Source organism: Vicugna pacos, chromosome 8, assembly GCF_048564905.1.
Source record: "Vicugna pacos chromosome 8, VicPac4, whole genome shotgun sequence".
Taxonomy (NCBI): domain Eukaryota; kingdom Metazoa; phylum Chordata; class Mammalia; order Artiodactyla; family Camelidae; genus Vicugna; species Vicugna pacos.
Genome location: NC_132994.1, coordinates 27,293,425 through 27,365,513, shown reverse-complemented (window position 1 = coordinate 27,365,513; position 72,089 = coordinate 27,293,425).

Genomic DNA, 72,089 nt, shown 5'->3' with positions numbered 1-72,089 from the left:
GAAGAGCAGAGAAAAATCCCATGTTTGCCCAGGCAGAGTGGAAAAGTAAAAATTCTGAAATAAACCCAGAGCTTCTCCACAACAAAGACCTGCCCATCAAGGGAGAAGACTTCATCAGACCTTTTCAGACTTGGAGGAGGGAAATTACCCAATTATAGCACCCTCTAGCCTTCCTGTCTCACTTAAGGTGGGAAGAGGTAGTGAAAGCTAAAAAATACTTGTGAAAGTTACATCCCAGAGGCACAGGCACACTAAACACCTGAAGCCTAATCACAGGAATACAGAATGCTTCCCTTCCTCATACACTCACATCACATCAAGCAGCCTCCGGTTTGATAATCATGGATTTGAGCTGAAAGAACTGCAATACTCAGACTCTGCTTAAGAAGGAGTCTCTAGGGAAACCTAAAGCCAAGATGGGACACAAACTAAGACACTAGAGAAAACTAAATGCTCTGTTATTTACAGCTAAAGCAAACAATATAGCAAACCAGCTTAACTCCTAGCCAGGTAAACAAAAAAAAGCCTTGCACTAAAGACTATCTATCTTGACTCCTATCAACCAATAAATCATGTCTAGTTTTCAATGAAAAAATTACAAATCATGATCAAATGAAAAAAGTTGCTAAAAATGTAAAATTGCAAGGGAAAAAACCATAATCTGAAGAGACAAGTAAACATCAGAACCAAACTCAGATATACAAGAGGTTTTGAAACCTTCAAACCAGCAATGTAAAATAACTATGGTTAATATGCCAAGAGATCTAATGGGAAGACATGCAGGAACAGATGGGTAATGTAAGCAGAGAGATAGAAACTCTAAATAAAAATCAAAAGGAAATGCTAGAAATCCACTCAAACAGAAATGAAAACTGCCTTTGCTGGGCTCAACAGTAGGCTGGACATGGACAAGGAAGAGTCAGTGATCTTGAAGCTATGTCAATAGAAATTTTACCATACTAAAATGCAAAGAGAAAAAGAGTGGGAAACGGAATAGAATATCCAAAAATTGTGGAGCAACTAGAAAAAAGTATAACATATGCATAATAGGAAAACCAGAGGAGAAGAAATAGAGAAAGAAGCAGAAGAAATACTGAAGTAATAACGGATGATGATTTTCCAAAATTATTAGTGCACATCAACTCACAGGAAGCACAGAGAAAACCACATCAGATAAATACCCATAAAATCTACACCTAGACATGTAATATTTAAACTGTAGAAAATCAAAGACAGAGAAAATCTTGAAAGAAGCCACAGGGCAGGGGCGGGTGTGGACACATTAGAGGAACAAGGATAAGAATTACACTGGACTTCTCATCAAAAAAATACACAAGCAAGAAGAGAGCAAAGTAAAATATTTAAAATGTTGGTTAAAAAAACCTAAAATTCTGTACCCAGCAAAATTATCCTTCCAATATGAAGGAGAAATAGACTCCTTCAGATAAACAAAAACTGAAAGGATTTATTGCCAGTTGATCTTTCTTGAAAAAAATCTTAGAAATTTTTCAGAGAGAAGGCAAATGATAGCTTGAAAATCAGATCTACATAAAGAAAGGAAGAGTACCAGAAAAAAAATAAATGAAAGTAAAATAAATTTTTATTTTGCTTCTTCCTATCTGATCTAATAGATAACTACCCAAAGTAGTAATAGAAACTATATAATGAATGATTATAGCATATGGATAAGTGATATGAATGCAGCAATATTATATGTGATAGCAAGGAGAAATTGAGAATACTCTGTTATAAAGTAGCTATACTTCCCATGAAATAGTGTAGTGTTATTTGAAATGGACTTAGTGTCATTGAAAATGTATATTGCTTCTGTTTTGTAGATGAGTTCATTAGTGTCTTCTTTTTATTTGTTCAGATTGCACATATGAGTAATATCATATGGTATTTTTCTTTCTCTTTCTGGCTTACTTCACTTAGCATGATGATCTCTAGGTCCATCCATGTTACTGCAAATGGCATTATTTTATTCTTTTTTATGTCCGAGTAGTATTCTGTTGTAGAAATATAGCACAGCTTCTTTATCCAGTCATCTGTCAATGGACATTTAGGTTGTTTCCATGTCTTGGCTATCGAGATTTGCAAATATTAACTACCATACATAAAAATACATTTTAAAAATCGCTTCTGTATAGCACAGGGAACTATATTCAATATTTTATAATAACCTTTAGTGGAAATATATATATGAATGAATGACTGGGACATTGTGCTGTACACCAGAAATTGGCACATTGTAACTGACTATACTTCAATATGAAATAAGTCAAAATGACCTGAAAAAAAAAGAAAATGTATATTGCACACTCTAGGGCAACAACTTTAAAAAGGTCTTTGAAAGGGGTATAACTGATATGCTAAAAAGAGGTGAAAATGGAATATATAAAATTAGAAGCAGAGCAGGCAGAAAAAGAGGCAGACACAGACAAAAACAAAAACAAAAACACGTACAACAAAATTAAAATAGTTACAGACATACTATTACATTTGGTGGGAAGTAAGAAGTATATTCAAGGAATAGCCAGAAAATAAAACATGAAGCAGAGTAATGTTAGCAAGATGGTGGTCTAAGAAACTCTGGACCCTTCTCCTGATGGACACATAAATTTGACATCAATATATAGATGAATTCCCTCTGTGAAGAATTCAGAAACTAGTTTATCAACTAGTCACTGCATCCTGTACAAGTAGTCACTGCATCTTGTACAAGTACAAAACAGCCACCTTGAAACTGGTAGGAAAACTGGAGCTACCCTCTTGCCATAACCTCCACTCCGAGCACAGCACCAGTCATTCCAGTAATTCCATAGGTTCTCACGGCCTAGAGCACAAACAGAAAAGCATCTTCCATAGGGCTTCCAGCTTTTTATTTTTTTAAATGAGAACTTTTTAAAATAGTTGCCATTTTTGTATCACTTTGTATCTTGTGAAACAAAGGATATTTAATCAAAAATCACAGAATGAGCAATATTTCTTTAAACTGACTAAATTTAGCTTATGGGGGAAAAAATCAATGTTGTCTATAGTTGCTGAATTTTACTGAGCACCAATGAAAACTTTGTTATAGTCTGGTTTTAGTGAACCCCTGCTCTTCAACATCAGGCTGCAGTCACACAGATAATACAGGATATAAATGATTATTTAAATAAAGGAGGAAATCAGAATAATCATGTACATTTTTACTCAGGCAAGTTATTTACAAAACCTAGATTCATATCAAAATATTTACAAAGTAACTTCTCTTCCACTTTGGCTTTCCCAGAAAACAAAATTATGATTTTTTTAAAAAAAGAGATTATATATATATACAAGAGTACAAATTCAAATAACAGTTAAAAGCCAATTTTAATGTTGGGCATCAAAATAAACAGCACACATAAAATTTAAAAGGCACAGTTGGCCAAAAATATTTTCATTATAAAGGAAATTTTTTTCAGTGGGTAGAATCAGGTTTTGGCAAGCAAAATTTTCAATAAATTAGAATACAGAAGCTGGAAATGAACAGAGGGACAATGCCAGCATGGTCTTTTTCAGACAGCATGTTTTGAGAGCCTGTACAATTTGATGTTTATTTATCTCAATGAATGTATCCCCTGACCTCCCCAAATTACTCCACTCTCCCTGACTACAAACACCAACTCATCATCTCCTAAAAGAAATTAATTTGTGGGGAAGGATGAATCACAGTTTTATCTTTAAGACCATGGCCTCCTCTCTAGTATATTAGCATTGCAAAACAAAACACTGACTTATTCAAAAACATTTACTGGGAGGCCCTTTTAAGTGTTGAAAGATGGAGAGTTTTACTTTAAACTCAGAAGGAAATTATTCAGAATCAATGGTGTTGCATATATGCACTCAGTCAATAAATATTGTGAATAGGCATCGTGGGGCATTCAAAAATGAATAAGACACAGTCTCAGCCTTCCAAGAACTTAAATACAGTCGTTAAAATCCCACAGCCATGTGTGATAAACTCTCAGGAAATCAGGGATAGAAGGGGACTTCCTCAACTTGATAATGAACATATAGAAAAACCTAGAGAACTGAGAAATAGACCCACACAAATATAGTCAACTGGTACTTGACAAGGAAGAAAATGCAATTCAATGGTGAAAGAACACAGTCTTTCAACAAATAATGATGCCGGAACAGTTGAGCATCCATATCTGGACACAGGTGGTATGCCTTTCACAAAAATTAACTCAGAAGGTTTCATATATCTAAATGTAAAAGACAAAATTAAGAAGATTCTAGAAGATAACATAAGAAAAATTCTAGGTGACATTGGGTTTGGCAATGAGTATTTAGATATAACACTAAAAGCATAAATCATAAAAGAAAATATTGATAAGGTGGACTTGATTAAAATTTAAAATTTCTGCTCTGTAAAAGACAGTATTAAGAGAATGAAAAGACAAGCAACAAACTGGGAGAAAAGTATTTGCAAAACACATCCTGACAAAGGATTTGTATCTAAAATAAACAAAGATCTCTTAAAACAACAATAAGACAAACAGCCTTAATTTTAAAATAGACAAAAGATCTGAACAGACATCTCACCAAAGAAAATATACAGATGGCAAAAAGCATATGAAAAGATTCTTAACATCATACGTCATTAGATAATTGAATATTAAAACAATGATATACTACTATACATCTATTAGAATAGCTAAAACTATTTTAAAATGTCAAATGCTGAGGTGAGGATGTGGCACAAGGGGGACATTCACTTATTGCTGGTAGAAATGCAAAATGGTACAGCCACTTTGGAAGACAATTTGGCAGTTTTTTACAATGCTAAATGTAGTCTTACACAATTCAGCAATCACACTCTTAAGTAAGGAGTTAAAAACCTACATTGGCATAAAAATCTGCACACAAATATTTAAAGTAGCATTATTCATAATCACAGCAAACTGGAAGCAACGAAGCATGTCTTTTAATGGGTGAATGGATAAACACACTGTGGTCCATCCATACAATAAAATATTATTCAACAATAAGAAAAAAATGAGCTATCAAGGCATGAAAAAGCAAGGAGGAAACTTAAATGACTGTTGCTAAGTGAAAGAAGCCAGTCTAGAAAGGCTACATGTCATACATTCCAATTACGTGACGTTCTAGAAAAGGTAATACTATGGAGACAGTAAAAGGATCAATGGTTTCCAGGGATTATGAGAAGAGGGTGGAAGCATGAGTAGGCAGAGCACAGGGCATTTTTAGTGGTGAAACTATTCTCTGTGATAGTGTAATGGTGGATATATGACATATGCATCTGCCAAAACCCACAGAACTCTACAACACAAAGAGTGAACATATGCAAAACTTTTAAAACACACTTAGGAGGTCAGGGTATCCCAGGAAAGAAAACAGAATGTGACAAGAGAATACAACTGTATTATAAATGCATGAAAAATCTCACTGAAAGAAGTGGAAGAAAAAGTGCTGACCCAGTAACTTTGGAAATGAAGGGAGTCTGTAAAACTAAAGACAAAAGGAACTGCAAATAAATACTATATGCTAGTTGATAAAGTTGTTTCTCACGTACAGCACTAGCAATGCTGATGTTGCTACACATGTGTACTAGAATCAGATGATTAAGTACATGGATGGTAGACGGTGGGAGACATTTCTTATTACTGGAGTAGGAATTTGCAGATAAGCAAGAGGAGGCTGGAATGATCCAGGTGGTGACGGATTAGAGTCAGAAACACTGGTAAGAACTCATGCTTGGCTTAGTATGGATACAGATAGTTACACATAAAATATTTATGTATATGTGTATAAATATGGGTTAGTATATACTCATATATTTCTTCGTTCTCTCAGCTGAGAGGACCTAAAAGGAAAGACACCCTAGTAGAAAAAAGCACACCTAGTTTCCAGATCTTGGTTTCTAATACCATTCACTAATAAAAGGAACCAGGGCCCCTTGGAGAACTGGCTAATTCTAGGCAGAAAACATACGAGATGAGCCTGTATTACCGCGTGGTCCATAAAGTAAGGAAGTGTTTACACACACATACACACACACAAATAATGATGGAGTTAAGTCAAACAGACACAGGAGCCAATGAAACACACCTCAACAGCCAAAGCTGGAGCAACTTGAGCAAAAATAAATAAAGCTGTATTGGATTATAACCAAAATTATAAAATAAATATCTATGAGTCCATATCAAAATAAATCAATGATTATGTAAATCAATAAATGAGGAAGAAGAGACAAATTTCTCTTGGAAAAAGAATTCCAAGTAAACTATGTAGATACTCCACCCTAAGGGGAAGGGTTGCCGCACATAGTGACTTCCAAAGAACGCAGTGAAGAAAGGGAGGAAGAGGAACTACCTACAGTGCAAAAACCTGATAAGCTAGGCGATCAAGGTCAACATCAGCAGTCATAAATCATGCTGATAGCACGTCTCCTTGATGTAAGATGGTGACAGGGGCACCTTACCTCTGTGATCTTCCTACCCAAAACTCATAACCCTGCTTTAATCATGAGAAAAAATATCAGAGTCCAACAGAGGTATCCTACAATATATATGACCAAAATTGTCAAGGCCATCAAAAATAAGAAAAATATGAGAAGCTATCACAGCCAAGAGAAGCTTAGGGAGACTTAACAAGTATTTGTAAAGTGGTCCTGGATCTAGGATCCTAGATGGGGTCCTGGAACAGAAAAAAGGACATTAGGTAAAAACTAATGAAATCTGAATAAATAATGGACAGTATATCACTGCATCAATATTATTCAATGTATCAATATTGTCTCAATGAGTCTATATTGGTTCATTGATTATAATATAACAATGTATCAATAGTGGTTCAACATATCTATATTATAATAGTGTTTTAATATTGGTTCATTAATTGTGACAAGTCTATCACACTAATGCAAGATGTTAATAGGGAAACTCTGTGCAAGAAGGAGGGACATATGGGAACTCTCCGTACTATCCTATCCGCTCAACTTTTCTGTGGGCAAGTAATTTCACACTGAGGTGTTAATGGTCACTAAAGCCTTAAAGAGGTACTACACCACTTAAAAAAAAAAAAACAGTGGACTGTTATTAAATCATCTTCCCACCTGTGTGCCACCTGCCAGGGCAAGCCTCTATTAGTATTGGTTACTAGGAGTGGAAAAAGCAATTTATGGCCCAGGGTGGGCAGGTCTGGCTGGGGCAGGGCAATGTGAACGTCCTTAGGGAACATGAACACGTGGGAAGAGAGAAGACACAAGAAACGTAGGCAGCTAAATAACCTCAAGACTGCCCTGGGGGAAACCAATATGAGATTTCTGGCTTTAAAGGTACTTAAAATAATTAACAAAAACTAAACTAAACATACAAATAATCATTTAAAAGAGCAAGTCCTCCCTTCTGTGTCACCAGCCAGGGGAGACCTTCTTCCTCCAGCCACTTCCCACCTGCTCACTCTCCTCTGCCCCCTCCATCCTGGCGGAGCTGCAGTTCTCTGTGCTATTCCTAATACTGTTTCTCTCGGCTGCCACTTTTTCTTGCAGCTGCCAGTTTTGCACCCTTGCAATAATCAAGTGGAAAATAAAAGCCTTCAAGGTTATAGTTATTCTACTTAGTAATAAAGCCCAAGCCATTCAGTCAGGAAAATTCAACCAATATACCTTAGGTAACTATCTGCAAACATTGCTCAATACTGTGGAAGACACAGGGGCAGGAGAAGCACAGCCTGGGCCCTCAAGCTCGCTGCTTCGTGAGGCAGGTGAGTTGACCTCAAAGAAGACTTGGTGTTATGAACCTAAGGAACTGTGGAAATTAAGACTCAATTAACTGAAACAAGAAGATTGTGAATAGGGTTAGTTTCCGGAGGAGGGTATGTTGGGTGTCCTGGATTTCAAGCTCAGGAAAGAGGTAAGGACTAGAACCATAGATGTGGGAGTTTTGCCAGATACTTTTTCCCTCCTCCAAATCCACTCCCCACCCTTTTCCACCCTGCTACTTGCTCCAGGATCCTAACCTGTACAGATGAATATGAGTCAGAGTACCTGCTGGCTTCCCCCGGGGTTCGATCAGCAGGAGATTGGAAGGCGGGAGAGTGAGGGCAGGGTGTTTATTGTCCAGGTTCCCTTTCTGTGAGGTCGTCTCAGGCTGGCCACATCATGCTCCTTGAGGAAAGTCATCACTCCTCCATCTACTCCCCTCGTTCTTTCTGGGCCCCAGCAACCTCTCCCACCCCTGTCCCTCAGGGGTGTTAGCTGCACGTATACTAGCCCCATATTCCTGAACCCTTCCTTGGAGCTGCCCTGCACTCCACCCACACCTATACAATGAGTTCTTTCCTAAGTAAACTGTCCTGAACTATCCTGATTTGAGTATGCCTTTGGTCTTCTCAAGACCCAGGAGACCCTGAGTAAGTAATACTTCCCCTTGAAGGGGAGAGTGCAGAAAGAGAAGAATTACCAGAGAAAATACTGCATGAGGATTCTTTGTACTTAAGAAGAAAAAGAAGCCACCACAAAAGAATCCAACTGTGAGAGAGGGCTAGAGGACAGATCAAGTGGCATGTGGACTCAGGCCAGCCCCTATCCTGGCCTGGTCATTGAAAAAGACGCAATGATAACAGTCATGAGAAAGAGAGTGGAGATGAAGATGGTTATTTGGAGGCTGCATATATGGGTCCACATCTTTCCAAACCATACTTACTCTAATTTCTCTTAGTTAGCGCTACACAAATACTTACTGGCTAAGTGTGCTCCACCCATCATCAGCCACCAGCCACTGCCAGTCACCATTCGCCCACCGGGCACACCAGTCAACCACCCTCCATATTGCCATCCTGTCCTCCAATCGTGACCCAGGCCCCACTGTTGGATGGAAGAGCTTATTCCCCAGCTGCCGAGAGTCCGGACAGCTGGAAGTGCTCAGCTGACAGCCCTCTGTGGAATTTTCAATGCAAGCATCATTACTGAAAGATTGCTAGACCAGTGAGAGAATGCTTCAATTTTCTATGTGATGGTTCTGTCTACGAATTGATTTTTCAGTCTAAGTGCATGGGATTTGGTAAATAGAAGTTGATGCCCCAAAGTTGCATTAGAACACATATTTTCCAGTTTGCTAAGCCATACAACGGGAATCCAGGCTTTCACTGTTGCAAGTTGTTTAACTAGCAATGTAAAATGATTCATTTATGGAATATTTGACGTCAATCTATGTCTTCATAAAAGAAGCATTTCTATTTCTAATCCAGATAATTTCTGCACCTGCCAAAGACCAAATACCCCTAAAAACTCTCCCTGATTTTTCAAAATATTGTTCTAATGATAACACATGTGAAAACTGTGGCTTCTATGACATGGATAAGTCACTGAATGACATTAGATAAAAAACAATTAGAAATTTTTAAAGTCTTTAATTTATACATTTATCCTTAAATACTTCACATATGATTTAATCTGAAACTCATAACCACTTATTAAGTACCCATGCTAAGCCACAGAGCATAGAGGCACTTTACATTATGCATGCATAGTATATTATCTTTCAAAAATAATTACTTCTTCATCTTTATAAAAGCACTTTCAGGTGAATAATTTTCCATTGTCCATTTGTTTGTGCTCTCAGTAAGTATTTATTGACTACCTACTATATGGAAGACTCTGCCAGGGACTGAGATACACAACGGGAACAGAAACACACGGAATCCTTCTACAGTGAAAGCGACCCACCACTGTGAAACGTCACACATTTAAGTGTGTAGCTGTGATAAGTGATACGAAGGAAAACAGTATCTTGCCGAGAGATGAAGAAAATCAGGGTCTGAGAGATTAGGCAACGTCTGGAATCTTGCTTCCTTTAGTGCATGACCTGCTTCATGGCATTATGGCTGTCGCTGGGTTTCCCAGGCTGCCTCGCTGTCACCACCAGCAGCCACCCAGAGTTGCTCTGCACACACTGGGACCCAAGCCACCAACTCATCAGCCTTGCTCCTGAAATATGATTAAGTTGGAGAAGTGTCATCTAACTCTCAGGGCACAAGATCTGGCACCAAGACAATAATCTAAATAACATTGTCTTGGAGCTTATTTTGAAACAACCCTGCCGCACTGAGAATCGCTGAAGCACATTGTATTAACCCTTTGAAAGCCATCATCACTTTACGGCTTACATTACAGCGGTCTGTATCCATGACAACCTATTCATCTTTGTAGCCTCACCTAGATACACGAAGCTAAATAAGTCTTTGTTGGTAGAATGGAAAAGAAAGAGAGAGAGAGAGAGAAGGAGAGGGAGGAAGGAGGGAGAGGAAGAAAATCAACCTATGCCAATATTCCCACAATCATAGGCAAGCATTAAAAAAAACGTAGTATAACAACAGGGAAAACGATTTTCAGGAGAAAAAATCAGCAAAAATCAAGTATCAGTATTTCTACTCTGACAAAAAGTTATAAACCGAACTAAAATATAATTAATGTGTAATAATAGGTGATATGAGTCCTCACTGTACACACACAGGCACATTCCTCTGTCGTACATCAACATCTTTACAGCTGACATGTGTGAAAAATGTAACAATCAGCCTGGTTTTTGTGAATGTTCCAACATTTCTCAAAAATAAAACTTACCATTTCAGCTTCGCCAAGTAAATTACATATTATTATTTAATATGAATTTTTAGCTGGACACCATCTTTTCTGCAGCAACTTGCCTGGCTGGACTGTGACACTGAACAGATACGTTATCAGGGCTGAGTTATTCATTATGCAAAGCATGTGTGCTGTGCTGGGCATCTGCTGTAAAGCATCCCGCCACATCCCAGACCAGGCAAACTGAGGATCAGGCAAAGCGTGACTCTGGGAGCAGGGTAATGTACTGCGCATATCATTAGAATATAATAATATAAAAATGTTACACTTGTTCCCAATATATTAAAAATATTAAATTATGAATTCCACAAAAAACAGAAAAAAAATGATCAGCATTTCCTCTGCGTAGCCCAAGTGCCTGATTTGCTCATGTCAACATTTCTCAATGTATAAACCTGGGAATAATAACTACAAATTTGGGTGACCTTAAAGACTTAAAAATGAAGACTCTCAACTACTAGCAAGAGCTTCTATCACTTTCTGATTTTATAAAATTTCTTGGTAGTTGCCCCACGAGGAATAGTGCAGTAACCACCATTGAATTATTTTGACCCACATGCATTTGAAACTATAGGTTATAAACTGGTGTCAGACTATGAAGACTTTGTCATCTGTTTGTTATAATCACTCATGGTAGGAAAAAAAAAGGCAGTTATAAGATTTTTACCTTAATGAATAGATCAACAGGGAAGAAAAACAGAATCTTGGCTTAGAAAATTTTCTTCTAGCAAATCTGATTTGAAATGTGATGCCAACTTTGTAAATTTTTATAATTTTCTTACATTTGTTTAAGCCTGTATTTGTAAACCAGGTTTTGATTCAGTAGGCAACAAAAAAAATTAGGCTTCAAAGCATAAAAACAAAAACAACAACTACGACAAAAATTTTATGACATAATACAGCCTCTTCTTAAGCTGCTCCAACCATTGATCTGATCGAGGCTGGAGCGCAGGAACCCAGCCCAGAAGAAGGCCTTGACCTGGCTCTCCGTGGATGGTGACTCCAACGCCATGAGGGGGAAGGGAGTCTCTGAAGAGGATACCTCTGGGTAGAGAAGGAAATCTCTTTCTTTCCCCAAGGAAGCCTTTCCTTCCTTAGTTTCTCCCTTAAGGGCACAAGGTTGAGAAGAACTCATAAGCCTCATCTCAGCTCGGAGGAAGAGAGTTATCATTAATTATCATGAGTCACGACATGCCAAGAATGTGCCTAATATGGGTTCTGCCCTTTATGTCATTTCTGAACTTTCTCCAGAGTAGCTCCTCTGTCTTTTGATGACTTAACCCTCTGAGGTAACACATTCTGTCTTAGCTGCTAAGAATCACTTGTGAAAGGAGTTTATAGCTCCCTTGGCCCCTGCTCTTGAAGTTTACTTTGGCAACCAGAAAGAGAAAAACAAAGGACAAAAAAAAAACCTTCCCATTAATTGCTCTAAGCTTAAAAAGCGGAATGAAACGTAGTAATATCTCTTAATTAGGAAAAATATCATAAAAGCTGAGACACTCCATCAACTGTTTGAAGTAAAGAAAGAAGGAAAGTACGCGTGACACCCACGAGCTTAGCTCAGTTACTCTTCACAACAGTTCTTCAAAGACGTGATTATCCTCATTTTACAGTTGAAGAAACAGAGGCTCAGAGATACGGAATGAATTCTTTACTGTCTGAAAGCTAAAGAGTGAGCCTAGGTCCCTCTGCCCCCAAATTACAGACGCTTGAGTGAGTTACACACAAGATTTGGGAGATGTCTTTGGCAGTACCAGAGCCCGTGGAAGGCGGCTCGTGCTAGGGCTCGCGTCCTGGTGCGAGCTTCAGCAATGCCCCCTTCACCTCTCTGGAGGAACTAAATGCTTTCTCCTTCGGCCTTTCCACATTTCTCTTTCCACTCTTTACCTAGCTCTGTCCTACCAGCCCTTTATGACTCAGCTAAATTAGCCCCTCCTCCCAAAAGTCGTTTCCAAGTTTCCAAAAATGAGCCCCAAAGAATCCAGTCATTATCTTTCTCGCCATTTTGATAATTGCCTTTTCTATATTCCTCATAATACCATAAACTCCTTGAGGGCCGGTCTGTGTCTTCTTCACCCTTGCACCCTCAGTGCCTAACATGATGCTTAGCCCATAATAGGCACTCAATATTTGTTGAAGGTAATTAAGAAAGGAGGTAAAGTGTTCTAATCTCAGTATCTGACTGTGCAAAATTGGTTCTACTTTTGCCAACCTAAATAATAGAGTGATTAATAATAACTCCTCAAGACTGAACTGAGGCTTATGTTTAGCTAATATGGTAACAGGCTCTCCAAGTGTCTTTTCAGTGTATAGGGTCTTTGGGGTCCTGTGGTTACAGGCCAAGCTTTGGTCAAGCTCATGGAACCCTACGAGGTTTAGTTCATATCCTGAGCCCCACAACACAATGAGAGCTAGGTATGAATGCCATCTGCCTAACTCAAAAATGATCCTTTACAAGTAAAGGAAAGAGGAGACTTCTTTTTCTAGTTCTATATTTCAGTTTTCTCTAGTTCCAACTCCCTCCCAACACAATACCCAAACCACCTTCATATTACAAGGGGTTGGGAGGAAGAGATACAGTCATCGTGATGGAACTGCAAATTCCCTCATGACCACTCCACGATCCAGCAAAATCATAGTGGGTGTTGTTTCTTATTGACATGATCTCCCTCCTAATCTCCCGCGTACAGTGACTAGTCTAGCTTCATTTAATATGTCAACCCGTCTAATAAACAAAGCAATCCTTTATTAGGTATCATTCATCTTTTGGGTAAAACACTCAGTCTATTTTAACCCTGCCTTTTCTCTTATTTACACACACCACTCCACTCTCTACATCGACCTCTGGGTTCACAGTAGCTGTTGCATGAGTGGGTAAATGAATGGCCTCAAGCAGGCAGAGTGAGGGGCCATCACATCCTCAAGGTGACCTCTGAACGCCTGCAGGCCGCACTGTGGAATGGCTGGTCTGGCTCACGTATTGGCCGTGGTTGACCTGGACTATCCGTGGGCATTCTGCTGGTCTCCCTGCTGATATTTGCAGCAGTAAATCTGTGGACTTTCTTCCTTGACTTGGCCAGGGCTTGGCAGAAATATTACTGCTGACTCAGTACATTAACCACATGTCTATCCTCTGTAAACTGGATGCTTTAACATCTGCCCTGTTTGCACATGCTGAAACACCTTGTTCTAGACAACTCAGTAACATGCTCGAGTCACCTTGCCTTGGCCTTCTGCCTCCGTTGTCACTTCTCCCCCCAGGGGAGAGGGGGGAGTCCTCCTCCAGGGACCATAGAGTGGTGGGTAGGGCAGGGGAGGGTTCAAAAGCAAACAAGCCAATCCGAAGTCCACACCTGCAACCAGCTCCTTCATGGGGCTCTCACACTTCAGGCCACTATGCCCTAGTCACCCCGGGCCAGATACCAAACAACTAGGAACAGCCCCTGTGACACAGAACCCGCTGAAATTATTCAAACTAGCCAATCCTAAGCCTGTTTACACTGTCTCACCTGTTCCTTCCCACAGAGACCACACACACACAAAAAAAGATCCTTCCCATAGTTCCCCTCTGCTCCCGTCCCCCTTCCCTCCTCTCCCCACCCTCCCTACCCCTCACCCCTACCTCCAGACCAGACTCATTGCTTCCCCATGTGGCAGCCACCAGCATGGCAGCCCCGTCCTCTTGGGGAACTGTGAGTAAAAATCTATTTTTTCAATGGCTATGGTCTCCTGTCCTGTTGACCTTACTATATCTCAAATTTTCTGTTAACATCCTATATTTTTAAATACTCAGATTCCTTCCTCTTGGCTTTCAGTGGCTATGCCCCATTCTAAGTCTCTGGTGCATCCTCCATGTGGTCCCCAGGCTTGAGTGTCCACCCTCAGCTCCTACTGTGAGGCCCCCTTGACCCTGCACAGGTGTGGGGTTGCCCAAGGTTGGCTTTCTGGTTCTCAACTCGACGTCTATGCTACGTGGGGATTGAGAGAGCCAAACTAACCTTGCTGTCTGGCCACACTGCCCTATCGGGCTGCCCACACTGGCACTGCGCACTCCTCGTGGGGTCCCAAACGAGACAGGGAGCATAGCATCCCTAACTTTGGTATTTCCTCAAATTTTTAAAAACATCTTCCGAACTCTGGCTGAAAGCCTGGAGCAGAGAGCTGTCTTCCTTCTCTCGTCTTCTTTCTACATCTGTTTCTGTTTCTCACCATTCCTGGGTCCAAGGGGGATGGCCTTTCCCACTTTCTCTTCCCGTTTATTCTTACACCACTGTCCTAAAACCCCATGCTCAAGTCCCTCAAGCCTGACTCTTGGTGTGTTAAAAAGGGAGAACAAAATAAAGAAAATTGAATGTGTCTTTCCTTTCTCTCCGTCTCTCTCTTTCCCCCTACCTCTCTCTTTCTCCTTATTGTTCTCACAATAAAACAGTATCTAGCTTTCTTGTGTGCCACCCTCTCCTGACACAGAAAACTGAGACTAAAAATGTAAGGGAGCAGGAAGAAGACAATTTAAGTAGGGAATATAATCATTTCACATTTGCAACAGTGCAAATTGTTATCCCTTTTTTATCAGCTTGTGATTACAATCGTCAATCTTAATTCACAGGTATGTGTCTTAAGACCTCCAAGTAGTGAACATCATTCCCCAGAAATAAAATCCCTCTCCCATATTTAGTACAAAGGATCTAGAGAACAAATGTCCCAAATTACAAAGTGAAAAGTGAAAAATATTCTATAAAACAGGAGTGCAGGTCATTAGTAAGTGTTCTATTCGTTAGACAAAGAAATGCTAGATGCACGTCTGTAACATTACACAGTCCAGAGCAAACCCCACACAGGTCTCAATTTTTAGATAGAGTCTAAGAATCTCACCTAATTCTGATTTATGCTAGCCTCAGATGTAACGTTAGTATTTTCCCCCTCTTTACAGTTGAGCTGTCGTTAATAGTTTCGGGAGAGACTCAAAAGCTGGTATGTGAAAGTCATTATTTAAAACACATCTCTTAATTTCCTAACAATCTAAGATACTCTTGCCCCTCCCAAATATATTCAAATCTATGCTGAGAGCTTTTTCACACATTACAATCCAGCTATCACTTTCACATTTTTTTCTGCTGAGAATTGCCTAGAAAATAGATTAGCCAGACACTAGGTGTGAAAACATAAGAAATGTGAGAAAAGTGAGATTTAATATTAAAGTCAAGCAGTGAAATTTGTTCTCCTCCATTCTGTGAGTGTGTGTGTGGGTGTGTGCATGTGTGAGTGCCCGTGTCAGTGAGCCTCTCTGCCTACAGGGGAGTCCCTACGTGTGGGTTCTTATTCTTGCTTAAGATTTGAGGGAAAATAACACGTTTTTAAAAGGGCCTAGAATAAAAAGTTAGTTTGGATATGCATAGCAGGAAAGGCTGCAGGGAAACACCACAAAATGTTAGCGAAGTTCCCCTTGGGTGTTCGTTACAGGCTGTGTTTCCATTGCCTCTACTTTCTAAGTTTTCCCCCATGTTACACTAAAACATGTATTTTTTAAAAACCCTATTCTGAGAAATTTCAGAATAAGAGCTCTCACTGAAGTCTCCAAATGCTCGTTTGGGTTATTTACGAGGACAGTACAGGTGGAGCACACAAGTTTAGGACTGTGCCAGGTTTTAGATGAGTTTCTAAAAGCAAGATATGGAAATTTATTCATGCCAAATTAAAGCATGGAAGTTGGCAATGTACACGGCAGCTGTGGAGATGTCTAAGAACAGAAATCCCAGTTTTACAAACCTGAGAATGTCTCAAAGCAGTGCTGTTCAAATTTCCGATAATGACTCACTGAGGGTCATGAAATCACGCTAGAGGGTCAGGACTAGCATTTTTTTTTAAATAAATAAAATAGAATATAAAATAGTAGAATATAGCCCTTCCAACAAAGGTACTGCTTGTGTAAAATATATGTATATGCATATGTATATTAAATATTTGCACACATATTCATATGAATATATTCATAAATATGTTTGTGTGTGTGTATATATATGTATATATATACACACATATACACTTCACGGGTTGTGAGGTAAAATATGTTCCATACTGTAGTTTATATAAATCTTTCAAAAAAGTTTAGAAAATGATATTCTAGAATACCTATCACAGGGCTGTATACATAGCAAGTGTAGCAGAGTGTACACACAAACACACACACACGAGCGTGCGCGCGCACACGTGTGCTCAGTTAACTACAAATACTCCCATCCCCTCATATTTCCCTCTGAGGGGGCTGGGCAGTTGGCATTTAATTTAACAAAGCACTTCATCGCACCATTTTCTTCCCAAAAGATGAGCTTCTGGAAAGCTGGAAACAAGGAGAATGAAATTGCTCTGCATAATGAAAGGCATTTTGGAATTCCCAATCACAACCCAGAGATGAGAGGAAGGGTTCCACAGAAAAGAGGAGAGATGGGGGAAGGACGGCATGGTAGCTGGTAAGGGTCTATGGAGAAAGGGCACCGAGGGAAAAGTGGGGAGCAAAGGACAGTGTATTTAGTGTTCAGTTTCACAGTGAAGTCCTTTGTGGCTGCGTGCTCTGAGATGCTGCTCTGTGATGTAACTGCCCTCTGTGACTCCAAAATCACCAGTGAACTCAGCTCCAGACATAGTATGTGGTATCTTCAGGTTTGAAGAACTGACACAGGAATGGGCATGAGACATCATTCCCCCGGTGTGCTAAAAGGGATTGATTCTTGGGTTTCAGAGTTATGCAAATAATTGTTGAAAGGAAGAGAAAACAGGGCAAAGAGGAATTGCCAACATTCTGGGTTCTGGCATCCAGCTGGAAACAGTCAAGGTCTATGACTTCTCCAACAGTAAAACCCATAATAACCACAAGGTTGCCTTTCCTGCCCTCTGACTGCTACTTAATGGGAACCTTTTCAAAATAACTTGCTGCACAGGTTCAAAACACAGAAACCATACTCTAATTCCACACAGACCACTTCTAGCCAACTGCCTCCTTTCCACGCAGCCTTCTGGCCCATTCTGAACAGGGCAGATCACCCTGGACACCCACTAGGATGCTGGGTGCTCCATGAGGCAAGTTCTCAATCTGGATGTGGCTCAGAGGTTGGCGTCTTCCTTCAATGAAGAAGGACAGTGAAAGTGTTTCACTTTTTGTTTTGCATTTACAGGTAAATATGCCCTAATGTTATGATGTGAAATAATAGAATCATAAAATGGTAACTTTATTTTTTTATCCTAATTTATTCAGCCAGCATGATAAAAACATGAATAACAAAGTCCAAATTATTTAGAAGCTTCATTTTCACCAGCTTCCAACCCTTTCTTCAACCTCTACTTCAAAACCCTACAAGGTCAAACAGTTATAAGCAGCAACACAAAAATAAATGGGCTTCATCTCCTTTCATGTCCAACTTCATCGTGTGAAGAAAATTGGGGAAAGCTGCAAAATGGTTAAAAGGCAAACAGTGAAAATTAGGAAGAGAAAGAGTCAAGGATATGAATAATCAAACTGAGATCAGTCCTAGAGTTATCAGGAACGTAGTGACACTGCAGGGTGGAAAAGCAGGCTAAACAAATTGAGTTGAGTAAATCCAGGTATGCGTGTTTTTATGCCTGAAAGTAAAAGCACTCCAGTGTGCAAAGATGTGCTAGATGACGCAGTAAATAAGCAAGACAGAACTTCCAACCCCGAGGTACACACGGAGTAGCTGAGACATGAGACATGCACGTGAAAAAATAATAAACAATATTTCAAAAACAATTCCCAAGGGTTTTTTTTTTAAATAACAAGCATTACAGAAGTTGAGAAAGCAAGATCTAATCTGATTAGTGAAACCTTTTCCAATGTCCATTACACAAGTTTTCCAATTTTTCGAGATGTGTCCTAGCTTGCTCCTAGACACCAGCTTCCACCCTATTTGGGCACGTGGTCATCGTGCCACTCTACTGATGTCCCACAAGAATCCCTCCACTTCCCTCTACACCTCCCATCCCTTAACTGATATACCCTGGCTTAATCTGTTTGGGCATTCCATGTCAACGACGGTACAAAGGAGAGAAGAAGAAAGAGTAGGTCAAAGGGAAGAGAAAAATTCAACAGAGGCGGCTGAGAATTAAGTCTGAGCTATTCTGTGAGTGACAGGGGAACAGATGCTGGATGAGGGGTGGGCAGGAGAAGGCAGAACCAGAGGAGACAGTTGAAACTGGACCACAGGGGCTACAGATGGGAGTCGAGCTGCAGGCAGCCAGAAGCAATAACTGTGTTGTCCCTGTCCCCATGGCCTCAATTCATCCTACAAAACCTGCTTTCCCTGGGGGTGGGGGGCTCTGTGCTGCAGGGAAAGGCCATGGGCCTAAGAGACAGACAGAAATGGCCATGAGTCTCTCCTCAGCCGCCCACTGATTAAAGCCACAGCTAGCGCTGCGTTTGCTGAAAAGTTCAAGACTGGCCCCTGGGGCTGCCCTCCCTCTCCCTTTCAGTGCTGCTTTCCCTTCCGCTCTCTCAGTCGTCCCCTCTCTCCACTATCAAGTCACCTGGTTCGCTCTGCTCTCTGTACCTTGCTTTATGAAAGACACTTCTGTGATGCCTTTTATGTCACCTCCCCAGGGAAGGTTGAAAATTGGAAGCGGAACCACAGAATCATAGAACGGGAGTGAAGGAGTGGATCTTAACATCTGGTCCAACAACCTCAGTCTAAAAACAAGGAACCAGAGGCTCTAAGAGTGGAAACAACTGAGCAAAGTCTCCTGAGTACTCAACTCCCGACAGTCTTTTTTCCAGGGTCCCACAATCATGCCCAATTTCCAGTGAAGCCTGTTACAGAATTAGATCCCTAAACCTGGGCCACAGCTGAAGGAAAAAAGTCCAAATCCAAACGGGCAGTTTCTAAAGGCAGATATTAGTTATGAAAACAATAAATGTTGATTGTAACACTGCAGAGGGCTCAGAATTTACATCTACCTTTGGAAGCAGTCGGCCTCGGAAACAGTCCCTTCCCACGTAGAATGGGCACAGAGCGCCATCTGCTGGACATCTGGACTTCACCTGCCACAAATCATGAAAGGTCCTAACTAATAACTAATTACGGAAAGAGTAGTGATAAACTCTTCTTTGGGGTCGTTTTCTAAATGTACAAAATGTAAGAAACAAGTTCCATTTTAGTCTTGCACAAATTCTTTGTTGTTCTGTGTGTAAGTCCTCAGATATAAACCATAGAAGCTAGCTTGTTTACACATTAGGAGATGTATTACAATGATTAGTATGCCGGCAGAATTTCTAAAAGGTTCAGGGAATTAAATTTGGATGCTCCAGAAGCAGTGCAATCAGTCTCATCCACACATGCGACGTCTGCAGCAGAAATGCCACGGCTCCTACTACTGCCTTGAGTCACCCGTGAAGCCCAGGCCAGACACCTGCTCTAGAGCTTCTAAAAACAACAAACCTGTCTTGTTGGAGGAGGTCGTCGAGAGGTGGTGACCACCAGTTGACCCACAAGCTAGACCCAGGCAATTAGAGGCTCCTTATTTCCTCCTCTGTCTTTGGAATGTAACTTCTGCCCATCATTTCCATACTAGGAGCCATTTCAAGGCTGCAACCTTGAGAGAATCATGTGCTGTTGAGACTGTCTGGACCAGTGTTGAGACTCAGTCCAGTTAAGGCCTCTATATAGACTTTCAAGATTCTGGCAGGTGGGTCTGGAGATCTACCCATCTTTCAGGCACCCAAGACAAGCCTCATATGTAAGTCCCCTGCTTATTAAACCTGCCACCTGCTACCTGCCACCTGCCAACTTGGAGTGGTCTGCCTCTTTCTTCAGTCTCTCTCGCCCTTTGTGTTCCAGGCCAGTTTTAGATTTCACCCAAGGAATTCCCAAGGCTGTGAACCAACACTGTCCTTGCCAGAAACACCACTGCAGGGCCTCAGTTCCTCTTTCCAAATCTCACACAGGCACATTATCTTGGCGGAAGTTACATGTGTGGATCCTGGCAGCATGGATGCCAGGAAATGCAGTTTTTCAATTCTACTGCTAAGCAGGAATTCTGCAAAGTAAGGAATCACCCAAATGGCTAGCATTTGCAAATGATTTGGAACAGCCACAAATGTCAACTGTCTACTACAGCTGCTCACTTAGCATTCACTCCCTCTGCCCCTACAGAACTACACATTTTGTTCAGCTATACCTCTCCCCAGGCAAACCACCTAAGTCAGGGGGAGCAGAAGCTGTCTTTGACTCCAAGGATGGGTTCTGACAAATCTAAGCCAATCGTGGTAATACTAGCCCTTTTGCTAATTATTGATTGGGGAATCTAGATTTATTCCCAAAAGCCCATGGTATTCTCTTGGAAATTGTCAGAAATCCTGAGTGGGCCTTTACACTGCACTGGCCCAACTGGACCAACTAGAAGAATTTTTATTCAGTGGGTGGTCATTGTTTTTCTCTCTCGTTCCTGCTGTGTGAACTGAAAAGCCTTACTACAAACAGACATCTTAAAATCAAAAGGAAAGTCGCCCTAAGGGCAAAGCCAGAGGAAAGAGCAGAGGGACTCCCCAGGAGGTGCAGGCCGTGGCCTGAGCCATCAGCGTGTGGAGCCCGCCTCTGAATTTCGTGTTACGTGAGATTAAAAACAAAGTCCTTAGCATTTCATCTTTGCTTTGCTTTCAGGTTTCTATTACCTTCAGGTAAAGCATTCTGCCTGTTATCATTCCTCCGAGACTTCTTCTCAGACTGTGACTTCAGCTGGTTTCCACCTGCTCACGTGGGCCACCACCGAGAGCTCCACTGGGCTGGGTGCAGCTGGGAAAGCCTGTCTGCAGGCTGTTCACAGTCCAAATTAGGAGCTTGTACACACCCCACCTCGCCCCTCACCACTTCTAACCTTCTGGACAAGACACATAGGAAAGTCCAGATCGCCATAAACTGCCTCGGGCCCACTGTTCTCTGTCTGGGCACAGCTTTCCTGGCTGTATGGAAGGATGTCAGCCCCACCTTGGAAAGTTCTTTACCTGCAACTTCTGAACTGAGGAGGCCTGGTGAGGTTCACTCTTCAACTGTCAGGGGGACTCACACCTAGGGCATCTCTGTTTATGACAAAACTTAGCCTACATTTACGTAAGTACATTTCTTGCAGCCACACTGCTATCGCTGTTTACTGTTACCACTACTACTAGCACCAGTAATCCCTGTCACGCACAGAGCCCGTGACTACCGACGCAGACGGTGAGCAAGAGCTGCGCCACGCACAGCCACACAAATGGTTTGGAACCGGTGTCCCAGGTCAAAACCAAAGCAAATAGTCTCATAACTAGTGGGAAACGTGGGGGAGATTGTCTGGCCCCCCCTGCAGTGGGGACCTAACTATCTCCCTGACTTCTCAAGCCGTAGGTCCTCGTCTGACACCAGGAGACAAGCTGTTAGAGGGCCTTCTTGTCCAGGTAGAGGGAAAACTCTTTTTCTACAACTTTAAGAGGCTGGAGGAATTTCCCAGGATTATCCTCTCATCCATCCAAGGATCAGAGCTGCCTTACTTAGATCTCCTTGTACTGCCCAACTCACTAGCTGACCTCCAGTCTTCTTACTGTGCCCTCTGCTTTACTGGCAGGTGGCCAATTCCTGAGCCACTCTGAGTGTCACATTCATCAGCCTTACCCATCTTCTGTGACTACAGAACCCTGATTCAAGTCACCTACTGAGAAGGTCTTGCTAATCATTCATTCATTCATTCAGCAAAATCACTCAGTAGTTACTCTGTGCCCAGCAGTCTGCCAGGCACTGGAGTTACAGTGTGAAACAAGACTAGAACCTGCCCTGATGGAACCTACACTCCAGAAAGGGCAGCAGAACAATTACAAGGTAATCACAATGTCAGGCCGAAAGACCTCACCTTACCTAAGAAAAGCTGTTTGTTATTGTTAGAATAAAGACAATACTCTTTCACCTAACCTGTAAGGGCTCACATCCCCAGGCCCCAGCGCCCCTCCAGCTTCATTCCATCCATCTCAGCCATGAATGGGTCCCACGATGGCACTGCCACCCTCCAACGACAAAAACTTCACACAGAGGCAGAAACCCTTTTGGCTCTTCTCTTTGCCTAGTTAACTTTTAAGCTTCCTTCAAAGCTCAACAGAAAGTTGCTTCCATAAAGTGGACTCCCTTGAAGTCTTCTTCATAATTTTACTTGAGTAAAATTTGAGTAGTTAATTGTCTGTCCCCTCCACTAAACTGTAAGCTCCGGGGATTAAGCTTGGTTTTGCTGACATCATATCCCCTGTAGGTAACACCATCGTCCGGTACAAAGTAGACAATTGATAAATACAGGTTGAGTAAGAAAGTTAATGAGTTATTGGAGGATAGCTGAGGTCCAGGTTGAAATCTGAAGGACAAGAGCATTTAGAATAGCACCAAGAAGGTTTGAACACTCCTTTGCGGTTGCACTGACTTCTTTCTTTGCCAAATTTCTCACTTTGGGCAGAATTTAAAGAGGTGGCTTTCTTCAACCCAAACTTACAGAAGCCATCTGGAGAAGAATGTTAAGTTCTCCTGTCCCAGGACCTGACCAAGACATGACGACCAACAGCTGTGAAGTGTGGGAGGAAGGGGAGATGAATCTTTGCTGTTGGTTCGCAGCATCTCCCCATTGTGCCAGTAGCAAGTCAGAACATGTCCCATCCTCCTGATCGTGCTCATTTTGCGTTTTGTAAAGTGAAACACTATCAGCTGCTTCTTCAGGTTATTTCTAGTCACTTTGGGATCATAATTTGGAACACAGACTGCATCAGTGATTAATTTTACGTGGCACATCCTGGAATGGTGGTTTATGGAAAAAGAGTTACTAAGGCTCAAAAAAACCCCAAAAAACAAACAAACAAAAAAAAACCCTGTGCAAAGTATTTCATCCCTCAGGCAGCCAGCAGCTTCTCCCATGTATAGGGAAGTGGATAATGTCTCCCTGTGAAGAAGGATCCTGCCAGCACTAAGACATCCGGCCCTGCCCTGTCCTACCTGTAAGTTTTGACAAACAGTCACCTCCCTGCAATCACATTTTCTCCCCAAAATCAATAAAAAAGATTGCCCAACCAAACAACACAATTGTGAGAAGGGATGAACTGTTTGAAGCCACTGAAGTCAGCGGTGGTTGTTATGCAACAATAAGTGAAGATAATTTTTTTTTTCAAATCTCATTAGATTAGTTAGAACCTCCAGAGCAATGTGAATGGTGATAGCTAACGACTGCCAATGTCTATCAAATGTTGAAGTTTGCACATCCTTAGACCTAGAAATTCAGAATATGTTTTACAAAAATGCTTGGATGTGTGCATCAAGATATAAGTACAAACATTTATTCCTTATTATCTGTAATATTAAAAAATTGGGAGTGACTTAAATGTTGAGGGGAATGGTTAAATTACACATATTAATACCGCACATAGAATAGCAACAAAAAGTCTGAAAAGATTTTCCCAGACTATTCATAGTGATCGCCTCTGAGGAGAAGGGACATGCCGAGAGAATGAGGAGGAAACATTCCTCTTAAAGTAACAACCAGAACGGAGCACAATAAGCTAGAAGTAGCCAAGCAGAAATGACTAACGTCTACAAATGTAACTCCAGACCACAATGCCTTTTAGGCTGTCAGTCCACACTGTTGGCTTATGTTGAAGGGTTAACTAATCCTTTTTTTTTCTTTCTTTTTTTTTTTTTGACGTATACTGTTATTTAAGCTATCCTATCCCTATGTAACTAGCTATTTAGACCTAAGCCTAAAACTTCACAAATGTCAAGTTAAATTTCCTGTTATTTGTGAAAGTTGTTCAACATCACTAATTATTAGGGAAATGCAAATCAAAACCACAAGGAAGTATCACCTCACACCAGTCAGAATGGCTATCATCAAAAAGCTCTACAAATAATAAATGCTGGAGAAATAAAATGTGGGAAAAAGGGAACCCTAGGACACTGTTGGTGGGAATGCAAATTGGTGCAGCCACTATGGACAAAAGTATGGAGTTTCCTTAAAAAACTAAAAATTGAGTTACCATATGACCTAGAAATCCTACTCCTAGGAATACATCTGGAAAAAATGAAAACTCTAATTCAAAAAGATACATGTATCCCAGTGTTCATAGCAGCAATATTTACAATAGCCAAGACAACGAAGCAACCCAAGTGCCCATTAACAAATGATTGGCTTAAGAGAATATATAAAATGGAATATTATTCAGCCATAAAAAGTGAAATATTGCCATTTGCAAAAATGTAGATGATCTAGAGACTATAATGCTTAGTGAAATAAGTTAGACAGAGAAAGACAAATACTATATATCACTTATAGGTGGAATCTAAAAAATAATATAAATGAATTTATATACAAAATAGAAACAGACTCACAAACATAGAAAACAAACTTATGGTTACCAAAAGGGAGAGGAAGGGCGAAGAGGGACAAATTAAGGATGTGAGACAAACATACACAAACTACTATGCATAAAATAGATAAGCAACAAGAGTATACTATATAGCACAGGGAATTATATCCAGTATCTTATAACAACCTATAATGGAATACAATCTGCAAAAAAAAAAAAACTCACTATGCTGAATACCTGAAATTAGCACAAGATTGTAAATCAACTATACTTCCATTTAAAAAAAAAAAAGTCTCATTAGGATCAGCCCACTCCTCAAACAGGTTGAAATACGTATTGAATTCTAACCTCCAATATCCCATCCATTCTCTTTTCAGATCATCTGAAAACTTAATCATCATGGTGACATTGTCAACAAAATATTTTTAAAATGCTAAATTACCAAGAGGCAATATGAAGGCAAATTAAAAATTGAAAATTTTACTCTCAGTTTTCTCATGTTTCACAATCATTTTAACATTTTTTTTCCACCTCAAACAATGTAAATATTCCCTCCCTTTTTTCAGATTCTTAGTGCTTCTACAAGTTCTTACCAACATATGTTCAATCTGTTTTGTGAGCATCCTTCCATCCTGGGGACAGCTGGGCTCTCTCTCTTCCCATCCTCTTTTCCCAAATATATGTTCTTTTGTTTTCCTAATTTAAATTTTTTGTATTTTACTGCTTAGTTTTCATTTTTTGAGCATTGCATTTTCCTCTCAAGCTACCTTCCTAATTCATTCATTTATTTATTCAATAAAAATATATTCAGCAATCACTATATGCTCAGCACTGTGGTAAACAATGAGAATTCAAAGATTAAAAGATAATATTCTTCAAAATGGGAAAAAGACACATAAACAACTAGGACACAATGAGCTGAGTTCAATAAAGAGGAATATGCAAAGTGTCATGGAAGTGGAAACATGCAAAGGAAAGATTACAGTGATGGTCCTCCACATTTAACCCAGTTAAGGGAGGCAGTGAGGTCCAAGGGGCCCAGGGAGGTGACAGACACTGAGAAGGTAATAGGGTCTTTGCAGTAATGTGTCGGAATTGGTTCACACTAGTGAACCCGTTATCTTTGGAGCATGTCATTGATTAAAAATTCCTGTGCAGTTAAAAAATATACTGGGTCTGTAAGAGTGAGAATGACAAACAGAATGCCTGGCATTAGCTTTCATCCTGGTATCTGATATCACACTAATTTTCTGATGCTCATTTGTGCCCCTGGGCATTCAGAAATATTTCCTTTCTGTTTAGAAATATGTCAAGTCTTCCCTTCTGTTGCTTTGATCATGTGCAGCTGTTAAGTTAGGGCTAGATTCAGAAAATGGCACTACAGGGTGAAAAGGACTGCATTCAGACTTTATCAACCATCTGGAGTGGTAAGCTGCTTTGATGGCCTAATGTCTCTCTGATTTGATTTCTACGAAGTAGGGAAGTTTTCAGTAAGAAGTACATTAGCATAGATGTAATTGAGCGGTGCTCATACCCCCAGAAACTCGTGCTTACTGAAGAAAGCACAGTCTCTACTGCAGCCATGTTTACAGGATTATCAAGTGAACCTTCTTTAGCCTGTTCAACAAGGATGTACAGGGATTGTTGCAGACTGAATACTAGGTCACAGCTGCTGTTGATAGCACCTTCTTCACTCTACCCATTCTTTATTTCTTATCGGCTTGGAAACTTCTTTGGGGAGGTTCTAAGTGTGCACTCTAGAGTCTGCCTCAACAAGATTGATAACTCCTATTCATCCAAGAAACTCGGATTCTACCTAATGGAATAAAATTACAGTGAGGTACTTTTAACTCAAGCAAAGATACCCACACCGCACCATCCCCACCACCACCCACCCCCATCGCCAGTTCTTGAGAGAGCCTGGTCAGAGGAACAAAACAAGAATTATAACTATATATTCAGTGAATGGTTTCATCCTTTTTTCTTCATAATGAAAATGCATCCACAGAAATTACCTCTTCTATTAATTGCAATTAATTCCACATGTGTAGATGTCATTAATTTAAAATAAAAATGCAATTAAAAGCAGCATTATATACGCAATTTGGGAGAAAATGCCAAGTAGTATGACTGATGTACCCCTTTCAGAGTATTATCTCACTTGCAAGATGTTTACATATATTTTGAGCACTGTGCATCAATGGTGTAGATTTTTACAAACGTAAGAAATTTGTATTTACCTAAGATAATGTACCATTTGAGATCTCTTCAATTCATATCATAGAAATCCCAACACAACTGGCTTACATAAACAGGAAAGGCAACTATCCCAAATGCCAAGTCCTGAAGTTGGATGGCTCCAGAATGACTTGATGCAAGGGATGTCATAAAACCCCCACATTCCTTTCATCTTTTTGTTCTGTATCCTTTATATGGCTGTGTCTCTGCTGTCTCCTGTCATGATCCCAAGGTGGCTGCTAGAGTTCTAGTTATTATGTCCACAAAGAACAATATTCAGCAAAGGGCTATCCTTTCCTTATGTTACTTTATAAGAATGAGGAAATATTTCCCAGAAGCTTTCATCCAATTACCCTGCATGTCTCATTGACTCTGCCCTAAAGCAGTAGGGAAATGGGACTACTCAGATAAGCTTAGCTTGTTCCAGATGCACCCCTGGGTCATGTCGAGGAGGCTGCCCTGAAACATAAAATCAGGATCTCCTAGCAAGGAAAAAGTTCACACTAAATCAGTAGGGCTCTTCAGCAATGCAGTTGCCCAAGGTTCTATTCCGTTGCCTTCTGTTTTTACTCTGTTCCGATTGCATGGTTTTACATATTTTCCTGCTACCTATTTACCAATGACTCAGACTTACATCTCCAGCCCACAACTGTAGCTCTAGCTTTAAACTCAACGCTCGAACTGCCAACTATTACAGACTCAGCAAACTCAACACATAAATGGAACTAGTTATCTTTTCTCCTGTATGTGGTTTGCACCCAATATTCTTTATCACAACTAATAAATTAACTACATAACCAGTCTACCAAGCTAGATAAATCAGTATCATATTCTTAATTTATCCCTCTTCCTCTCGTTATAAATTCATTTGATTTCCAAAAGGAAATGTTCTAAGTCTGTGCTGTAGTGCTTATATGACTGCATATGTTTTCCAAAGCTCACCAAATTGTGCATTTAAAATTGGTGAGTTTTTGATATGAAAATTAGACTTTAATAAAGATATTTAAAATACTCCTGCACCCAAACTTTAAAGAAACACTTTTAAAACAATATTGCACTAAAAATTTCACCTTTTAAACTAGCAAATGTTAAAATTTATACTATCCAATGTTGGTAAGAATTCATTAAGATGTGTATTCCACAAGCCTGCATGGGAGTAATCATTGATAGTTTTTAAAACTAATTAGAAAATTTCTATCAAGAAACTTAATTTTTTTTCATTACCCTTTAATCTGATAATTTTACTTCTGGGGATATTTTCTAAAGAAATAATCCAAAGTACATAAAAAAAAGTCATATGCATAAATATGTTCACTGAAATATTTATCATATAAGACCTCAGAAACAACCCAAATGTGGTGACAGAGGAAAATAGTTAAGTATATCATTAGAAATCATTTCCTCATGGACTTCCTGAATGTCCCAGGCAGTATTTCCTGTTGCCATGGTTCCACAGCCCTGTGTCCGTGTCGCTGTGACAGCACTGTTCACTGTGTCTTGTACTTCTTTTTATCAGTGGCTGCCCCCAACATGACTGTGACCTCCTGACAGCAAGAGTACATCATAATCATCTTCAGTGCCCCCACGACCAAGCACAGTGCCTGGCACATAGTAGATGTTTAACCAAATAAATAAAAATCTTTTACTGGAAAACATTTGGCTGACATCGACCAGAAGCTGTTCCAAGTGATCTACAGAGTCTGTGACTCTTCATAAGGGCATGGTGGCCACTGCCTTAAATTGTCATCTCATTCTAGAGGCTTTGCATTGATCCACTAGACAGATACCAAATGTAATGTGATCTTCAGTCTTTTTTTTTACCAATAAATGTTTAATCATTCTAACACAGGTACCTGCTAGCACTGAGCAAAATCTGTCTGCGAATGAGATTTAAAGATCAGTGTTCATACTGCAACTTCAGTCAGATGCCTAAGGGTGGCTGCCACTCATCCTTGGAGTCTAGCAGAATTTAATTCCAATCTAGCCACACCATTCCACAAGGATCCAAGTTCAGTCGGCTTCCAGCTGTTGTTTTGCAGCTGAACGTTTCACTCTGAATGTTAAAAGCAGAGGAAGTGCTCCCAGAACTCTAATGAATTTCGTGTAAATCACTTACCTGGCGACCATAACTCAGGTCTCACTAGACACAGAATAATTTATGTTGATTACAAGTTTGTTTATTCTGCTCCTTGTTTCTAAATGCTCTTTGAGGTCTTGTGCTCTGTCTGTTCTTCAAACCCACGAATATCTAATAAAATGTTTTTCACTTTGAGGAGAAGTCAGTAAATGCTTGTTATTGACTGGTAATTGTAAAATCTGGATAACATTTAAGGTATGGATCACACTTGTATAGTACTTTACAGTTGGCTAAGCACTTGCACGTGAGTAGAAGAAAGGAGACTATATATTCCAACATTTCAGGCAAAATCTGGTAGAAAACAATACAATGCTATATACATTTGGGTTTACTCCTTATTAAGATTTATAGCTCATCATGTGAGAAAAAAAGAAAGTTAAAAATAAAAATAATCAATTCCATGAGTTCCAAAAAGAGGAAAATGGAATTTCTTTCCCCTCTGTACAAGAAGGCATCAATTTACAAAACAGCTTTTCTGTTCCAATTATGGTGTCTCTACCTGGTCACCTAAGGTGGGACTTGTGGATGCCATGGGATGGCAGGTAGGTGTGTGACTGACATTTCAGACAGTAAATGCTTTCAAAATGCTTTCAAAATGCTGAAACTTATGCAAAACATTCATTTGATTAGGGCAGTTGACAAGTCGATGAATTGAGACATATTCAAGACAATGGACTGGATTAAAAACAAATTGAAATAAAACCATTCTATCTTTCATGCAGTCTTTGACATTCTTTCCCTGCCAATCAATCATTTGGTGAAATGGCTTTTGATAAAGTAATTTTTGAGAAATTAATTTCAAAGGATGTGTTTTCAGCTAATTAGAGATGTAGACCCACTCTGAACACCCGGACCTGAAAATCCACCTAATTCAGATTCTTTAACAAATTTTAAAATGATGTTTTAACTTGACACTACATAATGAAAACAAGGTTTCTAATTATATATATACTATGGAAGAATTTGATACAGTAGCATACTGAAGAGTTAACTTTAGCACAGTTATATATACAACAAACCACACAACAGGGGGTTGCAAAACTCTTAGCCAGATGACAGGAAAATGCTTCTGCACTGATCTTGTCCAGAGTTTTACTTCCCTTGCCATTCTAATTCTCATTTTGCATTGATCCTCTTATGTGTCTGAAGGTGGTCCACAGTCTAGCTTGGTTTGCAACACAATGAACACTTCTTTACATGTGAATATGTCAGCAATTATTATGAATGAGAATTTGTATATGCATTCTTCACATCATAAGTCAGCCATTTTGTTACAAAAATGCTTGAAATAAGAATGCTTGAGAAAGTATAGATAATAGTAAATACTCCCTAACATACCCTGTAGACAGTTCCAACATCTCAGCCAAAAGGAAAAATTTCAACAGCCAGGCATTTGGACAGTCTATAACATTCCCACAGCCATCCCTCTGTTAATTGATGCTTTGTGGTCTCAATAATTGAGTGTAAAGATTTTCACTTCGACCTGCTCCCTTGCTGTATATCACTCGTGGCACTGGACAAACTGTATACGTGCCCTTCCAAAAACGCTCCCCTTGTTTACAACACAGTATTATGAAAACTCTACTTATTATAAGCCCTGTTCTAGTGATGACCATTTGGAAATTACAGGGGTTTTTTTTAAGTGTCAATAAAAAAGAAAATCAGATTTTCAGAGGTGAGTGCATAACACTATGAACTATGCAGATCTTCAGTAGAAACTAATCTCAAACACCCTGGAAGATTAATCCATTTTTAATGAAGCTCAAAGCAATGATGCTGATACAGTTGTATGAGCTCCACATGTGCACATTAATCCTAAATACACTGTTGGCTTTGTTTGGGAAGCAATTTCCACTTTCAAACTTTGGAAAATGTATCAGAACCCAAGGAGATATTTGCATTTAAATTATAGTACATGCTTTTCATATCAATCACTCCAGGGGTAAAAAAAAAAAAAAAAAGGCAATCCTGATGAGATGACCAAAATAAAATTGACACAATATTATTTATACAATTCGCTTTCAGTATCTATGGAGCAAAAGGGAAAAAGGCTGCCAAGACAGAAAATCTACTTTGATCACATAGAGCAAATGTGCCACAGAAACAGGATGTACTTTCAAACCATTTCCAGAACTTTGTCACCAGTTAACAAACGATTCCATGGAATGAGTAAGCAATGCTGACTACACTTCATCAAAAAGCACAGTTTTCCCTCCTCACCTCACTCCATCCCAGGGAGAACAGCAATGTAACACAACCGGGAGCCTCTGCCCCAGGAACGGTCCTTGCCTACCTCTGCAGCCCTCTCTGCTGCCATAATTTCATGACAAGCCGTCCTCACGTCACTGTCTTTATACCTACTGGACCCTCTGCCTGGAACCTCTTCCATCAGATTTTGTTTATGACATCACTCAGGCCTTTGCTCAAATGTCAACTCCTCAGGAATCATCCTACCTAAAATACCCACCCAACCATCCCTATCATAAACCGACCCTTCTGTCTGCTTCATTGTCTCTTCACAACTCTGGTAACGACCTACAATTATACCGTCCATTTGGCAAACTGTTCATTCTGTCTCCCCCACTAGAGTGGAGCTGCACAAGAACAGAGACTCCGTGTCTTCATCACTGCATCGCCTGCCCCTTTTTCATCTTCTTTAAATGCCGTGGGAGGAAGGGAAGGAGGTATTTGCATTTAAACTATTGTACGTGCTTTTCACATCAATTACTTCATCATATTAATTCATCAAGAAGGGTGAATGCGAAGGTGGATAGAAGGATGAAAGATGGGTGAAAGAATAGTGACAGGACAGAGGGAAGAATGGATTTCCTCCATCTAGTGCTACTTCCCCAGAAATACGTTCTCTCTCCCATCTTTAAAAATATAAAATTACCAGCTTCTCTGAGCTCTATGTACTACCCTATTTCTTTCCTTCCCTTCATAGCTAAGCTCTCTTAGTAACAGTCTCCACTCACTATTAACACTTTTTCTTATATTTTTATGGAGTAATGTGATTATAAAAGTAATAAGTGCTAACTATGACAATTTAGTATGTATCTTCCCAAAGTCTTTATTTTATTTACACAAATATAGAGAGTTTTAAAGAAACTGACTATGCTTATTGTGCTATAACTTTTATCTTTTTATTTAATAAAGTGCTGTGGGTGTCTTCTAAGACCAAACATACAGATTTACTCCTTTCTTTTTAATAGCTGCATAATATTCCATAGCATGGATATACTATATTTTATCCAACCCTCTTGATGGACATTCAGATCACTTCCAGATTTCCACTGTTATAACTATACTGCAATAAACTCGCTCACACATATGTCTTCACATACTCACACTTTTATTTATGCTGCATAAATTCCCTGTTCAGCCTTAAACTTGCTGCAGTTAATCTTTTGCCCACTCTCCCAGCTCCAATCACACTGCTACAGCAGATGTCAGCCAAAACCCTACCACTAACCCCTTCCTCCCCTGGCGTTCTATAGGAAGAGCACAAAGTAGGAATGATAGCCAAAGGGGAACCAGAATTTGACTATTTTGATAGTTGAATAAGCATTCGACGCCTGGTTCACTGTTAAAAGTCAAGTAAGTGAATTCAGCTTAAGCCAGGAGGCCTCAAGGAGGCTGTCAAGAACTGTGAAGGCACTGGAATTTTACCCAAACTGAAAGCTAATGAGTTAGCCTGTTACAGTGATAATCCAACCAAAAAGAATTCACCAGATTTCTCACCAAAAATGACACTTAGAATTTATTTTAATGGACTAACAAAATTAATGTGTTCATCTGAAAGCACAAGGGAGGCTTCCACAGTATTGCACATCAAGGGTGGGACCAAACCCCGCCTTGGCCAGGTCAACTCTTCTCACTCCAGGATCCTGGGAGAGTTGCTACGTAAGGTCACGGCTCATTCTCACCCCAGGATCCTGGGAGAGTTGCGGCTCATGGAAAACCCAGTTGCCACTGTCTGGGTAGCTGGGTGCATCTGTAATAAACCTGGACTGCAGTGCCTGGCCCAGGTCCTGAGTCAGAGCAGTGCCTCTCTGTCGTTATTAAATCTCAATATTACTGTCACCCGCAGCCTGAAACAACCAGAACTCCCAAGCACCAAAGTGCTTTTGTGAGAGGGGAAAAAGGCACAACAGTCAGGCCCAAAGGAGTCCATTGTTCATCTTAAGTATCCCCGGGCCTGCAGGCAAGAGGAAGAGAAGAGAGGGCTGAAGACGGAGGCGTCCCTCTCCATACTGCTCGCCTGGCTCCCCTGCTACATGCAGCCCAGTCAGAGCCCTGAAACCTGGTCAGAGTAGCACCTCCTTCAGGGCATGGAGAAATAGAAAAGAAGAGGTAAAGGGTAGGAGGGGCCTCCTGCCATTCACATATCCAAATGTTTTATTAAAATTTCCTTGAAACAGAAACCTTCTGTCCTGGCATATATATAAACACTGTAACATACATAAAAATAATTGTGTGTGTGTGTGTGTATATATATATGTATTTATACACACATACATGAAAAGACTTATAACAAAGACAGTGTTTTACTAAATGGACTGAGTCCTGAAATGATGAGAATTTGTATGTACCTCTCTTATACAAGTTTTGGTAAGGAAGCATTTTAGTGCTGTACCCATATAAACAAACCATCATTGTAGCTAAAAACTCAGAAATGGCTTCATTATACAGATAGTACATCAGACTCACTAAAATAAGGTACAACTTGTAAACCACTTTGATTTTTCTATACAAGAAATATAAGATTGAAATAAACAATATCAAAAGTAACAAGGTGAAAAATAATTTGAAATTTGAAATAAGAGATTGCCAGATGGAAAGAAGATGCATTTTCGAATAATCTGTGTCTAGTTGTTAAAATGGATGTATTACACAGCAATTTGTAACATGTTTCTAACCAAATGAATTTCTATTTATAGGTAGTCAAGTTCATGTGCATGCATGTATTTTAATATTTTAGACTAATACTGTCCTTTCTGGTAACACTAGAAATAGAAATGCTGAAATTAATCCATGAAACAGACACCTTCTCTTAGAACTTACCTTTGTGACAAGCCACTAATTCATGAGCTGACACCTTCAATTTATTTCAAAAGAGGATAACAATAATAATTACTACTTGTTAAATGTCTAACCTGTCCCAAGCACTTTACACATTTTTTAAAAAATGGCTCTATTAGATGGGCAGTATCAGTCACATTTTATAGATGAGGAGGCAGAGGTTCAGGGGAGGAGCTAATGCAGCATCTCTGACCAGAGCTGGGATTGGAGCCAGTGTGTGCCACTACACCCATGTGACAATGTGGCTCTACCCCAGTCACCTGTAATACTGTTTCAGGAAGCCCCCATGGTCCTCCTGAGGCACCTCAGAGGAAAGGATGATGAAATTACTCAGCAGGCAATGCCCCAGCTGCCCGAACCTGGCATCAACTCAAACAGCCTTCAAAAATACTGAGCCCACTGCTCCACCCACCCCATTCTGATCTGAACATCCCCAAACTCCAGACCTAACCTGCAGTCAGAGGTTGCCATGGCCCCTCCACCCACACCCACTGCATCCATTCCTTCCTTGAACAAACATTTGTGAACTCACGTGTGTGCCAAGCACTGCTAAGCAAGGAAATCTTAAAAATCAGTAAGACACATGGTTAAGTTGTTTATTTGACAGTTTTCTTGTTTCCTGAAGTAAGCTTGTATCACTATAAACTGCCCTCTTAGAACTGCTTTTGCTGCTTCCCATAGATTTTTGGATTGTTGTGTTTTCCTTCAAAAAGAACACAAATAACAACACTGGCGAGGTTGTGGAGAAAGGGGAACCCTCGTACACGGTTGGTGGGAATGTAAATTGGTACAGCGACTACGGAAAACAGTATGGGAGTTACTCAAAAAACTTAAAAGTAGAACTACCAAATGACCCAGCAATTCCACTCCTGGGTATATATTTAGAAGAAGCAAAGATAACAATTCAAAAAGGTACATACACCCTAACGTTCATAGCAGAATTATACATAATAGCCAAGGTAATAGAAGCAAACCATGTGTCCATCAACAGATGAATGGATGAAGAAGATGTGGTGCACAATGGAATATTACTTAGCCACAAAACTTTTGCCATTCATAACAACATGGATGGACGTGGAGGGCATTATGCTAAGTGAAGTAAGTCAGAGAAGACAAACACTGTGTGATATCACTTGTATGTGGAATCTAAAAATTACAACAAACTAGTGAATACAACAAAAAAGAAACAGACTCACAGATTAGTGGTTACCAAACAAATCAGTGATTACCAGTAGAGAGAGGGAAGGGGGAAGGGGCACTACAAGGGTAAGGGAATAATAGGTACAAACTATTGTGTATAAATAAGCTACAAGGATATATTGCACAACACAGGGAACATAGATAATGCTCTATAATAACTATAACTGGAGTATAACCTTTAAAATTGTGAATCACTGTATTGAACACCTGTAACTTACATAATATTGTACATCAACTATACTTTCAATTAAAAAAATAAGTAAAACATAAACAAGCCCTTCAAACATTCATATGCACTCAGACCAGGGATCTGAAACTCAAGTGCCTTTGAAGTCCAGGTAGATAATAAAAATGACCGAAGCAAGCCAGAAGTAAGCAGTAGAGAGTGCTGGAGCATGGGGTGATGAGGCAACCCAGAAATTAAAAACTACAGGAAGCTGCTACCACCCATCTGACAGAGAGCAAAGGGAGGAAGGGTTACCAGAGTCCTAGAGCCTGGATCTGGGGGGTGGGAGCTGGACCTGCAGTTGTGGGGAACACCAGCTGCAAAAAAGACACAACCTCCAACCTCCCTCAACTTCTTCCCATTGGCCAAGCCTAACCTGAAGCCCATGAATGAGGATGTCTGAGAAATTGGAGCAGGCAGGCCCTGGGACAAAGAGCAGAGCTGGGGAAGCGCACGGGATGGATCTGACAGCACTCAGGCAAGTGACCCCCACCATCCAGTCTCCTCAGTACAAAGATTCTTGATCCCCAGGCCTGCATCCAATTCCCTCTTCTCCTGCCATGCCATCAGTCTCCCACCTATGTCCCGACACCCTGCCTTATACTGCCTTACTTTGCTGTGGATGTCATATCTTAACGACTCCTTTGTTCCAACCATAAAACCTTCCTTTGTTTGACCAGCTTCACTCTGCAGAATTCACATGGCTCCAAACCCTGGCTCCACCCTGCCATGTACTCCCAGGAGGCCTTCTTCTCAGTAAGCCATGCCTCTGAGTTTTTCAATCAAGATTTAAATTGTTGGACGTGGAGATTGTCACAGCTCCATGCTAGCTCTCAGCGTGCTGCCAGCAGGCATCACTCAGAGGCTGATATTTTGGTAATATTCTTAAGTAACTGAAATAAAAATTAATGCTTCCTCTCCCTCACCAGGGCATAGTAGGAGGAAAACGTAGCACAATACAACCATTTGCATTTAATGAATAATTGATTTACTTTTGAAACTAGATTAGAATCTGGACTGTGATAAATCTACTAATTACACATGAAAATAAGACTCGTTCACTTCTTCAAAATTGTTCCAAACTGCTTAGCACAATCTCCACCTGAACTTTGACCGTTGATCTTACATTGAATAACACTGATGGATCCCCTAAACAAGAAATGTCACATTAATTATTTTACATTAATAAATAAATGCAGAACCAAAAAGGAGACTATGGACATTAAGTTTTTTCAAAGTCTATTAAATCAGCAATCAAAAAGCTTATTAACAGTATTTTCAAATTTCACACATGAAAATGATATCATCCAGTATCTTTTTTAAGGAAAAAGATCACCTGCTTAGTGGGTTTCTTTTAACCTTAAAGAATATCAAAATCAATTCCCTCCTAATTGTCCCTCTCATGGAATATTCACTTCCTAACAACAGCACTCTAAGAACAGACCACTTCTTCAAACTCTAATTTTATAGCTTTCCAATTTTTAATTACTTTTGGGTTTATTGAAACAAAAACTCCTTCACAGGTGCACTGGAATTGTGCCTAGCAGAAAAACAACATGGGCAGGAATCATCAGACTGCACACATCATCAACGAAATTCTAGAAGGGCACCTCACTGACAACTGGAAAAACTGAAACTGAGGCAGCCACCTACAAATGTAAGAACGGAGTATCAAGTGACTTCTTGCATCTACAGGTCTTAACTGTTTCACTTTTGGAAGGTAATTATTCAATAGCATTTAGATTCCTTAATAAAGTCACGCTTATGGTGTTTGGGACTCCAATGATACAGCTACAAATAAAATATAGGTCCCCTTGGTATCACACATATTTTAGTATATAATAGTTCAATGAGATAACATAGTATAAATGCTTCATTTGATTCCAGTGAAGGTAAATCAAGTGTACTGATTTTTCTGTCTGGGTCATTCATCCTTCTGACAGTTCCGCACCCTGTCTCAGGAAGACAGGTTTTCTCAGTGAGAGACTCTTTATATCTCTTATGCCCTACCTGTAGGGAAGACACTCAGCCTACTCTTTGAATAATCCGAGAGAGCATTGTTCAAAGTGTCTTGCGCAGAACCCTGGTGCCTCAGGATGCTAACAGTAATTTCACATGTCCTCATACACACATATAAAGTAGTGTAGTCAGATAATTTTGAGAAATGCTGGATCAAATAAAGCTAAATGCAGGATTTTTCTTCCTGCAGAACTGCTCAGAGAATTTAATATGCTAATATGTACTGTGAGTCACCACCAATAGAATGTAATCAGCTTTGTTAATTATTAAGATCATGTGAACATAGGCCTTTTTGACACAAAGCATCTCTTAGGAATAATGTAGAAACATACTTTGGCAAACAATGCTCTAAGGCCTTCTTTAGGAAGATCCTGCTCCATGATGTAGGAGAAAGATGCTCACACAAAAATAATGCAAGCCAGCAAGCCAGGAGACACATCAAGTAAAGGGAAGAAGTCTGGAAAGCATGATCAGGCCTGGAAGTAAATGGGGACAAGTTGGGAATATTGATGGTAAGAACTACCATGTATTTACTTCCTCCCACATGCTCAGTATTTTGTGTTACCATTTTTTTTTAATTGAGGTATAACTGACATATAACATTATATTAGTTTCCAATGTACAACATAATGATTCGATATTTGTATATATGTGAAATGATCATCACAATAAGTCTAGTTAACATCCATCACCATACATTAGTTACAGAATCTTTTCCTTGTGATGAGAACTTCTACGATCTACCCTCTTAGTAAGTTTCAAACATGTAGTACAGTATTATTAACTATAGTCATAGCCACCATGCTGTACATTACATCCCCGTGACATTTACTTTATAACTGGAAGTTTGTACCTAATAAGCTGTACAATGTTGGACAAAGCAGAGAACTACCTAGACAGTAGCCATCCCTGGCTCCATCCCATGCTGGCATCACACTGCCCAGGCCCTGGAGAGTCCAGGCTACTTGTTCAAGCCCTCAGCACAGTGCAGGTGGGACTAGGTCTCATTTCCCTTCCCTACGTGTCTCAGTGGACTCCAGGCTGCAGTCTTGGCTCCCAGAAGCTCACAGGAGCAGATGTGAAGATACAGGGATGTACAAGCTATTTTCAATATTTAAAAGGTCTACCATAAATAATACATTCATTTCTAGTAAAACCCCATGGACTGTCTTTAAATTTTTACGTTTGTTTGTATTGTTGTTGTTTTGCTTATAACAACGCAATCTGCTCCGTTTAGTTCTCTCCAGCTGTTCCAGTCTTTCTAACTGAAAACCATTTTTGAGAAATTTTTTAGAATTAGACAATGAGCTAATCATGCCATCAATGATCTTTGTGTGATAGATAAAAATCTCCTAAACTGGAGGGGGAAAGTGAAGAACCATTGAACATAGATAATATTTCAAAGATAAAACTCGTTCTTCTAGCTAATTAGACTCACTCAGAGAAAGAGATTCTCAGCAGACATTGAAAAGCCAGGTGATGCATCCCATTTTCCTCGTGGCAATCCTCTTGACAAGAGGCTTTGCAGGCTGAAATCTTCAGCACCTGCCACTGCCTCGGTGACAGTGAGTGCCCACAGCCTTAGAGAGGAAACTTTTCACAGAGTAAGACGGAAATGCTACCCCTTCCCCCACACCTACCATCCCTGCTCTCTCCAGGGAGCTACTCAAGCCCCCTGAGATCTTCCCTGAGGACAGCACAAGGTAAGCTGTAAACCACACTTAAGGAGTGCTGCCTGAAAGAAAACCAGTGTGAACCCCCGCCCAGCGCTTGTGTACACAAACCATCAGCAGGTGGAGCCCTGTGCTAATTCAACAGTCCTCCCAGGCCCGGCTTCGGTGGCCTGTAATAGTTGCACTCTCAATGTCAGGCTCATGTTGCATTCCTTCCTTGTTAGGACTAGCTCATCATCGTATTCTGTACAGAAGCATGCGGGAACTGTACTTCTACAACCCAGCGGAAGGAAAATTAAGATGAGTTTTGTTAGTATGAGAGATTTTGTATTTGATGCATTGCCCTTAGATTGTCAAGTGTGTGAAAGTGGTGCTTTAATTCATTCATTCCATGAATACTAAGACCTGCATGTTGCAAGAAATATCACAGCTGTTTGTTCTCTAGGAATCCACCTAATATGGATTTTAGGCCCCATCTCATCAGGCTGTAGGGAATTTCAGTAATAAGCAGGGGTTCCTCAAGCCCTAAATTCAGGGTCCTATAGAGGTTCCAGAGCTTACACAATTTCAAAGGAAGAGAAAGCATGTGGGTAGGGGGGTATATCTGGTCATTGGTCATCTCCTTGACCAAGTTACCAAGATGTGTCTTATTGGGTCCTTCTCTACTCCCTCTAAACCTAATGTGGGATATAGGAATCATCTTTGAGACTGGAAACCTCCCCAGGACGATCAATCTTATGTCCCTAGAGAGGGCAGCACACAGCCATCCTCTCTGAGGTGTTACCAGAAGCACAGCCAAATTCCCTGCATCTCTGAGACGTATAGGCCTCTCTCTTCTCAGCTCTGGGGAATCTCATTTTAAGTCAGATAAAATGCTTTTCCCTTCCTATTTCCTTTAGAGCAATAGTCAAAAAAAATGTTCACTATCACTAATTATCAGAGAAATGCAAATCAAAACTACAATGAGGTATCACCTCACACCAGTCAGAATGGTCATCATTCAAAAGTCCACAAATGACAAATGCTTGGAGAGGCTGTGGAGAACCCTCCTACACTGCTGTTGGAAATGCAGTTTGGTGCAGCCACTGTAGAAAATAGGATGGAGATTCCTCAAAAGACTAGGAATAGACTTACCATATGACCCAGGAATCCCGCTCCTGGGCATATATCCAGAAGGAACCCTGCATCAAAATGACACCTGCACCCCAATGTTCATAGCAGCACTATTTACAATAGCTAAGACATGGAAACAGCCTAAATGTCCATCAATAGACAACTGGATAAAGAAGATGTGGTATGTTTACACAATGGAATACTTTTCAGCAATAAAAACCGACAACATAACGCCTTTTGCAGCAACATGGATGTTACTGGAGAATGTCATTCTAAGTGAAGTAAGCCAGAAGGAGAAAGAAAAATACCATATGAGATCGCTCATATGCAGAATCAGAAAAAAAAATTTTTTTAAACATAAATACAAAACAGAAACAGACTCATAGACATAGAATACAAACTTGGGGTTGCCAGGGGAACGGAGGGTGGGAAAGGACAGACTGGGATTTCAAAATGTAGAATAGATAAAAAAGATTGTACTGTGTAGCACAGGGAAATATAGACAGGATTTTGTGGTGGCTCACAGCGAAAGAGAATGTGACAATGAATGTATGTATGTTCATGTATAACTGAAAAATTGTGCTCTACAGTGGAATTTGACCTAACACTGTAAAATGACTATAATTCAATTAAAAAATGTTTTTAAATAAATAAATAAGTAAATACTCAAAAAAAAAATAAAGATAACAATCCAAGAACACAGGATATCTTGCCGTGTATCTGTGTCTTCTTCAGTTTCTTTCATCAGTGTTTTATAGTTTTCATTATACAGATATTTCACTTCCTTGATTAAATCTATTTCTAAGGTAAACTGTAAACTTTGGTTGACTATGATGTGTCAATGTAGGCTCATTTTCTTCATAAGAAAAATTTATTCTTTCATTGTAAAAATTATTTTGTATTGTTTGATTCCTGATTGGAAAATACATGCTGAAAATACTGTAATGTATACAGTATGAAGAATAAAATCACTGATGTTCTTATGAGCTTCTGAAAGGCCTTCTTTCCCCACTGTATTTGAGTGTACAGGGTAAGAATAAGTGTCATGTGTGTCAAACTACACACACATATATATACATAGTGATGTGGGGAAATGCATATGCTCAAATGTTGGGTAAGAAAAGCACAATGCAATAGTGTATTTATAGCCAAAATCTCAACTAAATAGATGAAGTTGAAAACCTTGAAATTATATTGACTATTCTGTTTATACTACACTTGATTCACTTAATTTTAAATAGTTCCATTTACACATGTGTAATGAGTTAGAGTGCTCTTCATGAAGTACGGAGGACTAAAAACACCTCTAATCCTTTGTTCTAATCCTTGGCCCCCAGTTTAGGACATCCTCAGAGCCCAAACATCTCTCTCCTCAACTGGGGAAAGGCTGAGGGGTTGTGTTGAATCCCAAAGCATCAACCACCAGAGCCGTCTCTCCCCATGTGAAAACTCAGTCTTTTTCTTTCTAGTCTTAATCCTTTACCCACAGTCCACCAGAGAAGAGCACCTGCAGGTGCAACTCTCCAAGCTCCACACACGTCAGAATAGAAGCAGGATTTTTATTGGTACATTGACTACCAAGACTCATTCAGAAAAATAGGAGCTTGATTAATATTATTAGTTCAACTACTTTATTTTACTTAAGGAAGCAGTTTAAATAAAACTAGGAATCAAAATATTTTATGAAACCAGGTTATGATGACCAGTATGAAATTATCTCTGACTCATTTTTTTTTCAAAAGCAGCACATTCTAAACCAAGCAAATTCAGTGTGGCTTCTAATTTTTATTCTTTAAAAAATGATCTTTTTTAGAAAATTCCTCCTCTTTTACAATTAGACAGTATTCCAGTCTCCAGAAGTCTCTTCCTTTGCTTGTGTTGTATCATGAGTACTCAGTTCTGAATCGATTACCTTATATGTTCCAGAAATTCCTCACCATGTCTTCTCTTCTGACATTTCTTCTCTTCCTGTGGTCATTCCTGTGTTGGTTTTGTTTTAGCCATATATTTTTTCTGCAGTTTCAAAGGTAATTTGGCGAGAGAACAGGTAAGTGCAGATACCATTTGCTGATCTGGGGTGGTTGCTTTTCATTTAGAGAGAACTGTAGCAGTAATGAAGGGAATGAATGTAAGGCGAGGGGCCAGGAAACAGTGACTACTGTGATAATCCAGATAAGAAATGGTGAAAGCCAGAATTAGACCCACATCAGTGGGATGGAAAGGAGGGTATATATTGAATCCTATTTTTGAGGAAGTTTACTGTGTTGGTAGAAAAACAAAACACAACCTGACTTTCTCAGGCTTTATCAGCCTATTATAGGTCATACAAAGATCACACGAAGAGTAACATATCAGATTTCACTGGTTTCCCACTTGCTCAAAGGAGACCCTAGCCCTGGTTGAGGTGTCCCTTTGTTATCTGAGAAGATGCCGAGGAGTGGTTCACATGTGCTCACAACATGCCTGTACCTGCCAGACTCCACTGCTCCAATGACCACCTCCAGGGTTAAAGTCCTCATAGACCCATACAGCGATTTGAAATAACACCCAAGCTGTAATCAAGCTGAAGCCCTTGACAATTAAATCTTTTTTATTGGGTCAAGCTTAGTATCTCCTTTATCTTAGAATGAGTGCTTACTCAAAAGAACTTCAGTTCTCACGTAAATAGACCCCTGGTATAATCATAGCCACCCCTAATCTCCACTGGATTTATGTGGACATAACCGAATTTGAATTAATTTGAGTTCAAATTATGACCTCCCTGCTCACCACCCTCTTTATACCCAAAATAAACATTTAAAATAATAAAGTGGCAATTTTTTAAATTCTGAAAGTATAATACAGACAACAATCAATATACATATTCACAGATAAGAAGATTACTATAGTTACAGAGAAACGGTCTGAAACAAAGGAGAATCATAATTGATCCTTCAAGGTCTTTGAGTGGCTAGAGACCTAGAGTGGTTAAAAGTAAGAGGAGTTCCAGGAACACTGATCAGCAGGATGAAATCTGTAGAGGCAGGAGTATGTTCACACATCTAATGAATATGTGCCAGGCACTATGCTAGGATTTGGGGGCACACAGATGGTTAAGGGAGGACTCTGCCTCCTGGTAGCTCAAAGTCTAGCTTAGACAGTATGGTCTATCTATAATCCTTACAACTGTTAAATGCAGCAAATGCTGTACTTGCCACATTTAACAGGGTGTTAATATTCAAACAGAGGAGGATGTGAAAGAAAGCTTTAAGGGGGAGGTGATATTAGAGTTGGACTTAGAAGAATGGGTAGCATTACATCAGGTACAAATAGGGAAAAGGGAATCCCAAGCAGAGGAAACAGCACAAGAAAATATCTAGGGTGTGTTCCAGAAATTACACCTATTGCCTAGTTGGACCAGGAACATGGTAGGAGACAGGACAAGAACCTTAGAGCAGGCTCAGGCTGTGGGAAACCTGGCATCCCTGGACTGTGGACTTTGTTCTGTAAGCAACGGGGATTCACTAAAAACTAAGCTACAGAGCCTGAGCTGAGTTTTTGTGGAAAAAAAAAATCTGAAAACAGTGTACAGTAAAGAAAACAAGAGTGGAGAGTAAATTTATCTGCAAAGGTGGGGTAAGAATCTCACTGAAAAAGATTAAAGTAAAAAATGAAAGGCTTTTAAAGACAACGTCAAATGAACAGCCAGGAGGTGATGAATATGAGAGACTGCAGAGTAAACCAGGATGCGGCAACTGGTTGAGGTGACAGGTGAGAGACAAGGATGAGTCAAAGAGGATGGCATGATTTCCAGCTGGATGATGAGGAGGTTGGTGGTACAATTGACAGAAAGAACTTAAAAGGCGAGGGAAGAAGATAAGGACTCGAGCCATGTAATTGAGAAGTCATATTCAGGGACTCAACTCCTAGAAGGGGCTTCTCAGTACAACCTTTGGAAATTCATGAATCCCCAAAGTTCATGCAAATTTCTTACTGTGTTTTGTCTTATTTTTTGTTTGTTCAGTTTTTAAAAAAAAAAAAATACACACACGTATATGTATAGTCTCAATCACATCTAGATTCTCGCCCCCCAAAAAAGCTTGATTCTACTGGTCTAAAACGGACAGAGACTTCATGTTGAGGACTGCGTGGCTAGCGGCAAACATGAAAGGGTCGATGGACTATAGAAGAACTTAAAAGCCAGATGAAAGGTCTTGCAGAAAAAGGGAGAACCGGCATTTTTGGAAATGAGACAAGAAGCAATGAAAGTCGTATCTGAGAAGATTAATTTAAAATGGAATGCAGAGCTAAGGAAGGAAAAGAAATCAGAAGTAAAAAGACCAGTTAAGAAGACACTACAACCACCTAGGTAACAAGAGAGCACTGGGGAGAACAGTGAGGGGAGACCTGGTGACGATTAAGGACTAAGTGAATGACTGAGCCCAAGGGTGAGGAGAAAGGGAAGACTGGCCTGGTGACCATGATGCTACTAGCAGAAACGGGACAGCAGGAAGAGATGGTTCTCAGTGAAGACACATGTGGTGTGTGCTCAGTTTGAAGTGGTGCTGGGACGTGCAAGCAGAAATACTCAGAAAGTTATAGGAGTTCGCTCTTAGCGCCCAGGGAAAAGTTCAGAGGTAGAGGTTGAGATTCAGGAATCAACACCAATAAAACCCTGAAAGAACAGTTGTGAGAAAGTGCTTATTAAGAAAAATAGACTCAGCCTTGAATCAGAATAAAAGGGAAACTATCCGAAACATAAAAACAGAAACAAGATGGCAGAGACCAGCCAAGTCCTGGCCCGTGACCTCCCGTAAAGTCAAGTCAGCGATCTGGTGACCACACTCAGGGCTGCCAACCTCATCTTAGAGAGGTGAAGAATAACATGTCCAGTCTATGGGAAGGGCTCTAAGGCACACTTTCTAAGCTTGATGTCTTGAAGCCTTGAAAAAAGATCGCCTCATCTGAAAACCCTGGCTCTCTGTTAACAGAGTTCGACCCTTCAGGGTTCCTGGGAAGGCCTCTAATTGCACTTATCTCCCTCAGGCTGGCACACCCGTGATATTAGCTGGGGGATGGGATGGCCCAAAATGACCAAAAGACAAGTTGCCCCTCCCCTCTATGCCTTATCTTCCTACCGCCACGTGCCTCTCTTCCTCTCCCCGCCGTGTCTGTGCCAGCACCGTGTTCGTGATCGCTGTCACTCCATAACTGCTCCAGCCCAAACCAACTGTCAGGAAACAGCAAAGCCAGTGCACACAGCACCTGAGGGAAATAGCACTTCAGGAGTCCCTGGAGAGGATGAGAAAAGAGGCACTGGAGTCCTTTCGAGCTGTGGCAGCCTTAACCCACATGTACCAACAGAACTGGAGCTGAAGGAGGGCCAGACTGGCTTTGCTCTTAGTCCGCGGCTTCTTCTTAAATGTCTGTTTTGGAATCCAGCAGTGAGGGAGAGAGGGAGGGAAGGACCAGAGAGAGGGCTTGGGAAAAAGAGGAAACAAACTACTTTTATTTTTCCTACGTCAAATAGAAGATGAAGAATTCTCATCCAATTCAATGATCTTAGCTCTTCAGAGAGTCTTTCAAGAGTAATTAGAAGCTTTGTTCATGCCCAACAATTCTGTACTCAAGGAGAGCTGTTTCCAAGGTGAAATGAATTGATTATTTTGAAGGAGCCAGTTTAGCATTTTTAGACAACTTGAGGTTGAAAAAAGCCATTTTGACAGGATGTTCTATTTAAATCACATGATGAAATACAACCTTTTGGTTTAGGCTGGTTTGTTGTTTTCCATATGAAAATGCACCAAGACATTCTTTAAATAGTTTTTTATAGACAAATAGATAAACGTGGATCAAACCATGCCCTCCGGTGACTTTTTGTAAAATATACGGAGTTACACTGGAAAAGAAACAAAAGTCTGCCAATTCCTCTGGCATTTTTGTTCACAAGTATTGTATTATTATACACAAATATGCAAGTTTACATGTATAGAAAACTTCACAGAGATACAAAATTGCTGGAGTACTGTTGGGAGTAAATTCTATTTTAAATTCTCAGCAAATGTTACCCTAAGCTAGCATCCCACCAGTGGTCACCCGCAGCAGTTAAGATGCACTGGAGAAGCTAAGAGCCACATGAAAGCATAAAAGAAATAACAAAATCAGCCTGGTGCTGGTGCTTGTATTAGCTGTGGTCCAGTCAGGACACAGAAATACATCAGCTATTTCAGTGAAGAGAAGTTAACATAAAGAATTGTTAACCAGGTATTGGAGAATTAGAAATGCCAGAGGAACAACACTGAGGTAAAAAGAGATGTGACTGCAAGGAGCGGGGACCACCTGAAGGTCAGGGGGACAAAGGGAGGAGGCTGGAAGTATTACAACCTGGAAACGTGAAGGAGGGACCCCACCAAGCTGGCACCCAGACCTCTGAGGAGGGGATGCTGCCTGGCTGAGCTGGCATCTCTGGGAGGGGTGTGTTACAGCTGGTTCTGAAGGACTGGCTACTGCTGGGATCAACCATCTCTGCCAGTGTGAAGAGCTACTGCTGTGGGGATGCTGACAAGTGCAGGAAGAGGCAAGCCCCTACTTCCAGTCTCTTTTAGACAGAGTGTAACAGGGATCTGCCTGGCTGGCAAAGGGGACCAAGCCCCAGCTTTGAAAACAGAGTATAGAAGAGTGATTACAGCCCAGTGATAATAAACCAGCCCGGTGCTGTCCCACATTTTTAGAGGATGCTAATATGCTTAATTTAATTTTATTTTCCCTGCTTGTAGAAAGTTTCCAATGTAATCATATTATGTCACCGAAACATGAGCATCCTCCTATGCAAAAACAGCACAAGGAAGGGATTAAAGGAAAGTTAGAAAATTAACCTCATCAGACATCGAAGAGGGGCCCCGAGATTGGATCAGCTATGAAAAGCAACACGATGCTTTCATCTTTAACATCTGCCCTTGACTTTTCGGTTTAACTCTGTGTCTAGGGTTAGGATGAAACCAGTAATTTAGATTTTCATTATCATTTGTTTGTTTATGAAAATTGGCTACCAAAAAAGCTACCAAAAAAAATTGTCCTTGGTTCTCAAGAATTACCCTCTCCTCCATCATTTTTTATAATTGCTTATTGATGGAAAGAAATAGATGCTGATGACTGGACAGCCCCTGCCTCATTAGTCCTACAGGTAGAACTTTATGTTACCCAAGAGGATGGAAGTTCTGAAACTCTGATATATTATCTCAAACTCATCTCACAAAAATTTATAATGAATAATATATTTTTTAAAACTTCCTATAATATATAATGTCCTAAAAGATATCACCAATATTTCAAGTGAGAATAAAGCAAGAGATACAACATAATCTCATTGTTTGTGAAAATATGTATAGAAAAAAGGCCAGAAGAAAGTACACCAATGTTGTGGGGTTAATTCTTACTTTTAGGTTTCCTTATTTATAGATTGTAAATAACAATGTAATAACAGTGTAGCTATTATCTGTGGAGTGTGTCCTACGTGCCAGGTCTAGGGCTACTCTTGAGACCTCTGAGGTCTCAGCACCATTTACTTGGCAAGAAATAAAAATTGGGATCCATAATTTGCTCTCCCTCCTTCAGCTGGTGGGGATGGAGAGGGCTCCCAGTGCCAGTTTGTCAGCTCCATGAGTCCCCACACTTAATTACATGTATTATTTTTTGAAGGAGACAGAAAGAGCTATTTTATAATATAAACTTTTAGTTAAATGCAATAGACTATTTTATTAACTTTGTTTAGTGAATGTCCATTGATCCAAAATCACTAGATGTCCCACTGATTTACCAAGTCTGGCTCCAGTAGATTACCATTTCCAAAAAGTTAGACTACATGAGAAATATTTACTTTATGTTAAATTTACGATTAGAAGCCAATTTCAAAGCTTACTCGTGCTGCCAATTAATCTGAGAGTCAGGGAGACCTTTGTCCTATCAGGAATGTCCTTGTTCCCACTAAGCATAGTCTCAGGTAGAGCAGGAGACAGTTAAGGGTCAAAGGGTAAGTCTTTACAAGCTAATCACTAACAATTGGCTCATTCAGAAATTAGCGCTCAATCCAGGATATGAAGTTGATTCTAATAAATACCTGCAACTTTCCCATCATTTCTCCTCTCGGTTCATTCTTCTTTCTAAATTCTGTTGGGTTCATGAATTTTTATTTTAATCATACACGTACTAAGGACTTTTAAACAGTCAGAAGCACATGAATTAACATGAATTCATTTAAAACAAAAACATTCCCTCTTTCCCAGGTTTCTTTATCAATCCCTGACCAGTTCAAGTTAACAATATTAATCCAAAATGCAACTATATTTCTTCACAAACATAAAAAAAATTGGGCAGCAAGTGGGGGAGAACATTAAATTAGCATGCCTAAAGTATCTTACATCCAGCCATACAGAAATGAATAGAAGCAGTCTGAAGATAAGAAAGCAGTAACTGGGAAATGCAGCTCTGAACATCCTCTGTGCTCATTCTCAGCCAGCACTAATAGACATAAACGTCACACCATACTCTAGCCCATGTTAATGGGTGCACCTGCTTTCATCTCACTGTTAGAGGGACAGTGGCTTCCTTTTTCTGATTCACCAGTGGCATGAAAATATCTGGCTGCATTTTACCTCTTTACTTTCTCGAGAGCTTAAATAAAATGCTCCATCAGCTGGGGCCGCTTTGCAATATAGCATATACTTTCTAAAGAATTGTTTAATAAACTCTTTGAACTCTTGATTTACATTTAAAGGAAGGAACCAAGCCAGAGCAGAGTCTGTTGGAGATAAGCACTGGCCAGCTATTTGTGGATGAGACGTGGTCTTACCATCATCTGTCGCTGATTCATGCCGGCTTGAAAGCCCTTGCCCTTTCTGTAGATGGGAATCTGCTTCCCTATTTTGCTGATTCAGAGGCTTATTAAATATAACAAGTCTCATGTCATGGGCAACACAGTAAATATATAACTTCTGTTCTGTCATTAAAAATAGGCAGGAATTTTAATTCAGCAAATATTACTGAATATCTATTTCATGTAGAGATTTGCAAGGATGTCATATGGTATTGTAAAGAGAAATAAGACTTGCTCCCTGACCTCAAAAGTTTGGTTAGGAGACACGCGTGTGCACCTAAAATCTCAGAAAATATGCTCTGTGCACTATGAACAGAGAAGGCAGCACAAAGCCAGCAAAGGATATTCATTCACGTGGAAGAGGCACGTAAGCTTAGCTTTGAAGCATGGGTAGAAAGTAGAAGAGAAGTAGGGAAACTGAGCGGAGAGGAAGGGATTCAAAGCAGAGGAATCCATAACATGGGCAGGGTAGCAAGGACATCTTAGCAAATTTAAGGAAGCATGGCTAGTTCAGCTGAGCACAAGAAAGATGTAAAGAGAAATGAAAGCAATGAGAACTTTAGCATACAGGAGCTCTGATGAAGTTCTAAAAGCACAAGTCTCTGAGGTTTGGTTCCCTTGTCTTTTAAATGAAGTTAGTAATATTTACCAAATTAGACTTTAGGGTTGAAAGAAGCATTGTATATGTAAGTACTTTTTAGCACCTTTATAAGATGTAATGTACGAATATGATTAATCTACAGAGGACTTAAAAGTCATACAATGACAGAGATTGAAAGCGCATGGCCCATCAACTGGGTTTTTTTCTTGGTATCAGATGGTTTCTAAAATAAGGGCATTTCAAATAAACATCCATATTTTCAGCTTCTCTTGAATAATATCAAGATCTGATCTGCTGGCCTCACACACTCACATGGCAACGATGGGCAAAGCTAAGTAGCAGCTGGTCCTTAGATTATGCTCTCTCCAGTTTGCAACACAAATCCACTCCCTATTGTCTTAACCCAGACCACTTCATTTACGTCATTGCCCCATCTGACCTCTGAACTATGTGGTCACCAACTTAGCAACGGTTCTATCTGCCCAGCCATAATCAGAGACATCATGGCAACTCCAGCCAGATGCTAAGCCACTGATAACCAGCCTAGCGGCATGTTGGGAGCTCCCTCCTCACTAGTGGTTGCATTTGGTAGGTCTATAATCTATCTGCCTAAATCTGAGTAGCCAAACCATGCTGATTGAACTCATTTTCAGATTTCTGGCCACAAATCTCAAACGGGCTTGAAACTGCCAGAAAATTCTACTGCGTTTTCTTAGTAATTCACTCTCTTTCTCTCTGAGATCTTTATATCTAACCTCCTCTTTCTTTAAATCACCAATCCTCCCCTAACCACACCTTGAAATCATCCTCACAATTCCACCGGTCTTTCTGCAGCTGGAGCCACATGCTTGACTCCCCACTCTGCTAGAACAGAAGTGTCCTTGCTCCTAAGTACAACCCCGCCTCTAAGACACAATCTCATCCCCTCCAGCCTGCATCTATTCAGAACAAAAGTCCTCCAAAGAAGTTTCTTCCTTTCTAAACCTCCCATTTTTTCCCTCAACTACTTCAATCAAGAAATACGGCTTTTGTCTCCATCACCCCAATGAAATGGCTTCAATTAACAACCACTCTGATCATTTCATCTTGGCAAAGTCAGTGCTGAATTCCTAGAAGTCACTACCTGACTTCTCAGTGAGAGTTAACAGAATTGACTGCTCCCTCTCTAGGCTCTTCTGATGCCTCATTGACTATCCTTCTCATTCACTGGCCACTCTTGTTCATTCTCTTTTGCTGGACTACTGGACCCCTAAATGGCAGAGGGCTCCAGGGCTTGGTTCTCAGGCCACTTCTCTGAATACACGTTCTTATTTAGTTTCATGGAGTCAGATAGCATGAATATGCTAATGACTTCAAATTGATACCACCCTCTCCAGATACCTCCCCTGACCTCCAGATTCATGCACTGCCCAACATATCCATTGGACACTAAAGAGACATCTAAAGCTCACCATGAATAAAACAGAAAATTTGACTCTCTTAAATCCAAATATAGACACAGACCTAGATCTAGATTCAAATACATAATACAGGTATAAGTAACAAAATAGACATCGGTAAAGACATACTTATTCCCACTACCAAGACTTCCTTATTCATTTATTAAACAAATATTTATTGAGCACCTACCATTTTCCAGGTATGTTCTAGGTACTTGAGGTACAAAGTAACATAATCATAATTTATTATATAATGCACAGTAATTGTAGCACTGTCTAAATACTGTATTTAAAAAGCAAAAAAAAAATTACTTTTATTTGGGCCTTTGGTCATTATATTCACATGCTGATTATAACAATAGTACAAGAATCTTGATTATACTACATTTCAATAAATAATTTTAAGACCTTGTAATAGTGGGACTTTACTAAGGTAAATATTTGTATTCTTAAAGACATTTTTCTGAATAACAAGGAGACCATATATCTAACTGTAGTAACTCTGTTCTTAAAGTCACATTAAGTCTTCTGACTAAAAACTGTTTAAACTTTTCTGTTGTGAAAGGAATAATGTCAGTTCTTAACAATCACTTTGCATTTAATTATGCCTAATTAAAGGAAGCAGGTAAAGGCACTTAATCTTTAAACTTGACCATGCATTTAAATTCATGCACTGCCTAACCCAGAAACTACTGCTAGTGTTTCCTTTAGGAAATAGATTGCTCTGTCTCTTTATTCCAAAGAAAGTGAAAATTACTTCTGGCTTACTTAGCAAACGCAATCAGAGTATTTCATGCTGAAGGACCTGATTCAGACACATGATTTGCAGTCTACATAGAGATGCACCAATCATCCCTGACATTCAGCCAAAAATCTGCTTGTTGGCTTCAGCTCTGGCTTCAGGCTTTGGAAGTTTGAAGAGCCAAATGCCCACTTGCGCATCATTTCCGTTATTCCTGAATTTGTGCCTGGTCAACGATCACAAGATGACATAGGTTAATATATCCAGTCATCACGGCAACATCAGTAATAGCTACAAGGCGTGTCATCGACATTTATTGGGATTTATCATTATTATCTGTATATTTACTTTCAACTATAGATAAGCCTTTTAGATATAAATCAAAGTGAAAATATCTTTGTATGATTTATTTGTTAAAATCCTACCTATGTGAATCAAAAATGTGTATTATTGCAAAAATAAAATTCTGCAATAATTAATAAAAATTGAGTAGGCTGTTAATTTTATGCATAAAAATGATTAACTGTTCAAATATGAAAATTGATAAAGAAACTGATTTATAGTTAATGTAAATTTTAAGAAAGTATGTTAACTAAATAATTTAGTAATAATATGATATCTTTTTTGAGCCAAGAAATATTCATAAAACTTAAATAATAATGAATGATTAAAGAGTAGATACGAGATATAATCTAATCATTCGGTAGATGAGCATAAATAACATGTGTGACTTTTAAAAGAAAGAAATGAAAGCTATTTAACTTGGTTTTTTAAAATGTTACTTAGCCCATGAGTCTTCTAACAAAAAATACTTCTTAGCATTCTTCACATTCTGTAAAAATAAACTAGGAGCTGACAGCTTTGTTACCTCAAAATTTTATGAGGAGGAAAAACTGTAGTCATGTATGACAACATGCATGATTAATCATTTTTGGTCCAGACACCATAAAGAATACAAGGAGCACGAAGGAAAAAAAGGAAAGAAAAGAAAGTGTTAGAGAAAATTGAGATTACAAAATTATTTCTTCTCTTCTACGAGCTTCACTTGGATGTAGGAGTCTATTCAGTCAGTATTACCACAAAAGAAATTTGCAGGAGCAATCCAGCAGCAGAGAAATGGCTATCTTGCATGTGTATGTCAAAGATTTTAATTATTATTACTAAAGTTCTTAATGATAAAATTTTAATCAGTAAGTGCTTTTATTATGAAATTACCAGAATAATCTGCCTATCCCAGAAGTTCATTCTGTTTGGCTCCAACCAAATATTACTTTCACACTCAGCTATCGGACATGGTGAACTGTGCGATTACTCCTGCCAGGGAAATAAATGAGACCTAAATAAGAAAGTCACCGGGGAAATATTCTTTTCCTTTGTATGTGCACCTGGCTCCTAGCTCCTCCTGGGGAGCACCTTAGAGACACTGTAGATAAAGCTCCATAAAAATATTTATTTCTCCTCTTCTTTGCAAGTCATTAGCCAAAGAGGTAGAAGTTTGCTGATTTCAGGTTCCTTCAGGGTTGGAAAGTATTTTATCACTGATCAAGCACTGAATAAAGACTTTTTATCAGAGAAAACTTCTTCAGGGCGACACAAGCAAGATGGCATAGTAGGAGGTTCCAGAGCACTTCCCGTCACCGAAATATCAATCTAAACTACCACCCATGCTCAAGAATATCTTTAAAAGAGGTAAGGAATTCAGGTGAGAGCACGTGGCTGGAGCACAGAAACGAGGAAAGACACGTTGAAGAGGGAAAGCACCGTGTCACATGGCCCAGGTCACTTCTCCCCCAAGCCTGCAAAGTGCAGCCCAGAAAGAGACACTCTCTACCAAGAGGAAGGAGAGTGAGGTGAGCACCCAGCTTTGCTGCAGACCCTCGTTCCAGGCCCTCTCCAGGGCATCCACAGGGGATGGGTTAGAACTGCCCTAGCATCAGGCCAGCACTCATGGCCTCAGGCTCTAGGCCAACTCCCAGGGCCCCAAGTTCCAGTGGACCCAGGCTCAAGGCCAGCTCTTGTGGGCCCAGGACCCAGGCCCACTCCTACACCTGCCACTCAAGCTCCAGGCCTGCCCCCATGGACCTAGGCTCCAGGTCAACCTCAATGGACCTAAGCATCAGACTGGCCTCTACAGACTCAAGACCAGGTACATTGATATATAGTGTTGTTCAAGTCCACTGTTTCCTTATTAATTTTTCGTCTGGATGGTCTATTCATTGTTGAAAATGAAGAACTGAATTCTGCCATTACTATTGTCACTGTTTTTCCCTCCGTTTTGCTAATATTTGCTTTATATATTTAAGTGCTCCAATCTTGGGTGCATAAATATATTAAAATTATTATTATCATGATTTTAGTCCGTGTAAACATTCCTGTTAGATTGGATTATTATTCCTCAGTCTTTAGACTCCCCTATGTAGACTATACATCCACACTCTTTACCATGTAACTTTCCAGTGCCTCCCACTGTGGACAGAGTTTACTTCCATCACCCACTGGCAATGGGCTTAAGCATGTGACTTGTTTTGAGCAATGAATGTTAGCAGACAAGGCGAGAGCAGAGGCTATAAATCTCTGTGCCTGGTTTGGCTCGCTCCCTTGCCCTCGTGTGCTCCATCATGAGGAGAGCCCATGCCAGGTGGCATCACACCCATCGGCAAAGGCCTTAGCCTTGAACCCAACTGGAAGCCTGGAGCCCTACTTAGCCCAGCCAAGCTCAGCCTCAATCAGCCAAGCTGCAGGCCCATGATCACAGAAATTAAGACTTACTGTTATAAACTACTGAGATTATGAGGTTGATCGTTACATCACAAAGACTAAATATTATATTTCCCATGTTTGTACACATCATCACCCAGTATGGCAGGTTCCATGATGGTGTGTTACTTCACTGCAATTTTTATAAAGCAAAGAATTAATCATCTTTATCCTGTCACTATAATTCAAAACAACTAGTTTCCTGGCCCTAAGTAAATGAGAAAATAGCCTGTCTTTTAAAGTAAAGTTTTATTTTCTCAACAAGTATGTGAGATTTGACTTAGGAAATAAGATTTATCAACAAATTTTCCAGAATATAAATATCTAAATAATCATTAGCTTTGAAAAATTCCAGTAAGGCTGCCATGACTAAAAATATTTTCAATTTCTTGTGATTATCTCTATTTTTAGGGCTCGTGGCACACGTATCTCCATTTTTAGATGAAGGAACTGAGGCAGAGAAAGATAGTGTAATTTCCCCTAGTCTACTTGCAAGCATCGGGACTGGAATGCACACAGCCTAATGACAGGTCTGGGACTCTTCACCACGCCACTCACCACACCACTCTGCTCTGCCAATGAGAACTCCTAATCCAAAACCTTCCACTTGAATAAATTTAACTATGGGCCATGATGGAGTAATTGGGACTGGACTTCCCCTCATGCCCTAAAAAAGTATGAAAACACACAAAACATATGAAGTGATGGTTTTCAGACACTGGACAGCAGGCAACACAGAACAGGGATCCCAGAAAGAAGGGAAACTCAATCGCCACAGCTCACAGCGTGGAGAGAGTGTCCAGGCGGAAGCTCAGGCACGGGGCTTCCAAACAGCCCAACAATCTTCCTGCACTAAGGAGACCAAGTTCAGAGTTCAGGGAGGCCGAGGTGGCCAGAGTTCATGGAGTAAGGCTCCCGAGAGCAGCAGAGGGTCCTCCTGGAGTCTTGGGCTGAGTACTCAGCAGCCTATGTGTGTGAGGAACTCCCAGAAGCCAGGAAACAACAATTTGAAAGAAGGAGGCAGAGTAATTCCCTGAGCTTACAAGGGACCGGACGTAGATCAAGTGCCCCCAGCCAGGGCGGAAAGACCTCCTACACACAGGCATCGAGTCAAGTCCTCCAACAGGTGTTAATGACCGCAGCAGTGGGGCCAAATTAGCCCTTGACTAAAGACTGGTCTAGACTAGCCAATAAACCTCAAATGTCAGCTTCTAAAGATTGCAGCAATTTCTGAGTAATTTAACTGCATCTCAGAACAAAGCCCAGAAGCATTCAAAGCAAAGTGAAAAACTTCAGCATCCCAAAACACATTTACACTGTCTGGTGTGTAATCAAAATTGCCCACATGTATGTAAAAATCACTGAGATGTACTATGATGACCATGAATATCAGTAGGTACTGAAGAAAAATTACCCAGAAAATTATGCAAGGAAGAAATGAGATGAGAGGTCACATTTGAGGAAAAGGTGAGTCATCAGGAACAAACTGTTCTTTCTTGGGTCTTGAGGCCTGAGCTTGTAACAGGAGAGAAGATTCAGCTGTGCTTGAGAAGAAGGGACAGAGGACCAGCTTTCTCAGGGTAAGCATGAAATTCTCTGGTTTAATAATCAAGAAATGATGATGGTAATTCAGTAGTTAACTGACTGGCAATTCAAAGGGAGGGAAAGAGAAGAAATAAAGAAGAAAACACATGTCAATGAGCACACAGGGAAAACTGATTGATTTGAGGGACAGGAAGTTAGAGTTGAGAGCAGTCTCCCCTGGTACAGTTCACACAGTCCCTTCAGCATGCTGGCAACTATTTCTTGGTTCTGCTCCCTTCTTCTTGGTTTTACTGAGAATCTCCAGGGAAGGGAGCTCAGAGTTTCTGTTCCAGGCAGAGACTTTCAGTAGCTAATTGACAAGAACCTTCCAGAGAGGAGTCAGTGGGAAAGGAGTGGAGGAGTCTGGACAACACAGATGCTTCATTCTCATTACAATTTTCCTCTTACAAACATAGAACCTCCTAGACTCCAGAAAAGAAGAGTCACGCCGTGTATCAACAATTCAACAACGCCTTCAGAGGCTCCCTAAATAGAATACTTTTATGTGTGAGTAGAAACTATCAAGAGCTCATAGCATCTATGTGATTGATGGCTAAGAATATAAAATGTTTAGCTTTCCTCCCTGCCTTTTTCATCTTATTAAAAAAAAAAGTCTTCTAAAGGAAATAGCTTAAACTCTCTGTAAGATATTGATGAAGAGGGCTTTTCACTCTCATTCAGCCTAGCTTTGCTTTCATTTACTACCAGTGTGACATGGGAGGAAAAACTCATTATTAAATTCAAAAGGATATTGTACCTGCGAAATATTAAAAAAAAAAAAGGATGCCCTTGTCCTACAGAATATTTAGTACAGATACACATAACAAGTGAACTGGGTGGTAAGACAGGGTAGATTCAATTGAGACCATAATATTTTATATCAAATTGGTCATAAAGTGTTTTTTTATAAGCTTTCAAAGATGACTTCACAGGGATAGATGAAAAGGTCGGCAGACTTCTGTGATATGCTCTGCTGGGGGATTTTGTCAAGCAGATATGCCAAAAGTCATTGACTCACAGTCCAAAATAGTGTATTACCCGCACCAGCCCCCATTAGTTTTTGAGGACAGAAAATTGTTTGGCTGATTTTATCTAGCCCTGCTTCCTATTTACGTTATATTAGTGTCTAAAACTTTCATTTCTGCTGCTTTTATTTCACATCATCTGCAATTGTAAAATGAAAGTAATTATCGCTCCCTGAGGCCCAGTTATTTGCTAACATTTCACAGTATTTTGCATAGTTCAAGTAATAAATCCTTCACTAAAATTATCAAGCCTTATCTCTCCCGCTATTTGAAGTGATTTCTCCTCAACTGCATAATATTTAGCTATGACAACACCCGTAAAATGAAACAAAAAGGGGCAGGTTGTCCTGTCAGCGACACAGAGAGTGGTTGATTGGAAGGTACAAATTAGTCTGTTATTCTGCTGTTTGTTCTTATACCAAGTGATGGGGCTACACAGAAACTGGCTTTGCTCTTACAGGGGTGGTTAGCGGAAGGACTGAGTGGTACTTCAATACTGTGTAAGGGACATCCCATGGAACTTTTATCTTACAAGGCTGCCTTTCAACTCAATGTCATATTTACTGAACTCCTGCACTGTGTGTGGTCCTGGGGAACAAAAAGCTTGGATTACATAGTCTCTGCCCTTAAAAGGTTGTCAGTCTCATAGGGAGGACATAGAGTAAGGAAATAATTATAATGCAATACATGTAAGATTATAAAATTATATGCAAGATCAGAGCCAGCAGAGGTGAGAGGCATATGACTCCACCTGAGAGAAGGAAAGCATCTCAGAGGAAATTGAGCTGAGCCTTGAAAATTATGAAAGAAGTTGCAAAATTGGTACGTGTGGACAGGGCTGGGATTATGGACCAAGAAACCAGGATGTGTAAATGCCCGAAGGTGTGAAAGAACCCAGCCTGTTCAAGGGTCTATAAATATTCACATACTGATGAGACTAAGATGGGGAGGCTGCCCGGGAGGGGGAAGGGTGGGAAGAAGATGAAATGAAAGATGGGCTTGAAGAGGCCAAGAGAAGCTAATCAAGAAAGGCTTTGACTTCCAAGATGCAGAACTTGCCTTTATCAGAGAAGTTACGGGACACCACTGAGGATTTTATGCAGGGGGGTGACATGATTGGACTTGCATTTTAGAGACAATTCTAGCAACAGTGTGGAGGGAGATCTGGAGGCAGGGCCAGACTAGAGTCAGTTGGGGGCTGAAGGCAATAATTCATAAGGCTGAGGGCCTGAAGTAAGGCAATGGCACGAGCCCAAGTGAATCACCAGAAACCTGCAGCCGCATGAGTGACCACAGCCAGACTAGCAAGAGAACTGCCTCACTGATCCTGGCACAAATAGCCAACCTACAGAATTATCAGATTATTCATGATTGCTAATTAAAAGCTCTAGAATTTTAGGTGGTATGTTATGAGATATTAGGTAACTGGTATCATTATTTATTATTATTTAAATACTACTACATTTTACATGTCAATATTTTTAAATTTTAGAATTATGTTCCTAAATTAAAATGGCCCAGAGTTTCCTTTGTTGTGCTATATCTTTATTTAGTTTGATATTACAGTTTACTAGACTCATAAAATCAGCAATGTGATTTCCAACTGCTATGCTATGAAATAGTTTAAATAGCATAGAATTAACTATTCCTTAATGCTTTGTTAGAACTTGCCTATAAAGTCATCTTTGCCCGGTGGCTTCATTCACCATAGATATTTCCTAAATTTTCAATTATTTTCAGTTTATTCTTTGTCTGTTAGTCTATTCATTCTATACATCTAACAATGAGGTTTCTCCATTATTTAGCCTGTTGAAATACTGCAAATATTGATATTTTTCACTGATGCAGAAAGCTAACAAAGAAAAGCTAAAGCTATGACATTTCTCTTATCAATTGCCTTAATGCTAAAAGAATCTAAGCAACAGTAATACTCAAATAACTTCATAGGTTATGAGAGCTGAGGTCTGTGTTATGCCATTTTAAAGTCTACCAGTAGGTGGAGCTCTAATACTAAATCATATAATCTTTGCTTGATAGTAGGTACCTCTTTTCCTTTGCACTAATCTCAATTTCTATGTTATGAAGAACAAACTATATTTATTCTAAAATCAAAATTGAAATCAAGGTGACATGTTATAATAATTTATGGAAATATACAAGTAGACATTAAAATAAAGGTTTTAGAAAAATAAATACCTGTGAAAATGTCAACTACATGAATTAAAAGAAAAAAAATCACCAAAAACTACTCATTACATTTATGCACTTGAAAAAAAATTTTAAATATCTAAATGTAGAAAAGTAGTTAAATAAATTACAACACATTCATACAGCAGACTAGCATGAAGACATTAAAAAGTATATATTTGAAGGTTTTTTTACAATATGGGAAAACGGCCAAGGAAAAAAGTAAAATACAAAATTAATTTTACCTAATTTTTATAAAAATTACACATGTGCACAAAATAAGAACCTGAAAAGATATCAACATGTTGACATTGATTGTTTCTGGATGATGAGATAAGAAGATGGTTTTCATCAATTTTTTTGCAGCTCTTTTTATGTCCCAATTCTCTACAAGGAGACTGATTCGCTTTCATAATGAAAAGAAAAAACTTATCTAGAAAGTTTCTGGCATTCCTGTTACAAAGCCGTATTTCATTAGTAGTAAATAAATATCAGATTAATGAATGATAAAGACAGTGACCTTCTTACTTAAAATCCCTGCCCTGGGATATTGTTTTTCATGGCACTGTAAAAATTCAAGCCTTAGCATCTCCCCATTTCCCCCTGAGTTTCAGTTATGAAAGATGAGTAAGTTCTGGAGATCTAATGTGCTGCAGTATTGCTATAGTGAACCACACTGTAGAACATACTTGAAGTTTGCTAAGGAGGTAGATCTTAAAGTACTCTCATCTCTTTCTCTCTCACACACAGTAACTATATGGGGTGATGGATGTGTTAGTTAGTGTGGTGATTATTTCATAATGTATACATTCATCAAAACATTAAGTTTTACATCTTAAATATACACAATTTTTACTTGTCGTTTATACCTCAATAATGTTAGGAAAAAAATTGAACTTCAAAGAGGGGAGAAAAAGAGCCCAAAAGAAGAGATGGGGCTTCAGAAAAGGTACAAACAGGGGAAACAACCTAAGTATCAGTCAGTGAATGAGTGAAGAAAGAAAGTGTCACACACACACACACACACACACACAAAATGAAATATTATTCAGCCTTAGAAAAAAAGGAAATTTTGCCATTTGCTACAACATGGATGAAACTTGAGACCATTATTTAAATAAAACAAGTCATAAAGAGAAATACAAATACTGTATGAGCTCACTTTTTGTTATGTGGAATCTAAAAACAAAATGAATTCATAGGAACAAAGAATAGATTGGTGATTGCCAGTGGCGAGGGGGAGAGGGAAACAGGTGACGGTGCCCTCCCAGGTAAACTTCCAGTTGTAAAATGAGTAAGTTCCTGGGACCTAACATGCAGCCTGGTGACTACAGTTGACAATATGTATTTTATATACTTGAAAGCTGCTAAAAAAGAAGATATCAGCTGTTCTCAACACCCAGAAAAAAATGGTAACTATGTGAAGTGACTGATGTATTAACTAACCTTATTGTGGCAATCATTTCACTATATATATATATCAAATTAATCATTATGCTGTACACCTTAAATTTACACAATGTTATATATCAATTCTATCTCAATAAAGCTGGAAAAAAACAAATTAAAAAAAAGAGAAAAGGGAGAGACATTCTTTACTGTGGCCAGAGGTTCACTATCGTGAAGATGCTAAGGAACCCCTCCCTCTTTCCTCCTTTAATGCCATCCTCTGGTCCCTCGGGATACATGAACGGGTTTGTACACACACAGAGCCTTAATGATGGGAGGGGATTCTCTCTGGGTTCCTCTCTGTGGCGGGGAAGAGAGAAAGCCTTGTAAACTGAGCTGCCAGGGCTGTGGTTGGCTCCAGAGGGGACCCTGGCACCTGCAGACCGCAGGACCTGGGTGTGGGCTGCCTCCGCCTTTCAGCAGCTAGCCAAGCTGGATTGAAAAGATCAAGACTACAGAGGATACTTTATCACTGATACTTTTGTTAAAAGGTATGTTATTATTTCTGAGACCTTGATCAGAAATCACTGCATTTATGTTTTATCCTTTGCCACCTTGAAGCATACACTCTGGTTTCTTTTGAGAGCAGGAATGTGCTGAAGTCCTAGGGCCTGCTCTCCAGGCTGGTAGGGAGAAAACAAGGATGTCACAGGTCACACACTAGTCCTCAGAAAAGATGAAAAGCCTGAAAGGATGAAAATGTTCAAAGGACAATCTCTCCACATGGCAACATTTAGTGGGAAGATGGCCATGGTCATCCACATGGTATTTCTAGTTTTATATTTTTAGTCAATTTTTGGAAGTATAATGGCCATAGAACAAAACTCATCTATCCATTTTTAAGGGAATATTTGATGAGTTTGACAGATGGATACAGTCGCACAACCACACACTATCAGGGTATAGAACATTTCCGGCTTTCCCGAAGAGCTTCCTCATGACACTACAGTCAGTCCCCTTCCCCTGGATTTTATATCTCAGATGGATGCAATGACAATACGTCCCCAACAAAAAGTGATGGCTCATGGTTGACAGGTACAAAGGTGTCATGGGAATAATATGCTATTTGAACTTAAGGCTGCCCCCCAAAATCCTGGGCCACCAGTTTCCATGTGCATGGAGACTAAGTGATTTCAAGTTTTAAAAAAGTAGAAAAGAAGGAAACAGCAGAAGACAGTGAAAAAATTGGACAATAAAGAGGAGATGGGAGTAGAGAGGAAATGTGAATTAAAAAGAGGTTAGAGAGAGTGGCAGTGAGAGCAAGGGAAGGGCAGAGAACATGAGCACACGTTTTTGTTGGTTTTTGGGGGGGATAATTAGGGTTATTTTTTATTTATTTATTTTAACAGCAGTACTGGGGATCAAACCCAGGACCTTATGCATGCTAGGCAAGCACTCTACCACTGAGCTGTACCCTCCCCACTGCAAGCACATATTTTTAATTATTTATCTCTACATTTTCTAAAATGATCCAAATATTCAGGCTGGTATGGGGAAAACACTTAAAAATAGAGTGGAAAATTTTTTTAGGGGTTAGAAGGAAGAGAAATGGAAGAGGAATCCAAAATTTCTCAGTTGTTTTCATTTAAACCCTGAGCTAGACTAGTCTGCACACGTATCTAGCTGGGCCATGTTTTGAAATTGTAGTCAATGTTGACCTTGGAGCCCCTAAGCCAGCGGTTCTCATTCTGTGTGTGTGTGTGTGTGTGTGTGTGTGTGTGTGTGTGTGTGTGTGTGTGTGTGTGTGTGTCTCCCTGGCAAACTTTCAAATACCAGGGCTTTAATCAGCACACTTGCAAGGACGGATCTGCCCCTCACTGTGCTGACTACAGGCACCGTCGACCCGCAGCAGGTGGAGGGAAGTGTTTGACTGTGGACATCTGCAGCCTGACTTCCCCTGGATCCTGGGATCCGACATCCTCCAGAAGCAAAGGAGTTCTTCTCTCGGCCCCTTCATGGCTTACGTTTCACCTCCCACCTCTTACTCAGAGCAAATAGCAGGCTGCTGCACCAACACAGCTCTGCCTTCACCTGAGAGCTGTCCACATATGCCTGCTAAGTTACAGTAGAAATTAATTTTACAAACTGACCAACATTTGTGCTCCTGCGTGTAAAGGGTTCACAGCTATGAGTGTCCCCTGGCATGCTGAACGACTCCTCGCCTCTTTTGACGCTACCCCCTCCCCCCACTTCTCCCACTTTGACATGAAATTCCTAGGCTGCACAAGGATCCCTAATGCAGTATTCCATCACCACACTCTCCTTGCCCTGGACTTCCCTGATCCCATTCATCAGCTTGACTCACATCCCATTTCTGGCCCAGCTCTCGTGCTAGAAAATCAAGGCAGCTAATGGGTGCTAAGGTGCTCTTGGTTGGAGTAGTGGGGTTTTCTGCCAGGTGACATGTTTGCCTTTGAACAGGGCCTCTTTAGAGTGCAGGGGTCCCAACCAGGGTGATTTTCTTCCCAGGGGATATTTAACAAGGTGTGGAGACATGGTTGCTCACCACTGCGGGGATGGAGAGCTACTGCTGGCATCTAGCAGGTAGAGGCCCAGGGCGCTGGTAACACCCGCCCAGTGCACAGAGAGTCCCCACAGCAAAGCAGTATCCAGCCCAGACTGTCCATAGTGAGGGGCCTGAGAAAGCCTGCCTTGAAGGGATGGCCCAACCAGTGGAGAGCTAAGGCTCTGTGTCAGGCAGGCAGAAGGAAATACTTTGAGGCCGTTGAGGATGAGTGGCATTCTTCAGTTCACACTTATCTGGGTCTACTGAACTCCCAGCAATAAGGGCACAGCCTAGAATCGTCGTTGTTGCTTTTTAGTACAAAAAAGTAGCCTTTGAGGGACCTGAGCGTAACTCACAGTCCCACTCTCTCACTGAGTGTGTCACCGCAGACGTCAACAGTATCACAATACAGCTGCTTCTAAAAGCCCTTTTCCTCAGAAACACAGCGACACAAACCCCTCTGTAGCAGCTCACGTCTGGACACAGGACAGAGCTCAGTCTCTGCTCCAGCCCATCATCAGCCTCCCTTTCTGAGCTGCTCTTTTTCTGAGTATGTGATTCAATTCACATTAAACCCATCTGTGTGGCGAGGGATATTGTGATGCGGTTCTACTCTACCAACAGAAAAGGCATACTCTTTCCATATCCTACAACCGGAAAAGGAGGTATTTTGCAAACATAGTCACACTAAAACTGAGGACCATAAGTCATTTCTTGGCCCGGGCCTGACGATGCACATTTACACTTCAAACCTGTGGCGACAAACCTGACAGCACCATTTGATGTTTACAGGAAAACGGACTTCAAAGAACACGCCGCGTTCCCGCTCATGCTGTGGGCGCAGCTTTCCAGCAGAACGTGATTATGCCTCTGATTACCTATGCCTATTGTCGCGGCAGTTTCATCTAAAGCTTTTTTAGAATTTAATAATTGCCTTTTGTCGACCTGTATAATAGAGCAGAGGGCCCGCAGCGCACGTGGACCAACCGTGCACAATACGCGCGAGTAAGTGGCCAGGGTAATCGAAAAACAGACTAAATCCGCGGGACTTTTGTAATGAAATAAACTATGAATAGAGGCACAAAAATATCATCAATGGCTGGATGTGTATTGTTACTTTGAAGCTCTTCCCAGCTACCACCACCATCGGATCAGAGTGGAAGCTAACACCCACTACTTTAAATAATTATTGGATTATTTTTTCTCATTATTTATCATTCAGACTGTTCTGAACACCACCCCACTCGATGTTATAATTAGTTCTCTGATAAACTTTTGCAGAATAAATGGTTCCCCTTTTGTAGTGATAGAGGTATGAAAACAGGGTACGTCAGGCAGGGGAAACAATGTGGTCTCCGTTTCATGTGCCAGGAAATGAAGCTGTGTTTGAACACTGATGGTGGACTCAGTCAATCATGTTTCCCAAATCTGCTTGGAAATTAAGAAATTCATATTATATACATGGACGGAGCATTATCACCAGAGATGCTTACTACTATTTTAGATTTAGATTCCCATTAAGGATCAGTTATAAATACCACAAATGCTAATTGAGATGAGCACATACAAGCAAGTTAATCTACCTCCTCATGGTCATAATGAGTAGATTTATTCCTGAGAGAACTATTTCTGAAGGAGAGATGAGGAAGGAAACCAAGTCTCTGGTTACCACTGTCACTGGATAAAATATTAACACTGGGAGAGCCTCTAGAAATTGTATTTTATCAGCTCATTTAACAGATGAGAAACCTAAACCCCAGAGAGAAATTAAGCAATTTTCTTAAGGTTACACAGCTAGTTGGAGCAGAAATTCACTTCCAAGCACTTAAGAGGAACAAGTTGAACTTTTAGCGAATTGGTGTTAAAGAACTTTGAACACTTCAGTGACAAAGACCACGAAGACATGTAAGACAAACTCAGAAGTATCAGTTACTCATCCCCCAGGTTGAGTGTTTTTACTGCTTCAAGTACTTTTCAGATCTTGAAAGTCCATTCATCCTATCTGCCCCCATTTCAATCATGTCATTTTCCTAATGGGTCTGTCTCACCTCTAATAGCAGCTCTCCATCCCCCCAGTGCTGAACAGCCATGTCTCCACACCTTGTTAAAGACCCCTATGGGAAGAAAATCCCCCTAGATGGGGACCACTGCTTTAAGAGAATCCGAGGCACTCACAAGTCCCTCTTCAAAAGCTTAATTTCTTCATTTGGGTTTCAAGGGCTCCCTCCATCTGGCGCTGACATGTTCCTTTTCATGTATCATCACTACTCCACCCAGTGAAATCCTCTGCTGGACCCAGGGTACATTATACATATTTCAAAATGAGCACCTTTGTTATTCCAAAATCACCTGCACAGAATGCTTGCCCCTCACCTCTCTGCCGATCTCAAGGACAGGTGCCACTGCATTCTCTTGCTCTGTCTGTCTCCCCTGTTCTCCCCACCCCCCAAAAGACATCACTAGTTCTTCACAGCACTCTTCCTACTGAAGCCAAACTCACCCCAGAATGTGTCTCAACAAAGACTTCCAGGTTGCCATGCTGGGGGAAGCCAATCTGTCATTCCTTGTCGTGTTCTCCTTGGTCTTCCACATCCATACGGCTCAAGACCCCTGCCCCCTTCAATTTCTCTTGACTACCCAAACCCATGAAACTCTCTCCATCCTGTGAATTCCTATTGTGTGCAATTCTTATTTAACACTTAGCTACTACCTATCTTCTTGGTCATAACATCCCTGAAGACAAGGATCATTTAATTTCATTTTTCAGTAACCGCATGACTACATGCACATAATAACTACTCAGTAAAAACTACACCATCAGCAGTGTGTGATGCACGATGTATGTGCATTTGTGTATTCTGAATATTAAAGTAATTGTCTGGACTGGTTAATATTGAGGTAGAATACTGGTTAGAAAAAAGTTAATGGTTATTTGCTATTAAAAATAAAGGAAGATTATCTTCTATTAATTATATATGCATGATAGCCATGCGCATGATTTTCTTTACCCTTAGTGACCATGTAATCAGTATGGGTTTCAAGCACAAAAGTTGAGTGGAGAAAGAGTAAATTTCTGTATACCACTGTAATTTTATTAACTTAGTTCTCAAGCCCCCATTTCTGCCTCATAACAGAAAACCATATAATGGCCAATTCAAAGTAGCCTAATTTCATTCCATTTAAACTTGGCCACTGAAGTTTTCCTGCCCCACCCAGCCCCTGGCTCCTGCTCCTTCTTTTCTCCTTGGGTGGTAGAGTGGCTTCCATGACAACACCACATGGAGCCCTGAGGGAGGGATGAATAGTTCCATGCCAACCTCTGTTTTATCTGACCTCCACTGATTGTCTTAATTAGATTTGATCCATAGCATCTTCGTTCGTTGCATCTTTGCTAATGTCCTCAATCCTGACATAACCTTCAGGCATCAGTCCACACAGCCCCTGTCCAACTCCTACCAGCCTCACAGCTCCCTCCTAGGGAGCGTTGACTCTCTCGGCCACTGGCACAGCAGTCTGAGGAGGAAGGAGAGGGCAGACCATTTACCTGCTCTCCACATACACTAGTAGTTCAGGTTCTGGAATCTTCTGGCCCACTTGTCTATACATTTCCGGGCTTTACTACTCTTTTCTTTCCTATTTTGCAGCCTTCTGTCTTTTTAATTCCCCTTACCAGAAGACACACTCAACCCCATCATCCAGCCCGCCTAGTGAAATTTTTATTTCTGTGTAATATTTTTAACTGGCAGGAACACTTTCTCGTCCTCTGAATCTTCCTTTTTTTTTTAATTGCATCTTGTTCTTGTTTCAGTAATGAAATATCATCTCTCTGAGAATGTAAATTATAATTTGTTTTTAAGTTTTCTTCTGTCCCTTGCACTGCCTCTTTCTCCTCAGTTTCCTTTTTCTTTTTTCATGTTTTGGTCACTGTCGCATATGTTAGAGGTATTCCTCAAATGAATCCAATTCTTGGGTGTCCATATTTTAGGGAGAGAGACTTTAAAACTAAATTAAAAGCCTACATCTGGAGACAAGTCTCATTGAAATTTCTGGGTTATTGGAGGGCCTCAATACATTGTGGTTATCCTGTCTCTTTGTCCTTGTGGGTTTATGCCCTTTTATTCATTAATGTCATGACGGCAGGGAAGGAAGACATGGTCTGGAAGGAGTGGAAATAAATTCAGGTATTTAATAAATTAGAATTTCCCTGGTTTTTGTTAAAATAAAATTAAATGGAGACTAGTCTTATGATTCTCCAATAGACAAAACCATTTAAAGTTACAGACACAAAGCTTTACCTAATTTCAACAATGTATATAAAATTTATTTTTTGTTAATGCCTCTGATAATCATAAACAAAACTTAAGTCATCTTCCTAAAAACTTTAAAATTACTTTTAATCAATCCCTGCCATCCGGAAACCCCCACTGTAATAAACAATCATTGTACAGGTTAAATAATCTCTTCACTTTCACTTTATAAGCCATCCTATAATGCCATGCCTCTGAGCTTTGTAACAGTTTCAGGTTCAAAGTCTCTCTGTTCACAAACAGTTTCTTTCCCACTCAATGAAATATTCACAACAAATAAAGCTCTCTGAATGTTCCTCTGACACTGGCAATATCCTGGATGGTCAAGGAATATTTCCCATGACTGAAGGTTCCTCTTGTTCCTCCTTCCTCCAAGCTGTGGAGTCAGAGTCCTTGTCCTTGGTATCTAATAGCTAGTGAAAACACAACCTCTTCCATTCATAAAAAAGTTAAAAAAAAAAAACTTTTCTACTCACTCACTGAAGAAATTCATCTCTTTTGAGTCAAAGAGAATTTGTTCAATTTGAAGATTGTTTTCAGAATTCTAAAGACCTTTTCTCTCTCAAGGACCTAACTCTTGTAAAGCAATAGTACACTGGCTTTCCATCTATTATTTCTGCTTAAGTCTTTTTTGGAATTTAGACAGAGCTAGAAAATACTGTTTAGTTCTGGGCTGAATTCAAACATAACAATAAAGATAGTCATCAAATTACAAGGGAAGAGAGCAAAAGAAGAAAAAGGAAAAAGGACTACAAAAAAAACAGAAAATAATGAACAAAATGGCAATAAGTACACACCTATCAATAATTACTATAAATGTAAATGGCTTAAATGTTCCTATCAAAAGACACAGAGTGCCTGAATGGAAAAAAAAAACAAGACTGATATATATGCTGCCTATTAAAACACTCACTTTTTAGATCTAAGACACACACAGAAACTGAAAGTGAGAGGATGGAAAAAGGTGTTGCATGCAAATGGAAATAAAAAGCTGGGGTAGAAATACTATATCAGACAAAACACTTTAATATAAAAACTATAACAAAAAAGGACATTACACAATGATTAGGAAATAAATCCAAGAAAAAGATATAACAATTGTAAATATATGTGCACACAACAGAGAAGCACCTAAACACATGAAACAAATATTAACAGACATAAAAGGAGAAATTAAGAGTAATGTGTTAACAATAAATGATTTTCACATCCCACTTATATCAATGGACAGATCTTCCAGACAGGAAATCAACTTTGGCCTTAAATGACACATTAAACAAGACAGATTTTATTATATACCTATATTATATACCTATTATATACCTATTTTATACCCATTTTACATATATATATAGGTATATAATATATACAGAATATCCTATCCAAAAGCAGAAGAATGTACATTCTTTTCAAATGCACATGGAACATTCTCCAGGATAGATCACATGCTAGTCCACAAAACTCAGTAAATTTTTAAAAACTGAAATCATATCAAACATCTTTTCCTATCACAATGCTGTGAGACTAGAAATCAACTACAATAAAAAATGCAAAAAAACACAAACACGTGGAAGCTAAACAATATGCTACTAAACACCCAATGGATCACTGAAGAAATCAAAGAGGAAGTCAAAAAATACCTGGAGACAAATTAAAATGAAAACACAACGATCCAAAATCTATGGGATGTAGCAAAAGCAATTCTAAGAGGGATGTTAATAGTAATACCAACCTACCTCAGGAAACAAAAGAATCTCAAATAAACAACCTAACCTTTCATCTAAACTAGAGGAAGAATAACAAACAAAACCCAAAGTCAATAGAAGGAAAGAAATCAGATCAGAGCATAACTAAATTAAACGGAGACTAAAAAAAAAGTAGAAAAAAATGAAACTAAGAGCTGGTTCTTTGCAAAGATAAATAAAATGGATAAACTTTTATCCAGACTCATCAAGAAAAAAAAAGAGAAGACCCAAATAAATAAAATCAGAAATGAAAAAGGAGAAATTACAACTAACACCACAGAAATACAAATAATCATAAGAGATTACTATGAACAATTATATGCCAATAAGATGGACAACCTACAAGAAATGGACAAATTCCTAGAAGTGAACAATCTCACAAGACTGAAGCAGGAAGGAATAGAAAATATGAATAGAATAATTAACAGTAAAGAAATTGAATCAGTAATTTAAAAACAACTCCTAACAAACAAAAGTCTAGTAATAGATGGTTTCAGAGGTGAACTTTACCACACATTTTAAAAAACATTAAAACATTTATCCTTCTCAAACTATTCAAAAAAATTTCATAGGCGAGAACACTTCCAAACTCCTTCTACATGGACAGTATCCCCTGATACCAAAACCAGACAAAAAATCACCAAAAAAAGAAAATTACAGGCCAATATCACTGATAAACATAGATGCAAAAATCCTCAGCAAAATATAAGAAAACCAAATTCAACCATATACTAAAAGAATGATACACCATGTTCAAGTGGGATATAAATACCACCAAAAATCTATCGAGGTATGTAAGAATCACTCAATATTCACAAATCAATGTGAACATCATACTAACAAGTTGAAGAATAAAAATCACATGATCATCTCAATAGATGCAGGAAAAACTTTTGATAAAATTGAACATGCATTTATGATAAAAACTCTCAATAAAGTGGGTATAGAGGGAACATAACAAAGGTCAAACATACAAGCCCACAGCTTATATCATACTCCATTGTAATAGCTGAAAGCACTTCCTCTATAATCAGGAACAAGACAAGGAAGCCCACTCCTACTACTTTTATTCAGCATAGTACTGGAAGTCCTAGCCACAGCCATCAGACAACAAAAAGAAATACAATAAATTCAGATTGGAAAGGAAGAAGAACTGTCACTGTTCACAGATGACATGATACTACACATGGAAAATCCTAAAGATGCCACCAAAAAACTACTAGCACTCATTAATTAATTCAATAAATTTGCAGGATACAAAACTAATATACAGAAATCAGCTGCATTTCTATACACTAACAATTAACTATCAAAAGATAAATTAAGAAAACAATCCCACTTACAATCACAACAAAAAGAATAAAATACCTAGGAATAAACCTAATTTAAGAGGTAAAAGCCCTGTATCAGAAAACTATGACACTGATGAAAGAAGTTGAAGACAACACCAATAAAAAGATGTATCATGATCTTGGGTTGGAAGAATTAATATTGTTAAAATGACCAAGATAATCCACAGAGTCAATGCAATTTCTATTCTGTCAAGCACCTTGATTTCAAACTATAGTACCAAGCTATAGTAATCAAAGCAGTTTGGTACTGATGCAAAAACAGGCACATAGATCAATGGAGCAGAATAGAGAGCCCAGAAAGGAACTCACACTTACATGGACAATTAATCTATGACAAAGGAGGCAAGAATATGCAATGTGGATAAGACAGTCTCTTCAGTAAGTGGTGCTAGGGAAACTGAATAACTACATGCAAAAGAATCCAACTGAAGTACTCTTTCACATCATGCCCCAAAATATATTCAAAATGAATTAAAGACTTAAATGTAAGACCTGAAACCATAAAAAATTTTAGGAAAAAACAAACAGGATGTTCTTTGACATTGGTCTTAATAAATTTTTTTGGATATGTGTCCTCTGGCAAAAGAAACAAAAGCAAAAGTAAAGAAATGGGATTACATCAAGCTAAAAAGCTTTTGCACAGCAAAGGAAACTATCAACAAAATGCAAGGCTGCCTACTGAATGGAAGAAGATAATCTGTAAGTGATATGTCTGATAAGGGGTTAATATCCAAAATATACAAAAACTCATACAACTCAACATCAAAAAAAAAGTTTTTTAATCTAAATAGACATTTTTTCAATGAAGATATACAGATGGCCAACAGCCACATGAAAAGATGCTCAGCA